We start from the raw sequence: 72,089 nt of genomic DNA on the forward strand, positions 1-72,089 counted from the left end.
ATCCTTTGACATTAGGGATCCCGTCTGCACCCAAGAAATCATCCTTTTTTTTTTATTTAGAAATTTTTTCAGACTTATGCTGTGAAGTAGATTTAGATTCATCACCAAGTTTCTTGCCTTTAGAATGTTTAAGTGCAGCAACCTTCTTTTATTTCATTCCTGCCACCCTTTCAGATCTGTGTTGGCAGCTTTTCTGTTGTTGCAAGATTCCCAAGATCCTAGTAGTTTTCTCACACGTATGTCTCATATGCTATAGGAATATACTCAGTGTGCAAGAGTCTCCTCCACTTCACGGGTCTTTTCTAGATAATGTCAGCTCTATTTTTTACTTCTGGTGGGATGGCAGAGTACATTCATGAGACAGATCCCCAATCTCTTCATAGAACCCTCCCTATGAGTGCATGCTGTGACTCCCCCACCCACAAAGGAATAGCAGAAGCTATCTAGTCACAAATTGGGCTTTTTCCCAGATCACTTTTTTTCTGACAGCAAATATCCTAGTTTTACTGCCTTTTGCATTTTAGATAACCTGAGAATTTTCCAATTTATCATATCCTTTTTTTTTTCTTTTGCTTAACACTTCTCAATTTGTCTCTTTACTCTCACATTTTATTATAAGCAGTATGATCAAATTCATACCTCCAGTACTTTGCTTGGAAATCTCAGATAAATATCTGACTTCATCACTTACAATTGTGCTTTTCACATAATTGTAGAATAATTCAATGTATTAAATTCTACTAAGCTTTTGCCACTGTATAACAAGTATGCTCTTTTCTCCAGTTTCCAATGGCATGATCCTCATTCCTTCTGAACCCACCCCAGCACCCTTTTTAAGATCTGTGTTTCTATGAAGTCTGTTGTGATGATTTATTCTTTAAGATCATATAGATATTCCCTACTATTGTCTACACTTTCTTTTGAATCCTTAGTCTGCATCTATATGAATAAAATAACATTCACATTTTTTTCTAACAACTCAAGGCAATTTAGACTTTTCTATCATGTTTTTCATAAATCTTCCATTCTCTGCATGCTGAATGCCTCCAAAGCCCACTTCCAAAATTCCTGGTGCTTTTCAGAATAGCCCTCAATTTGTGATACCTAACTATGCTTTAGTTTCCTAATTATTCTACAACAAATTACCACAAACTTGAGAGTTCAACAAAAGTAAAAATAATTTTATTTTTCTGAAGGTGGCTAGAATCAAGATTTCCGTCAGATTTGCATTCCTTCTGAGTGCTTTAGGAAAAATTTGATTTTCTTGCTTTTGCTATTTTTTACATACTGCTTGCATTTCTTAGCTGGTGACCCCTCCTTCATCTTAAAGCTAGCAGTTTAACAACTTTTATGTTTCCATTTGTTTCTGACCTCTGTTCTATCAATAAATCTTCCCGCCACTCTTATCCTCTTTTCTCCCTCTTAAAAGGATCATTGTGATAACATTGGGCATACCAAGGTAACTGAGTAAAATCAACCCATACTAAGACCTGTAATTTAGTCATCTTTGCAGAACCCCTTTTGTAAATAATACAACATTTACAGACTGGGGGGCTTAAGATGGGAGAATCAGGGGTTGTAAAGGCATTATTTGGTAATCACAATCAATAAAAAAATAAAGTGATCCAGATTTATATACATAATTACTTTCGAGGAATGAATTGAATATGAAATCTCTTTAAAAATGAAACTTTATCCAAACTATCACTGATCAGGTTTGTTCTTTTATGAATTGCTATGTACTTACTTTTTGAGCACTAGTTTGTGCAATGATATTATTTCTGTCTCAAATTTTTAAATTCAGATTAAAATATCATATTAATAAATAATAGATATAAGATACTTCAGTATGATTGATATAAAAAGATAGTGAGAAAGTTCAATGTTCTTTGGGTCAACAAATCTTTGCAACATTATTAAATTTTATTAAATATAATTAATTAACATCAAAAAATGAATATTTCAACTTTTGAATTCATTGACCAAAAATATAAATTTAATCAAGTGCAAGTCCTAAGTTTCACAAAATTTAGTTTTTGTACTCATGTCTCTAACTTTTTATCTTATATCTAGCATAATATTTAGAATGCAATATAATTTTGAATTTAATTTAAGATGGCAGGGATGATAATCCTGAATAAGCATACACTCAAAATCCAATTTTTATTGCTGTTGGCATTATTGTGAATTTGATTTGTCATAATAAGTTAGAAAAACATTACAATCTTGGTAAGAATTTATTTGTATTCATTCATTCTTTTAGAAGATATACATATTAAATAATAATAAGAGCAGTTGTGTTTATTTCATTAAGCAGTTCTGAAATCAAATTATTCCAAAGAACTTTGAAAATAAAACCTTTAATTCCCTTAAAAATGTATGTATATTTCTTAAAAATCTATTTTTTTTAAATAGAGGCATGTTCTTTTTCAAGGTGATGGTCTTGAAAAAATAAATCAAATTTTAAAATAAGTCATATCTTTAGATTCTGAAGTATATTTTAGCTGTTAATATTTAATGAGTCTTTTTTTCAACTATTCATAAGTCAGATAATTTTTCCCTTGGGCTGGACTTTCACTATTACATTCAGAGTCTCCTTAATGTAACAATAACAATTATATCAAAATTTGCAATGAAATTAATATGCTAATTATTATCTGCAAAATACTTTCTAGAATTTTATTTTACAAATTTGAAGAAAATTTTAAAAATCAGCATTATAAATATTCCTGCTATTTCATTTTTTACATTTTTATTCAGTTAAAATCATAAGTTGAAGTTTTGAACAAATCTTAATTAATGATTTATTTATTTATTTTTATTTTTGTGTGATAAAATGTTTTAAATTTGTTGAGATAAAAACTACCAAATGGGCCACTTTAGAGGCTGAGGTTGCAGGATTACAAGTTGGAGGGCAGCCTAAACAAGTTTAGTCAGATGGTGTCTCAAAATTAGAAAATAAAATAGTGCTGTGGACATAGTTCAGTGAAAGAGTGTCCTTTATTTTAATCTGCATTACCATAAAAAATTGAAATTAAAAAAAATTTAAAATTGGGCAAAATCTCTTTAAAACTTGGGTTGTGGTATGAATTGATGGATATAATCAATAAGTCACAGACATAAGTTAAAGATTATGGGAATAAGATAAGATAAAATAGGATAATAAAAACAAGTATTATCAGCTGCATAATGTTAAACTGCCCTAGTAATAAGAAGTAAGCATAGAGCATAAGTTCATCAGGAGTAAGCATAAGTAATAGCAAGATAATTATATAACTGTAAGACATAGTATTTAAGCTACAGGAAATATATAGAACAGTGTAAGGGGATAAGTATAAAGCAGTAAGCCAGTATAGTTATAGGTAAATATAGGCTGAGAGGTTAATATAGATATAGACAGGGTTAAATCAATATAGTTGTGAACAATTGTATTAGCTTGATCATATAGACATAAGGCTTCTAGAATTAGCTTGATCATGTAGACATAAGGGTTTTAGATATCAGCAGTAAAATGATGAGTAAATGAGATAGCTACAAACATAAAATAAGCTACCAGTAATGAAATAGTGGGAATAGAGTCACTGTGGCTATGTGAACAAAAAGTGTGGCTGTAAGACTCCATCTGAATTTTTCTGTTACTGCTCCTATGAAGAAGGAACTTCATGACCCATTTATGAGAAATAGAAACGAAAGCTGTCTTCTTAAATAAAGCAAAACAACAACAACAACAAAAAAAAAACTGTTTTACTGTACTTTGTACCCTTAAGAATGTACTCAACTCAGAATATAATGGTGGTAGTAGTGAGCTGCTGCATCCTGGGTTTGAGTACATTTATGGGTCTACATGACTTTAAAATAGATTAACCCCCCTGCTCAGCTGAAACTCAGGACATGGTGGTCTAACACTTGTTCAGACTGAAAATGAGATAAAACTAACTGCCTTTTTTAGCTTCTGTAATTTGCTTGCTTGCATAACTCTGAGAAAGGACCCTGATTTGTGGTTTTTACATCCTTAAATTCCCAAGACACAGGCCAGAAAATTGCTGTTCTCCCACAGAGCACCAGTCTCCACGGGTGGGAGACAGTCCCTGGCCAGGTAAATAAAGTTCTCTTTTGTTTGAATTTTGTTTGTTTTGTGAAGAGCCTCCCCAAAACACTAGAAATCTTTATTTAGCAAAAAGATTTTTTTCAAAATTAAGACATTTTTCAGATACACAGAAATTTTGAATATTGAGGAAAATTTGGATTTACAAAAGGGATAAAGAGAACTGAAAATAGGACACTACATTTTCTTCCAATAAAATAAAAATCTTTGAAAAGATTGCACACTTTTAAAGCAAAATAATTATATTGATATAGTAGTTTATGAAATAAGTTAAGTAAAAGTATATGAGTGATATAGCACAAAGGAAAGGAGAAATGGAAGTACAGTGCCCTAAAATTTTTATGCATGAAATTATTTATTATTTAAAAATTATTCAACCATAATATGTTAAGTGATGAATGAATTTACTAAAATTTTAGTATTCCAGTTAGTAAACACTTTCATTTGTTTAAAGACATTTAAATGTATCAAGCATATAGAGGTTTTGAAATAAATTTAAGTAAACAGATCAGAGGTGAATAGGCAACACTTAGGAAAGCTTAAAATACTATTCACTATTAGTATTCCATTATATATGACAAGATTTGACTCATATGTTAGAGAATGAGATACTGGGAATATTAATCTTGGCATTTTACTTGATTTATCAACTAATTCAACATAAATATCCAAAATCTTCTCATATACAACCTAACTTTCCATGTTCAATTTATGTTCTCAATTCCAGTAACTAAATGATTATCGGTTTATTGCTTTTATATAACTCATATTAAATTATTTATTTTCGATTGATTCTGATCTATTCCATTAAATATGAGAAATCATGTGTACAAATCTTCAGGTTTCTCTTTGATGAATAGATGAGGAAATATTTAATAATTCAAAATGATGAAATTCAATACATTACTTTTCTGGAAGGACTAGCAGTTGAAAGCAGGGTAAATTATTAAATTTCTAACTAAAAGTATGAGAAGCTGAGGAACAACTAATCATTCCAATTTTGCAATATAGCTTATGTAAAGATAAGAGTTAAAAGATATATAGTTGGTGACTTTCAAGTAAAAATTGAGCATCTTTCTCAATTCTACATAAGTTCACAAATGTAGTTACAATTAAATATTATATACTAACATTTTTATTACTATCTTTTCAAAAAAATAAAAAGAAAAGAAAATGTATTATACAAAAGCAACAATTTAACACCAGTTATTTTATTGATTTAATAATGAAATAACATTTCACAAAGGTCTTTAATCATTTTAAAAAGTTGCTTCTTAGATACAGGAAAGCATCTTAAAGAAGGGTTTTCTACTCAGTAGGCAAAATTTATGCTTCCTAAGATTCAGGAAGGTAATTTTAAAATTAAATGCAATAATTTTTACCAAAAAAACCTTTTGTCACATTTTTTTAACTTTCAATGTAAGACATTTCTGTGAGTTATCTAAAATATGGTTTAATATTGAGATTTTGATTATTTCAAGTAATTGGCAGCATTTACAAGGTATTTCAAAAACTAAGTTTTTCTGGATGAGTTTATCACTCATGAAAGATGTCTATCTGAGAGAGGTCACAAGTAGAGTTTCCTATGTAAGGAATTATTCATGACATTGTGGAGAAATCAAAAGGATGAGAAATATTATGTATTTAACATAACTTCTTTGTAGAATGAAAGCAGAGTTGAGTGGAAAAAAAACAGAAAAAAAGAGTCACTGATATTCATTCTGTGGCTGTATCAGTTTTCAGGTAGAGAATGGATTTCTGGGAGGAATTTCTCTTGAGGAGGAAGAATAAGGTATGATTTGGTACATAGAAAAAAAAATGTAAACTCTTGTCCTGAATGAGCTATCATAAAGGTTAAAGGATGGCACTTGAAAATAGTTTAAGAAATGAGACTGTATACAAAAACTTTAAGTTATAAGATATTTGCAGGTGCAAGGGTATTTGAACATGTTATACATTTGGGTATGATTTACATTTTTTTTAGTCATTTCGAGGTTAGAATAATATAAATCAATGTTAGTTTCGAACATTTATTGCTTAAATTAGCAAAATGTTGCACATGAGACTTTAGTATTTACTTATATTACTTCCACTTTGCCAGAAAAAAAAAAGAATCTCTATATTTTGGAAAGGAGGAGAAAATCTTAGAATGGTAAATGTAGACTGCCACGGGGATAAAATTCTACATCCTCCTGGCATTTCTAGTATTTAGTATCGATCAACTTTTATAAAGAATGTGCAAAACTGAAAATGGATGATGTAATCTAATCAAACACTTTATTGGATAAATTTAATTACTCATTCTGGATTAATTTAAAATATGAAAGACTCAGGCTCTTGAAATTATTGACAGCTTATGCTTAATGAAATTTATGTATATCATCCTGAGTATATTGAGCTTCAATATTAAAAACTCATGTTTAACCTAAGCATTAGATATGAATTAAAGCGAGTATGCATTCCCCAACTAATCTTAATTGATTTTACTAATATAGTTGGTCAAAGGGATTTCCACTCATAAAATTTTGATAAGAAAAATATTGATATGCTAAATTTCATTTTGTTATTAATCATAATAATTTCACAAAAAAATTACTTACTTTTTTTACTTGTTATTCTAATGTTTGCCTCTCCGATTCCATTCTTTCCCATGCTTCATGCTGTTTCAGCACTGGGAAACTTGATCTCCATCGATTAACCACGCTCTGGCTTCACTGATCAGTTTGTCAACATGTAGCCTTTTGTAATGACTTGCAGAATAAAGTCACATTTAACCCTTTTATTTCAGTCCTTTCATTCTGAGGTGGATTTGAAAGGGTCACCTCTTCTTCAAAGCATCCTACTTCACAGGACTTCCTCATCACAATCCAGATTCTGGGAACTTTTTCTCCCTTTTTGGCTGGAAGCCATTCATGACCCATATGAGAACTCAGCCATGAGTAGGCTGAGCAATGTTGGAGCCATTAGGCAGGGAAGCCTGGTTCTGGGAACTCCCAGGAGGAATCCAATGGTTTGAGAAATCTTAAATCATATGTTGGCCTCTTCTAGCTGACTGCTCAAGTTCAATGCCAGAGATGGGTGTAGCTTGTCAAATGCCAATCAACCAATTTACTACAAGACCCCTGACTCGCTGAGAAGCACTCCTCCCATTGAAACCTTATCCTTGCCTTTGATCTACTCCCCCTTAAATACAGAATCAAGGCCTTTCTTCTGTTGTTCAGTTCCAGTTCCCATCAGGACTGGAAGACTGATCAGCTGCTGGGCTTTATAAATCTAATGTTTGGCTTTGTCTTTATTTCTTCTTGATTATTGAAAACTTTTTGTTTTCCTGGGCAGCTCACATCTCCTGAACAGGGACCTGCTCTATTGGGGTGCTGACCATTCCAATACTTGTTTAATCAGATTTAAAAATGGTGATGGCTTAGTTACTACTAGTTTGAGGTTACTGGACTACTTGTGCTCCCCTTAACCCATCTTATAAATTGTCCATTTAAAGAAAACTGTTTTAATTGCATTATTTCAACATTATCATCTACTTCTTAATTGACATGAGTTTTTATTGAATTTGAGCAGAATTGTCATCAGTCATTTATTTTTCCTTTATATATGATATGCATAACAATGACATTTGACTAATTTTTCATGAATGTGAAATATCTTGTAGACTGTTTATATGTACAAGACCAGATGTCATTCATTATTCTAGCTAAAGTTAGTATTTTTGTATATATCATAATCTACATTAAAAGTTGCAGATATTTTATACTAATTTTTATGAAGAATAAAATTCACTTGAAACTAATACTAATAAGCCAAATTTTGTTGTTGGTTTCAAATCCTCTCTTAGTACTGTTATCATACTTTGCATTACTTCAGAGAATTTCTAAAAATACTCTGGCAAAAATTTCTCTAAATTAAAATTAATCATGTGAAAAGAGCAACTCTACCAATATTAAAGATGGCAGGAATGTTCTCCTAGGAGGTTATCTGAGATGCAAATGTCAGCTGTCAGCCAGGAACAATGAAATAAAAATGTATCATTCTTTCTAGGTCATATTGTTATATGGCTGGGGCCTTCTTTGAAACTGAGGCAGCATCAAGACCTTGTACTCACATTCTGATTCTTGCAATCAAGTCAGAATAATTTCAGACATGTTGCTCAGAATAACAGGCAACGAGTTTGTAGAAGGGGTAGGAAAAGGGAAAGGGGACACTCTCTCAAAGGAGAGAGTGGGTCCTCTCATAAGAGGGACAGCATGACTTTCCTGCACTCCAGTTTTACTGGGGATCCCAGTTCCAGAAAGTTCCACCCACGTCCACTTCTTGACTTTTGATTGACAGCACAATGACATAAGACTTTCAAGTTCCCACTGCCATGACACTCTGGGTCACTTTGGCCTACATAGGCTGGCTGTAATTGAATTTTTTTTTTTTTGATGCTGTTGGGGATTGAACACAGGGCCTTGTGCATGTGAGGCAGATACTCTACAAACTTAGCTATATCCCCAGCTCTGTAATTAAATTCTTAACCCTAAATTCTTACAGATTTTTTGGTTAGGAAGAATTATTTCTCTGAGTTTTAGGATCTGGCCTGTGAAAACAGTGACAAAAGTCTCCCCTTCAGGGTACCTTGTGTTCCTCTTGTTGATATTATTTATCGGCATTTATGCTGTGGATAAGAAGTAGTTTGCTGAGGAATGTGATATAGCCTGTACACTAAAGCCGGGCAGAGCTGCAGGTAAATTGCTTCATGGAAAATAAATCATTTGGGGGTCAGTAGAGTGGGCCTATTGTATAAAATTATTTCCTTAACCTCATGTTCTCACCACTCTCGTCTGTCTTCCCCCTACCAATATAGCAGTCATTTTGCAAAGTAAAGTTTAATAAAACAATGTGGCCTAAAACATGCACATTTTTACATTAGAAACAAACTACTTAAAAAGTGAACAAGCTTGCAGAATGAAAACAAAGACAGTACTGAATGGATTTGTTTAAAAATTGAAATTTGTTGGAATATATCATAGAACATTGGTAAGAATCATAAGAGAGGTATTTTGTGTCATGAGAAAGGCATTTTAGTTAGATTTACAATTTTGTTTAGGTTCTAAGCAGATTTACATATTTTAAAGAAAGTATGTTTTGTTTTCCTTTAATGATCAGTAATTTCAGTAGTAACCTTCAGATTTCATAAAGTCAATAAAAAGGCTATTGTTTGCAAACATGGTTTTTCTCTTAGCTATTAAAAATGTCATGAACACATCTCATAGGAAATTAAAATCTGCATCTACTTCAATGTATATGTTAATGTTCAATATTAATTTTAAGCATATATTCTTGTAAATTTGATTAATATACATTTATTTACTGTAAACATAGGTAAAACATTTTCAAAAGTGAAATAAAAATAAAGTTGAAACTGAAACATTGCTTCTATGTGACCTTGCAATTTAATCACACTAACTAGGTTTACATGAGAACATTAATCACAGAATAACTTCAATAATGAGATTTTATGGTGTACTTTTGGTACAAGGGTCAACAATATGAAATGTATGTCTTAATTAAATATTGAAGGTCATTGAGTGCTCTTAAAGATGATTTTTTTTAACACAAGAGTTTTCTTATGTTTCTCTTGGAAACTGACCATGGGGTAGAAAAAAAATACATTGATAGTTTGAAAATAATAATGAGATATTATCAAATGGTTGCTCTCAGTTAACTATTGGATACTGCCTGAGGACATTATTTTATTTCTAAACAATATACAATAATTTACCATGTACAATATCTGCCATTGAGGAAAACAATTAATAGAAAAGTGAGATATAATTTGAAGTCACTAGAGTAAATGTCATAAGAGAACCACTGGAGGAACCCAGAGTGGAAGGGCCAAGTGTTTACTATGATAGGAAGATCTTGGAACTGTAAATTGATCTTTCTCAAATTTTAAAGGGTGATGAGGCAGAAGACTAAAAACTTAAGCCAGAACCCCTCAGAAACAATGTAAAGTTTGCCCTAGAGAACTTGGTGTCTGCCAGTGAATTCGTTAGGCTTTCAATTGTGTTCCCACAATAATGTGAACTTGGAACAGATTCAGAAGAGATGAAGATTAAGCACTATTAAATGTGTCACCGAACTACAGCTCAGTCCACTTCATTAGTTTAAAATCATAATTCTTCTACTTATTAAATAAAAAGAAGGAAAGTTTAAGCCCTCTGCAAAGAAACACAATACTTGTTATAGTTTGGATATGAATTGTACCCCCAAAGCTCCTATTGTAGTATAAGAATATTCAGAGGTGAAATGATTAACGTACGAGAGCTGTAACCTAATCTGTCCATGGTAGTTTGAATGGTCTGACCTGGTAGTAACTGTAGGCAGTGGGTCATGGCTGGAGGAGGTGGGTCACTGTGGGTGTACCCTGGAAGTTGCCCTTTCCTACAGCCATCCCCCCTCCCCTGCTTCTTCCCTGCTGCCATATGTTGACCAGTTTTTCTCTGCCTTGCAGTTTGGCCAGGATGTGCTGGCCAAGAGCAATGGACTTGGCTGACCATTGACTGAAACTTTGAAACCAGAGCTCAAAATAAACTTTTCATCCTCAAGTTGTTATTTTCTGGTATTTTGATCACATCAACAAAAAGCTAACACAACAGTGTCTGAAATTTTTATATGTAATATCCTATTATTTATTAAACTGTCAAGTAATTAAAATAGGCATTACTATATGGCACAATCTAAAATAAAAGAAATCAACTGAAACAAAACCAAAGATGACCAGGATTGGTGTTATCAGACAAATGTTTTCAAAAACTGTTACCTTAATGAAGAAAAATAAATAAAATTGAGAATACAAGATAGTCATTCACTATAGAAATGAAAACTTAATATTTTAAAAGATTTATTAAAATATCAAAAATTCAATAAGTTATCAAAAATTAAAAATAATAGGACATATTTAACAATAGGGTTAATATTGGAAAACAATAGGGCAATCTATAAGGTAAACTATCCTCCTCAAATTATTCCATGAAATAGAAAAGGAGAGAACACTGACAAATTTATTCTATGAAGCTAGTAACACTGTGATACCAAAACCAGACAAAAGCACATTAAGAAAAGAAAACTTCAGGCCAATATCCTTAATGAACACAGACGCAAAAAATCTTAATAAAATATTGGCAAACTGCACGCAAAGTCACGTTAAAAAGATCGTACACCATGATCAATTGGGTTTCATCTCACAGCAGCAAGTTTGATTCAAAAGACAGAAACTAATAAATTTAATTCACCACATAAATATACATAAGGACAATAACCACATGATTATCTCAATAGATGCAGAAAAAGCATTTGGCAAAGTAGAGCACCCCCTTATATTTAAAACACTAGAGAAGCTGGGGGACCAGAGGAACATTCCTCAGCATTGTAAGGACTCTATATGACAAACGAAGGACAACTTCAGACTGAAAAGAGCAAAACTGAAAGCATTTTCTCAAATAAGAACAAAACAAGGATGTCCATTTTCATTATTCCTATTCAACGTAGTTCTCAAAACTTTAACCAGAGCAATCAGGCAACGAAAGGAAATTAAAGGAATACAAGTAGAAAAAGAAGAGGAGAAATTATTCCTGTTTGCTGATAACATGATTCTATATTTATAGAAGACCCCCCAAAAAAATCTCCTCCAGAAGACTTCCAGAGCTAATAAATAAATTTAGTAAAGTAGCGGGACACAGGATCAGCATATATAAAATGGTTTCTCTCCTACACTCCAATTATCAATCTGCTAGATAAAATTTAGAAAAACCAACCCTTTCACAAATAAAATAAAATAAAATAAAATAAAAAACACAAATATAAAAACCTGAGAATTAATCTATTAAAGAATATAAAGGATCTCTACAGAGAAAACTATAGAAAGTGAAGAGTGAAATTGAAGAGAACCTCAAAAGATGGAAAGACTTCCCATGTTCTTGCACAGACAGAATTAAAATTGTCAAAATGGCCATACTACCAAAAGCACTATATAGATTCAACACAATCTCCATCAAAATACTAATGACATTCTCCACAGAACTAGAAAAAGAAGTACTAAAATTTATTTGGAAAAATAAGAGACCCAGAATAGTCAAAGAAATCTTGAGTAAAAAGAGTGATGTTGGAGATATCATGATACCAGACCTCAAATTATACTACGGAGCTATAGCAGCAAAATGACATGGTATTGACATGGAGACATGAAGACTAATGGAACAGTATAGAAGACAGAGATAAATACACATAAATATAGTTAGACAAATGTGCAAGAAACTTACATTGGAGAAAATATAGTCTTTTTTAAAAAAAAACCTTTATTTTTCAGTTTTCGGCGGACACAACAACTTTGTTGGTATGTGGTGCTGAGGATCGAACCCGGGCCACACGCATGCCAGGCGAGCGTGCTACCACTTGAGCCACATCCCCAGTCCAAGATAGTCTTTTTAACAAATAATTCTGGGAAATCTGGCAATCTACATGTTACAGAATGAAGATGCAATCCTAGCTCTCGCCTTTCACAAAAGTCAACTCGAAGTAGATTAAAGACCTGGGAATTGGACCAGAAATTCTGCAACTACTAGAAGAAAATGTAATGTTGCAAAATGTTGCCCAACCAGAAAAATATTGGCACAGAAACCAATTTACTTAACAAGATCCTTAAAACGAAAGAAATAAAACTTAAAAAAATAGTGGAATGTTATCGAACTAAAGCTTTTGCACAGAAAAAGAAACAATTTAGAAATGGAGAGCCTACAAAATGAAATAAGATCTTTGCCACCTGCTCCTCAGAGAGGGAATTAATATCCCAAATATATAAAGAACTCAAAAACCTTAAGATCAAAAAAAAAACAAATAATACCACTAATAAATGGGCAAAATAAACTAAACACTGCTCAAAAGAAGAAATATAAATGGCCAACAAACACATAAAAAAAGTGTTCAACATCTCTAGCAATTAGAGAAATGCAAATCAGATTCCATCTCATTTCAGACAGATGACAGTCATCAATGATACAAAAAGTAATAATTGTTGATGAGCATCTGTGGGGAAAGGTACACATATGTTGTTGGTGGGATGGCAAATTAGTACAAACCTGTCTGGAAGGAAATATAAAGATTCCTCAAGAAACAAGAAATGGAGCCACCATGTGACCCAGCTCCACACTTCAGCATATATCCCAAAGATATAAAATCAACATGCTATAGGGACATAGTCACAACAATATTTATAGCAGAATAATTCACAATAACCAGATTATGGAACCAAACTATTTGTCCTTCAAGAGATGAATGGATAAAGCAATGTGGCATATGTACTCAATGGAGTATTACTTGGTCGTGAAAAAGAATGAAATTATGTCATTTGCTGGTAAATGGAGACTATAATGCTAAGTGAAATAAGCCAGATGCAGAAAGCCAAAGGTGAATGTTTTCTCTGATGTGTTGAAATTAGTCTAAAAATAAGGGAAAAGAGAGAGAGAGGAAAGTGTGAAATTCCATCAAAGTAAAAAAGAGTAGAAGGGGATTGAGGGTAAGGGGGGAGGGATGGGAAAAGTCAAAAACAGTAGAATGAATCTGACCTAACTTTCCTAAGTACCTATATGAATATACTACAGTGATCTCACCATTGTGTACATTTACAAGGCACTAATTTTACCAAAAAGTTAAATAAATAGAAAAATTAGCAAAGGGAATTGGGTATGGGAGTAGGGTTAAGGGAAGTACTTGGGACTTAACTGAAGCAAATTATATTCCATGCACTCATAATTATGTCAAAATGAAACCTAATGTCATGTATTTCTATTATGAACCACTAAATAAAATGGAAAAATATATAGGAAAAAATAATAATGATTTCAAACTAAAAAAAAAGAGGAAAAAAGAAAATAAGTAAAATAAATAAGATACATGTGCATTAAGATAAAAAGAAAAATAAAAGTATTTTCAACTAAAGTCCCAGAAGTTAAAAAAAAGAAAAAAGAAAACAGGGCATTAGCATTATAGAAGATATCATGGCTAAAATAGTTCCAAGAAGTATTCTTTTAAACTAAAGAAAGCTACATCTAGGCAAATCAGAGTTAAATTTTCAAAAAGGAAAATAAATAAAAATATTAAAGCAGTCAGAGGAAGAAAGTCTTCAAAGGAACAACAATAAAAATGGCATCTGACTTATCAACAGAAACCATGTAATGAAGAAAACAGAATATTTCGATTTTTAATTTTTGAAAAAATAATTAAAACTTTTATTTGTATCCTGATTTAAAATGACTCGACAAATAAAATATAATTAAAAATATATGAGAGCTCTTTTTATTTTCCATAATACCTTAAATATTTTAAAAGGAATCTGTAAGCCTAAGGGCAAACAGTAGATAAGAGAAAGAAATAAGAGCAGAGTGGATACTGGCAAAATTCTGTGAACCACACAGGTTGAATGTCTAAGATTCAAGACAATGACAAAAGACTCTTAAAAGTTAAATGATAATAGAAATAGATGGATGTAAATTGCATGAAAGGTAGCAAGTGGAAAGATGGAGTTAAAGTGTTAAAAGTTTTGACATTATCAAATGTGATACATAACTGGAAAAGCAGCTATAACCATACCTGTTCTGAATTCATATGTTTTGCACTGTGATTTTTATTGTCTCTCATCAAGATGTAAAATCTTCTTCCATATTATTTTAACCTGGTGTGGTCTTGTAACTTGGTGTAGCACCATAATGTGTCTCATGAACAGTAATTAATAGTTTGTGCATGTGTTTCCTGTGTCTCTGAATATTGCAACTGCCATATAAAAAAGCTTGAAGATGAGAAAACAAGTAACAAACTAAAGCTGTCCTAGAGTGGCCATTCTAGAGGAAGTAGTATATAGTTGATTCATCAGCTGATCTCAGGTACATGGGAAAGCTTAGCCAAGATCAGACTAGTCTGACACATAAACTAGCAGATGATGGTTGTTGTAAGGCAGTGTATTTTGAAGTGATTATTATAGGACTAAAGCAATAATCCATTACTAATTGAAATAAATAAAAATAAAAATAAAGGAAGGACATACTGTGCTCATGTTCAGAAATGCTGAATATTGTACAGCAATTAATCTGTACTTAAATTGTAATAAATTTCATGCATTTCAGTAAAAATCTCAACATTTTTATAATTGATAAATTATTTCTGAAAATTTATTGAAGTATAGAGTGCAAACAATAGATGAGACAATATTGAAGAGGAAAAGTTGGAGGACCATAATTAATGGTTATTGAAACCTTACTGAATGCTGTAATAATTGAGATTGTAATTGGTTAAGTACAGAATACAGGGTACAAACTATATATAAAAACGTAAAATATTTGGACAATATTTTATTAAATATTACATGTGAAAGAAAACAAGGACTAAAAGAGTTGATATTAGCCAACTTAAAATTACAATTATATCCATAATTAGATGCCCAAACATATGCATCAGAATTCACTTAGAAATTTGATCATTTCAAAGGACTGGAAAGGACGTAACCAATCAAACACTCTCATTCAATGCTGAAGAAGTTCAAAATATTAGAGACACAGTGGAAAACATTTTGTAAACATGCCCTACTATGCAAACCAGCAATTTTACTTCTAAGAATTCCAATCAAGGTAAATGAAACATATTTCCTCACAAATACTTCTAGTCAAAGAATAACTGTAATCTGGAACAATCTCATACTGATCAACTGAAAAATGATTAATAAAAAGAAGTATATTCTTTGAATTAGTCAGTTTTTTTCATTGTTGTGACCAAAGGACCTGACAAGAACAATTAGAGCAGAAAATGTTTATTTGGCTCATGGTTTCTAGGACCCAGTCCATACACAGACAACTTCAAAGCTCTGGGTGTGAGGTGAGGTACAACATTATAGCAGAGGGTTTGGCAGAGGAGAGCAGCTCAGGACATGGCAACAAGAAGGAGAGAGAGCTCCACTCACCAGGGACAAAATACAAACCCAGTCACGTCCCAAGTGACCTACCTTCTTCAATCATATCCTGCCTACAGTTATAACACAGTTAATTCATATCACTGGATTAATCTACTGATTAGGTTAAGGGTCTCCTTAGCAATTAGTTTACCTCTGAAAATTATCGTGATGTCTAAGACATGAGCTTTTGGGAGACACCTCATATCTAAACCATAACATTCACTTACTTGGAAATTTCTATCATAACAATGAATGAAGTACTGTCAAAAATATGAATGGATCTTCAGACTACTGAGCTAGGGAAAAGAAGTAACACATGAGAATACATATAACAAAATGCCGTCTATGTGAAATTCTGTTTCCAGAGATGAGTTGCTGCCTGGGCTGAAGTTGGAAAGTGATGCAAAGGGTATGAGAGAACATTTCAACATAATGTTCCTTAACTTGATCGCGATGATTTTTTTTTTCAAGATTCTATGTTTGTCAAGATTCATCAAACTGTATATTTAAGATGAGTGATTTTATGGTTTTTACATGTTACCTCACAAAAGTTTTAGGAATTTTATAATTTCTATGAAACATGTGTACTCTAAACATGATACAGAGACATTGTTCAAAATAAGCCTTAGTACGTGTGATTGTTACGTATTTTCACTGTTTCAGTATGCATAAAATTAAGATGTCGAAGGTGACAATGATGATGATGGCCAACAGAAAATATAACACTAGGATGGTCTCATTGAATCCACCTGAGAGTCTTATGAAAAATATAATTATAATGTTACATAGATGATGAAACTGATATTAGAAATGTTTAATGTCTTAGGCCTAAACTGTACAAGCATCAAGTTGGCAAGAGTACCCAAGGAGCCTGCATCTACAGTTCATGCGCTAGACTTACTACTAAACTTTTTTTGCATATTATCCAATAATGTTCTACCAAGCATACAGTAGCAGAGAGGTTCACTGGCATGATTTTTAGGTAAATGTAAGAATTACCAGTTAAGAAACCTTATTTAAGAATCAAATAAGAACGAGAAAGAGTAGCCATATTGTCATATCAGAAAAACCTTTTCCTAGCATTCTCTCCCACAATATATTCCTTTGAGTAATTGCTTTTCTATTCTTCCATTAAGGGTGAGTATAGTAAATTATCAGAAAAGAGATAGGCAGAAATCTAAGTACCTTTATTTTTTGATGAGCATTAAGATCTTACTGATAACAAAATGAATGATAGCATAAAATAATTTTATCATTTATATTTAATGAACTATAACTATTTTGAAAGCAATTTACACATTCTGCAAGGCTTGACTTTTTAATGCCTATGCATGCTACTTGAGAGTTTGTGCCCTGAGTATATTAATATAATGCTACCTTGAAAGAAATGTAAAGCAAATTAAAAATATACAGTTTAATATCTACTTCTATTCAAAAGATAACAACATGACCAAACACAAGAAAGAGTTTCAGCACATGGAATTATTATAGCATTTGGATATATCCACATAATATAAAGAATATCTACAGACCACAGTTTTAAAAATACCAATTGCATTTGGAAGTTACCTCCTATTCTTTAGAACTTAGACTAAAAAGCATTAGCAAGATTTTGATTAAATGTTTTACATGAAATGAGATAAAAGTTTATATTACTAAAAATTATATCAATATAGATTTCTGTTTTCCTTAATTGCACTTGCATAACATATGCCAAGATAAATAGATGTTGAAGAGAAATCAAGAAAATATATATTCATATAACTAATATTTCTATTTTTAGATTACAAATATTCAACAAAACCTTAATCTATTTCACAATCTTTTCTGCCTTTATTCACTCCTATGGAAACAAATATTATTGGAAAAATATAAATGTTTGATAAAAAGTACTAAACAATGGCTGGGGATGTGGCTCAAGTGGTAGTGCGCTCACCTGGCATGTGTGTGGCCCGGGTTCGATCCTCAGCACCACATACAAAGATGTTGTGTATGCCAAAAACTGAAAAATAAATATTGAAATTCTCTAAAAAAAAAGTACTAAACAAGCTTTTGTAAGAATATTTTTAGAAACAAATAAATAAAACTAAAATGGCTATTTGAATGGAATACTCGAGAGAATTAACATGATTTACACTACTCAAGCAAAATAACAATGACTTTTGAAAAGTAAATGACTACATTCAGAACATAAATTTCTTTTTAAGAATATTGTTTCAAAAAACATTATTTGACATTTTTATCAATTTATGGGCCTTCAGTTGAGAGATTTCAAAATAACATTGCATCCAAGGAAACATTAACTAGGAAGATACATCAGAAATGATGAACAGTCATAAATTTATTTCAGAAATTGGTAATTTTTTTTATCATACTTACCAGGCAGAAAGAATTCTTTTAAGTTTTATTTTGACACTATCCCTATTAAAGTCCAAGCTATAAATTCCAAATAATTGTCTTCAAAGTTCCAAGCTCACAACCACTTTTCAAGCCTCATATATCAATGTGCTTTGCAGGTTGATGTTGTATTGTGTGATATTTACATTATATTTTTCTTCCTTGTATGCTTCTTCCCAGAGAATGCATTTGCTTTTTGGATTTTAAAGATTGCCTTCTTTATTTTTTCCTATTTCTTAGTATATTAGCACATTTAATTCAGTGTTTTGGAAAATTTGTATCTTTTTAAAAATATTTAAAAAATTTTAGTAGAAAACATGTTCACCCAAATACACAAGTTTATATTTTGCTGAAAATGTGAAATTTATAGTATTATTTAGAGAAGATATTTTATAGTAGAATTCTTAAAACAGATATGATAGGGTTCATGGAACACAATGATGTGATTGGTTCAGGTCCCTGTGGTGTGGTGTACACTACAGGAATCTTCCCACATTCATGTGAATCTCAGCCTCTGGATGGTGTGCAGAGGCTTGGCCCTATGTTTATTACACAATTTTCTTCTATGTTCCTCCAATTTGCATAAAAGTAATAAACATTTTAATTTAATCTTAGTAATATCCAAAATCAAAAAGAAGAAAGCTAGTGCTTGAATTATAATCTCTCAGTATTTCAAGAGCATAAAAAGCAATTAATCTCTCATAGAAACATGAAAAAAAACACTTCACATTATACATTCAAAAGTTTAATAATTATTTGATTCAGCTGCAATAAAATTTTAGGTGTAATGAAAGAAAGAAAATAGTATATGTATGCTATAGTACCAAGTACATAGAAATATACTCAATGAATAATAAAATATTGCTATATGATCTTTGATTTTTAACTCTTCTCCTTATAGTGCTTATAGTATTCATTGCATTAGTGAACTTTTGATGATTAGAAGAAATATGTCCCTGAAGTTTTTTATATAATATCACATAAAAACTGTGTATTTTAAAAATGAAAAGAGAAAGACACATTGGGAAAAATATTTACAAAAAGTTTACATCAGATAAAGGACTGTTGTTTAAAATACACACTATCTCTTAGAACTCAACAAAAAGAAGATCATCAGTCAGAATAACAAGCAGGCCAAAGACCTTAAAAGATACCCCATTATAAAAGATACATGGATGCTAAGAGGTATATGAAAATTACTTCTTCTCAGGTAATCAGAAAAATGTAAACTAAACAAGATAATACTGCACATTCATTAGAATTGCCAAAATCTGAAAGACTAACAACAACAATAAAATATTCTGGAAAGTATTTTCAGGAACAGGAGTTTTAATTTATTGCTCTTGAGAATGAAAAATGGTACAGCCACTTTGGAACACAGTTTGGCAGTTTCACACAAAGATAAAATTAATATGATTCAGTGATTGTGCTCCTTGGTGTTTGCCCAAAAGAATTTAAAATTTATGTTCACACTAAACCCTGCACAGAGATATTTATTTGTAATTGCCAAAACTTGAAACAATCAAGATGACCTTCAGTAGCTAAATGGCTAAATACTGTGGTGCATCCATGCAATCAAATAGTTTTCAGCACTAAAAAGAAACGACCTATCAAATTATGGAAAAACATGCAGGAAACTTAAAAGTGAAAAAAGTCAATCTTAAAAGTGCACAAATGATATGATTCCAACTACACAAAATTTTGTAAAAGGCAAAAGTATGGACACAGTAAAAAGATCAGTAGTTGCAAATGTTGGGGATGGGAAGAGGGATTAGCACGGGGAACACACAGGAACACACATTTTAAAACAAAGGCAATACTCTATATGGGATACACTATAATAGATGTATCATTATACTTTTGGCTAAATCCATCCAATTTACAGCCCCCAAAGAGAACTCTAATGTAAACTAAGAATTTTCAGTGATTACAATGTATCAATATAGGCTCAGGAATTCTAACAAATGCAAAGCCCTAATGCAGGATTTGGAGAATGAGCAGACTATGTCTCTGTGGGATCTGATATCTCTATATAGGAAATATCTATACCTATTCAATTTTCTGTGAACCTAAGCTGCTCTAAAAAAATAAATTCTTAAAAAAGAATACATGCTGGGATAATTTTTTAAAAAGTGATTCCAAAGGATCAAGACTGAATACTCAATAATGTTAATATATTGCTGGATTTTTAATAGAGAGCTCAGTTATCAAATAAATGTGGCTGCAGTTGCTCAAATACCACACACAGAGAAATAAACACACATACTCAGATATATCTCTATTTATGTGAATTTTGTGAATAGGAGACCACATTGTGAAGTAACAAAATAAAATTTCTGCTTCTAAAGCGGAACTAAACCGTAGTCTATAATAACTACATTAAAATATATTAAATTTGAAACTTTTGATGTTCTTCCAAAATGTCGTTTCTAGTAATATAAAACATCAAAAAATTTATTTTTTTTAAATACCTGAATTAATCATTATTTTAGTAAATCTTATGGCCCCATTAAGTCCTTTACCTCCTCATATAAAGGAACTCTTACATTTTCAACAAAATTTTTTAGAAATAATAAATACTATATATTATTCATCTATTTGACAATTTATAACAGCACATTGAGGGCTCTTACCAAAAAAAAAAAAAAGTCTATTTTACCAATTCCAGTAAATCAAATGACAGTAAGAATATGTGTATGTATATGAATGTGTTCATTTGCTTGGTTCTTGAAAGAAAAATTACAGGTGAAATGACAAAACTTCAAAGAAATCTAGAAAATATTAATAAATAAAGTTATAGGTGGAAAGCTCTCATCAGTACAAACTCAATTATGGGAAGGTGAGGCGTTTAGGTTCAGCCCTGTTTGCTGCCTCCCAACTGGCATCTCATTTGCAAAGGAGCTGCAGTCCTTTAAACAACAAAAAGCTTGCTTGAGGAGAAAAAAGTTTAATTCAATTGCTAAGATTCACATTATTTGAAAATAAATGCTATAATTACTCTTGTAAACATTTAATTCATTTTTTGTTTGTTTTGTTTTATTCTGTATTTTTACAAAAAAAAACTGCATCAAATCTGGGGACAGTGCAAAATAAAACAATTATTCTTGAAAGTCTTAAAATTTCTCAGATTTCAGCCTTTTAACCTGTTAGAAGATAGTACATCTTCCATCACTGAATCATTCTGTGATTCTGGAACAAATAGAGTTCTAAGCCTAGGTTCCCCGGAACATTAAAGTCAACTTATTTTGGAAGCTTTTAAAAAAGTGTTAGACTGGTTCTTTTTATAAGGCTATAATGCTATGACTGTGAGTTTGAACTCCTTTAGTTCTTGGAAATTCACTCTTTTATTGATAAAGGTACCATTAAGAATTCTAATTTTTTTTTCTTATTTTTAATCGGGGTCCTCCTAAAATCCTAAAAGATCTCTTCCATTAGTAACAATTCTTTGTCTTAAATTGATAGGTTATAAGTAAATCTTGATAAAGAATCAAAGAATAAATATTTAAATTTTTACAGATAACCTTAAAATTCTTATTTCATTGAAACAGTGAAGTCCTTTGGTTTTATTATATGATTGCATTTTGAATCTTCATCAAAATTGGTCAAATTTAAATTTTACTTTATGACCCTATTGAAGTGTGATTATCACAATTCTTCATATCAGATAAAATTATATTGAACAAACAAATTAAAGCTGGCAGTTCCAAAATTTTTCACTAATTAAATTGGATATTTTTCAACATTCTAATTATATTTTGCTTATTTTAGCATCATAGACTTTCCAAAAGTCTATGCAAATTGGCCTGTGAGTCAGAACTCTTATTTACGAGTGTAAGCGTGAACTTTCATTGAATTACGCTTACTTTAATGTGAAGATTGTGTGCTACCAGTCTTTCTTTAAGAGAAGAAATGTATTACAAATGTGCACACAAATCTGTTTATCTTGAATGTTGTCTTCCATTAAATGTGACAGGCACATTACTTTACTGAATTTTTAATCATCACATGGAGAATTGCTCAGTACATTCTGCATCTGTTAGTTTCAGACATTCCAAATCACTAGCCCTGCTCATATGATTTGCCTTTATCGGTGTCTGCAGCAATAAAAGGGCAAGTGAAGTATGTGCCTTCGTTAGGGAGAAACAAATGGGCTTCATCTAACTCTTGTATTTCCTGTCATTATTTCATCCTAGTATTAATTGCCTACTTTATGCAATTAAAATATATATTTCACACATATATCTGAAGCCCGGGTTCTGTGACCTATTTCTTAAATGATAAAATATTGTTTTATTCCCAAGGTAATCTCATACCAATCTGAAAATCTGGGTTTCAAGATGTAATGAACTTGACATCTTATAAATTTATTCTTTAGTGAATTGATGGAGAAAACACATTACTTTTGTTCTTTATTTGCCATTAAGCAGAAATTATAACACAGTATTTTTTATGTAATAGCATCTTATCTCTCACCCAGCCCATACTAGTAGCCTCGTAACTGTTTCCCTGCTAGAAATATTGCTTCAAATTCTTCAATCTTTTTAAAACAAAATCTAGCAAATAATTTCCTTACTTTTAAAATTAGTAAATACTTATCTTTTAGAAGAAAAATGTTCTGGCAGTATAGCAGGCATCGAAAGTTCAATTTGAGTTTGTTCATGTCCACATTTCCAGTTAATTTAACAAGAAAAAGAACTTTGAATGAACCATTTCTTGATTCCACATGGTTAATCTGGAATAAGAATATCATTATCATCACTATAATGCATCCTTTTTTATCTGCCAGCCTTTAATCTTTAATTTCAAGATATTCATATATGTGTGTGTGTGTGTGTGTGTGTGTGTGAATGCTTGCAAGAAAATTTTGCAATAAACTTTGGACTTTCCTAGATCCACTCTGACCTCATTACAATCACTTCTCTGAGAAGGGAAAATTTATATTTTAAAAAATTGATTTATGGTGTCACTGGAATCCTTCAATAATTTCCCACATTCTTAGGATGATTCTCTGCCCACTTTTTACCTGATGTTCATAAGCTATTGTTTCTCTGTTGCTTGCTTCTCTTACTCTCTTTCAATAACTTTGTTGTGGACTTGTAGACACATTTTTCTCCTCCTCTTCCTCCTCCTCCCCCTCCCCCTCCCCCTCCCCCTTCTCCTCCTCCTCCTCCTCCTTCTTCTTCTTCTTCATTTTGGGGATTGAACACAGGGATGCTTAAACTCTGAGCCACATCCCAGCCCTTTATTTTTTATTTTTATTTTTTTGTTTTGAGACAGGCCCTCACTAAGTTACTAGCTAGCTTTGAACTTGCATTTCTTCTGCCTCAGCCTCCTAAGCCACTGGGATTATAGGCATGCACCAGTGTATATGGCTACATTTGCTTTTCTTTAAACATCAATTTACTTAGAATGACTCTCTGCTTAATTTGTCAACAAAGGCTTACTTTATACCTATTTTATCACATTGTATTATATAGCATTTCACCTGAGTATATTAGTTTTGAAATATGAATTTATAATAGTTGCTTAAAAAATAAACTAAATGAATTTGACAGGACTCCACTTTGTATCTTCCATCTTATAAAGGAGATGATCTACATACATACCTGTCAAAATTTTGTCTCTCTGGGAGATATTATCTATTATTCTGGATGAGAGACTTACCAATTCTCTGCCCTGAAGCAAGATACCACTTTTATTTTCCAAGGCTGTTTGCTATATAGATATTTAACTTTGGTCTATAAAGAAATATGGCATACTAAGTGAACAGATTTTAGATGATTATTTTCTAAAACAATTTTTAAAAAGGAAACTACATGAGATAGTAGATTTGTCAAATTAGTTGACTATACTAATCATTTAACTATGCATATGTACATCAAAGTAATATGTTGTATACCTTAAATATATAAAAAATGTATTTGAATATTTTTTTAAAAAGAATAAAAACAAGAACTTTTTAAAGAAAAATAACAGAATATATATATTTAAATGTAAGGTCATCAAATCTATTAATTAAAATTTTATATTATTTTTATGCCAAAGTTTATAGCATACATAATTAAATTTCAGAGTTATACTCTATTTAATAAGTTCAGCTCCAAAAACTTAAGGCGTATTTATCACTGTGCCAGACACAGTGCCAGATACTGTACTGTTTGGTTTGGTTTTGTGTTTACCTAATATCCTAATAAGATTCTCTTGATACACAACCAAAGATTCTAGGAAAAAGGGAAAACCACCTTCTTAATTTCAACACAATGGTAATACCATATCCTATATTTTCTAATATAAACACTTGTAGATATTAAGATATTTTCCATAGGCTTATATAAAAATGTATTTGCTGAATTTAAAAAATAATATGAATAACACTGATTCTCAGTGCAATATTTAAATAATTTTATCTTATCTTTATTAAATCTTTTTTTTGTAATAGTGAGAAAAATATATCACATGTAACTTTATTTCTATGAGTGGTTATCAGAGTCAATGAACCAAATGTGTCATGTTTAAGGTGGAATTCCCATGCAACGTGTGTATAAACAGCTTCTTGTCATGTAAACAGACATTTGGCTGCTCTTACCCAGATCAAGCAATTGGGCAGAAAAATATGCTACAGCCAGAGAAGAAATCTTGTTAATTCTATATAATTCTTTTCCCAAGAGAATGGCAAATATCTGTAAGCAGGACATCATTTCCCTTTGTCTTGCATTCTGTTCTCACACATTATGCCAACCTGTATTCTGAACAATCTCTCACTATGGAGCCAAGTTGTAAGACCATCTGGTGAGTTCAGCATTCCAGAAAAGTCTCAGATTCTGAGAAACAGTGGTCTCTAAGTGCCTCTACGTCTCTCACACAGACTGTAACATGATAACTATATATTAATACAAATTCAGGTCTTTACACTTAATTTTTTACCTCAATCTGTCTATACATATACATGTATATCTGTGAGTGTCTATGTGTGGATTAGACTTGAGACTGTCATAACCAAACTTTCTGTAACCGTTTAAGAATTAGAATCTTGAATGTCTAGTCCAGAAACATATACCTGTATAACAATATAACAGGTTTTAGGCCACGTGGACTACAATCAGTAAGACAATAGATGTGGGGTTTCCCAAGCCATTTAGGGTCATATCTTATCATCACATGTACCAGATGCTGAACATGGAAATACTACACCGCCTATCTGACTCTCTGGATGTTATTCATGCTTTGATCCTATCCCTAATTTCTATACCCCTATTTCTTCATTTTAGAATTTGAATATTTACTCTGTGACATTGTATATTGAATGCATGTACTTGTTTTACTTTTTATTTTTAGAAAGGCTCATAGCCAAGTGTTTTCTTGAGTCACTTGAGTGTTTTCTCTTGAGTCTAGAGGCTTTGGACTTGGACTTTTGAACAATGATAGAACTCTTAAGATTATGGGTACTCTTGGAGATGGATAGAATGTATTTTGCATTGTGAGGTGGGTGTGGATTTTTTTGGCCCAGAGATGAATATTTTGATTTGGATCTGGAATGCTCCTGAAAAACTCGCATGTTGAAATCATGGTCCACAATACAGTAAGGTCAAAGGTAAGGCTCTTAGTTATTGATTGAAACTTGGGGGCCAGAACTTCACCAGTGAGTTAATGAAATGGATTAATCTATTGAATACTAAGAGGAAATATTCAAAGGTGGAACTTTTTGGAGGAAATAGTCACTGGGGTTGTACCCTGGAAATGTATATCTTCTCCCTATTCCCTTTCTCTCTCTCACTCTACTTTTCAGTTACTATAAACTGAGATAATTTCCCCCACCATGCATTTCCATGATGAAATTTCTGCCTTGGAGCCACCCAACCATAGATGAATCCTCTGAAACTATAAAATATCTTGCACAATATTTTGTTTGCAACCTTATAAAAACAATTAACATAATCGCACTATGGATTAAATTGTTTCACCAAATTAATGAGTTGGTATTACCCCTTACTTCCTTAAAGTTTTTGTTCAAATAACATTTTGTCAGTCTAATTTCTCAATAAAGTCTCCATTGAACACTCCATAAAATAACACCTCACCCTCTCTCATTATATATATATATATAATATATATATATATATTATATATATATATATTATGAGAGATGTGTATATAGCTGCATTAGTACTCTTTTTACTTTTGATTAAATACAGGGTCACAAGTTCTCTACATGTATAGCTCAATACTTATCATTTTATTACATAGCATATAAAGATTTAAATAGATCATAGTATAAAGATTAAATAGATCATAAAGAAATAGAGCAAGGATTTAAGGTGATAAATTCTATTTTCACCTATAAATGAAATGTATTATTAAATTTAAAAAGGAAAATGGAGACACATTTTATGCTAGTAATTCCAAACTTCTCAAAATCTAAAATAAGAAATGTCTATCATCAAAAAGTCCAAGATCTTAAGAATAAGATGTTAATAAAGGTTTGGTGATATCTCTATGTCTCAGGGGAAATATGGAAGATATCAGAGGAGGGAAACTGAATAGGTCTTGGAGAATGTGTTAAATTCACAATGACTAAAGGATGGTTTGTCTAGTCTAAAAACTCATCTGGACTGAAGCAAAGAATTTTGCAAAATGATGGCAAGTGTTTAGTCAGCTGTTTGGATGCTGTGAATAAAAAACATAAAAATTACAATTAGAGGACAAAAAGTTTATTTGAGGGCTCACAGTTTCAGAAGTCCATAGACAGCCAACTTTTTTCCTCAGAGCTTGAGAGGTGAGGCAATACATCATGGAGAAAGAGTGTGTTGTAGGGAAGCATCTAACATGATAATCAGGAAGCAAAAAGAGAGAGTTCATTCACCAAATACAAAATATATACCCCAAAAGTATGCCCCCAGTGCCCACCTCCTCCAGCCATACCCTACCTGTCTTCAGTTATCACTCAGTTAATCCCCATCAAGAAATCAGTTCACTGATTGGGTTAAGGCTCTCATAACTCAATAATTTCACCTCTGACTGGTCCTGCAATTCCTTAGACATGAGCTTTTGGGGGACACCAGTATCTAAAACATAACAGCAAGCTAAATAACACACACACAAAAAAAAATGAGTCAGGCTTTACTTGGATATTTTTATCTCAGTCATGGAAAAATGCAAACAAAATTTATTTCTTTTGTCAAATTGATTATTTCAGAGTAGTACAAACATAAAAAACATCTGTTACCAAGCAAATTGTTTTTATTTGTCATCCTGAACATAGTGTATTATAGAATATTGTCACATATTCTCATCTACCTCTGAGTATTTGAGTTTTCATTTCCAAAGGAAGGCTTTACAATGAATATAAAATAATTATTTAAAAAACTGGATGAGCTTAAAATTCTAGTATTATTTAGAAGTTAAATTATTTATAGTTTGCTACTTGATTTCTTTTTTGCTAGTTCATATGAATTAGCAAGTCCAAGTGAACTTTCAGATATTCTCTTGCTAAAAGTTCATATTTTGGATTCTCTATCATACATTTGATTCTTTCTTTTACTCCCATTAATTATTATATTAAATGAACACATCTTGAGTATTCAATTCCAGTGCTAACATAAAATAACATTCTGCTTTATAAAAATAAGAAAATGGTTTATTCTGAGCCAAATAGGTGTTATATGGATCTAGGAGCATAAATTCAAGTTACCCTAATGACATATTCTACTCTAAAAGTGGTTCTATGAACTTTAATAGTCATAAAGCAAAAAAATAAAAAGAGATAAATCAATACATATCCCATTAACCTTGAGTAGATGATTTCCAACAAAGTGAGAAACTTTTTGGACAAGTTTTAGGTATTATCTTATGGTGTTCTTAGCCTCAGTGTTGGTGGGACTAGAGGTCTGCTAAACTTAGAGGTAACATTCTGAGAAGATTACCTAACAGGAGATTATTCAAATGCAAAAGTTAAGATTAATGGCAATTAAAGTGTAGGAACAAGATAATCTCAGATCTTGATGTATAAAATTCCATATTACCATTCTCATGTTCCAAGCAGCCAATCTCTAATAGTCCAGGGGTTATTTAATATAGACTCAGACTTTTCCAAGAACTTTAGTTTATACCAGTATATGCATACTTATCTCCTACAATGCTGAATAAAAAATTAAGAATGTAATGCATTTGTGCTGAAATTGAATAACTTAGTATGTAGTAATATATAATTGAAAGAAATGTTTAAGAAGACCAATCTTCCAAGTTCAATATATTCAAAAATTATTTAATCATAATGACTTTGTAGGAGAGTAAAATAGTTTGGATATGAAATGTCCCCTTAAAAGCTCATGTGTTGAAAGCATGGTCCCCAGTGCAGCAAGATTCAAAGGTAGAGCTTCTAGGAAATTTTTGTTTCATGAGGGTTCTGATTTCAGTTTATCAAATGAATTAATCAATGATTAGCTGGAGGAACTGCTGAGAGAGGGGACCTAATTGTAGGAAGTAGGTCACTGGGGACATGCCCTAGAAAGATTTGTCTTTTTCCTGGCCTCTACTTCTGTTTTTGTCTCTGTGTCTGTCTCTCCCTTCCCTTCCCTTCTGTTTCCCAGCTTCCACAAGCTGATAGGCTTTCTCTACTGTACCTTTCAGCCATATGTTCCCCCTACTTCAAGCCTAGAGCAATGGAGTTGGTCACCTATGGAGAGACCTCTGAAGCCATGAGCCAAAATAAATTTTTCCTCTATAAACTGTTATTTCCAGGTATTTTGGTCATAGTGAAAAAAAGTTGACTAACATACCAAGCCAAACATTTATTTTATATATTGTGAGCTGGTTATTTGGAGAAGGTATATATCTCTGCAGACAAAAGAAAAGGGTCTGAAAGCTGCTCTTTCATAAAAATAAACTTCCATCTTTCTACATTAGTGAAGTATTCAGCAGACAGGTAGAGAATGTTTATCCAATATTACCCTTTGTGTCTAGAAAATATCTTTCCACAGGAAGAAAAGATTGGAGGTCTGACATCTGGCCCAGACAGACATTGTCACATGTTACCTGAGAAACTTCACGTGTATAACAAGACAACTTTGCATATTGTTATTCTTCTTCCCATAACTATCCACAACCTATGTACCTCTCTTCCCTGGGGAAACTCAAGCCTCTATCCCTTCAAACTCCAACTAATGCTTAGCCATCTTATTCCTCTTGTAGTCTCATACTAAATGTGTGTGTCTTCCAAACTCAGGCACATAATGACATATATATGTTTCTTTTTCTGTTATCTCTCTATTGTTAGTCTATGTCATAGGCTAAAATTATTGAAGCTTCAGAAGGAAAAGAATAAATTTAAAACTTCCTTATAACTTCTTAAATATAAAACTGTTCAATATAAACTAAATTTTCTTCCTTTTTATATTTTAATCCAAAAATAAATAAAATGAGCTAACAGATCTGTTCACTGAAGCATGTCAACCAAGTGTAAACTAAACTTTCTTTCAGTTTAGGTTTAAAGGATTAACATTCTTTTACAATCTGTAATATTTACATTTCAATATACATTTCATTTGGCTTATAACTATTGTGAGTTTTATGAATTTGACTCTGACAAACCTTAGCCAGAATTTTCTTTGGCCTGGTCTCCTAATGTAATCATAGTAAGTTCACTAAAATATTCAATTTTTAGAAACTCAGGATTTAAACAACTGCATTGGTTAAAATGAAACACTATTCTATCTAATTGTGCTTACACTATCCATGTTTCACATCACATGAACAATTAAAAGAATTAAGCAATCTATCTTGTTTTCATATGACAGTTCTATTTTGTAATTGGTTTGGAATCCTGATTGTTTTGGAAATGGCTTCAGGGAATATAAGAAAGTCAGAGCACAAGACAGATGCCAATTAGAGTTGGATAGCTATCATGGCTTTGGGAAGTAAATGAAAACATCATCTAGTAATTTAAAAGTCAAAGGATATCCAACCTCTTTTGCAGAAAATTTAGGCAAACACTGCTGAGATAATATTTTTAAAAGTTCTTACTTTTACATTAATCCATTTAGGCTCTTTTGTGGTTTTTTTGGGTTCTCTTTTGCACTAAAGACAAAGCCTTATGAATACATTTGAAATGCAAATTTAGAAAACCTACTTTAAGTACATACAAAGTGCTTTAAAAACATCCAGAATTTAGTCACTCTTCCAGTGAAAAGACATTATTCAATATGGCCATTAAGCAACCTAAATATCAATTTTTTTAAGCTATGAAGTTTTTCTAAAAAGTTACAAATTTTCTGCCTGGGTTGTTAAATTCTGTTCCATGTTGGTGTGGGGAGGTAATATTTTTCAGCTATCTTGATTTTATTTTTTTCAGAGAACAAGCCTTTTTCCTCACTGAAAATGAAAGTCTCTCTCTTTTTTTTTTTTTTTGGTTCTTGGAAAAATAACATATATCATATTTGATGAGTAAAATTCAGAAGTGTCCTTCATTTCATGAGAAGGCCATAGGATAGAGAAGAAGAAAAAGTAGAGAAGCAATGCAGCCAACAGCTTCAGGTCAACAGACAGCATCAATAGCAACAAAATTTAGCCTGCTCCATGTCCTAAATGTGTGTGGAAACTCTTGACTCAAAACTACAGAGGACTACCATCAATGTGTAGTCACAATCTTTCTGCTTATAGCTGCAGCCAATCATGAAGATACAACTCCTTCTCCTTGAAGACCACCCTCCCATCCAAACCTTCCCTACCTAGCATTAACAATTTATGCTTTCTTCTTCCCAAATTTTCATCATAAAATACATTGGGTTTTCAGGAATGCATGACTTTTTTCTAACTGCTACACAGTCCTGCTGAAGATAGCCCAGGGAAATTTGTTCAAGGACCTGTCCTTTCTTTCTGGCTAAGATTTCTTATGGCTTAATAATTCCTGTTATTTCTCTTTTTCTCAAGAATTTTGGTTTAACACATACATGATTTCTATTCTATGGATTAGAACCCTATCCTGTCATTGTTCTCCTTGATTCTTATTCAAATTTCTGCTGTGCCAGAGAGAGCTCATTTTTTTTTTTTTTGAGATCTTATCTCTTAAAATGTGCTTCATCCTTGTGCTACTGTTGATCTCCTACTTGATCTTTGTCTGCATGGACTACTTTGTGGCAAGCACTGATTCTACAATCAGCCTTCCATCTTCCAAGTATGTGTTGAAACAATTTACCTGCTAATTTCATATTTTTCTTTCCATTTTTCATGGTTGGTTTCTGTCTTTAAAATTATTTTTATTACTTCTAAAGTATGAATTGTAAAATAAACAAATGTATTATTTGTAAGAGAAAGAATCTAACTGATATTTCTATATTATTGAGATTCATGAGTAAACAAATATATCTTAAATGTATTTTATTTGTAATCTGATTATACCAATTGTGCATACTTTTATTGAAATTTGTTCTTATAATGGCTTAAGCTTCTAAAGTATTGTTAAAAATTTTGAAGTACAGGGCATTATTTTTCCTCAAATTACACAGTCTTCTCATTTAATTTGATGTTTTCAGAAGTTTTATGGTGGCCTTTAATTCTTATCCATATTCATTTAGTATTCAGTGTTAAAAAATGTATTTTTATATGTTCCTATTGTTCTTTTAATTTGCTTCTTTTTAGAAATAAGAATTTGAAAAGCCTTTTATGCTTTAAATGAATCTTTTCTATAGATTAAACTATCATCTGTTGCTAAATAATAAAACTCAGGAAGACAGCTATTTTTTATCTATGTCTTGGTTACTATTTATTCAAGTTATGAATCATTAATATTTCTTTTAGTTACTGAGTGTTGTCAAATAATTTGCAATTTCTTTCATCTTCATCTTATTGTTTTCTTTTAGTACCACTGGGTCAGCCAATTGTGTTCTTTCTGTTTATACAGATACTTTAAAGATACAGTGAGTATCTTTAAATTTTTGATATTTTGAGTCAAATAAGAATGAGGGAAATAAAAGAAAAAAAACTAATATATTTTATTCCATTGGCTGAAGTTCATGTTTCTAGATGCCTGCCAGGGTTCCATTTTCTTAGAATATAACAAGGAGAAAAATCAGCCATATCTTAAATTCCAGAATAATTGACAACAACAATTTTAGGAGAAGAAAGCATAAAATGCTGATATTGAATGCACATTGGCTTTTAAAGCTGTCTTACTAAAGCAGATTAAAATGTATCTCAAGGAAAAAAAATAAAAAAACTTAAGTTATATGAATATTCAGATCTAAACCAAGTGATATTTCTCACTACACTAAAATTTCTTAGTCAAGTCTCTTTCATTTTGGTATTAATAAATACTGGTTATTTTGTGAATGAGAAAAATTATTCTTTCCTTGGATAACTCTTGTAAAATTTTCTCACTAAATCTTTAGGATACATCTCTTCTCCTCAAAGCCTCTGGTGACTCTTCAAGTGCTCTCATAGCTTATCTTGACTGAGAGCATAGATAACCCCAGATTTAAACCCTTATTTATTTGTGTGTGAGTGTGTTGTGTGTGTGTGTTTTGTATTATTATTATTATTAATTATTATTATTATTATTTACTAGAGATCGAAGCCAGTGGCACTTTACAACTGAGGTACATCTCCAGCATCTTTTTAATTTTTAATTTTGGGACAGTGTCTTTATAAGTTTCTGAAACTGGCCTTGATCTTGTGATCCTCCTGTCTCAACATCCTGAGCTGCTGCAATTACAGGTATGGTCCACCACTTTTTGCTTGGTTGTTTCTTTACACATGCCACTAAAATGTAGTTTTCACTTCCTAAGTTATTTATAGTAATATCCTTAGCCTCTATTATATAGTTTCTTGCATATAATAGTTTCTCAATATTTTTTGGTGAATGCAGAGTAGCACATTCAGTTATTTGAATAATGAGATCTAATGATTAAAGTTTTAATTTAAAAGAGTTTCTAATAAGAATTTTTCAAAACTTTCTTCATTTGTCTTTTTTTTCAAACTGAAGCTATTACAAAGTGCTATTATAGCATACAAAACAATATAGTAAAAGAAAAAAAAGTCTAGAAGGGAATTAATCATACCTTCCCCTTAACTACCTTCTCATCCTACTGTGTAACTCCTATGCAAATACTAAATATTTGCATCTTTATACCAGTTTTTACATAAACAAAAGTATACATTTTGATCTTTTTCCTGAAATATATTCATAGTAGAATGAGTTTACAGCTTGCTTTTATCATATCACCATATATAATGGTCTTTGTATAACCACTGATTATATGTTAAACCACTCAATGTTTTCCTTAAATCCCCTAATTTCTTTAGAATTATTCTTTTTAGCAGAGATGGTTGCTTGTTCTTCAATACTCATTTCTTCTGCCTTTTTGATATAGCAGTACTTTTGTCATTTAAGAGATTTCTTTCCTTGAATTCTTTGTCACCTCTTTGACAATCAGGTGTGTCTATGTAACTAAATTTTGGGCAATAGGATATGACTAGAAGGAATGTGTAACTGCCTAACATAAACTTTCTAACATTCAACATTCACATTTTTATAAGATAGAAGGCCTGTGATTTGGGCATATTAAAAAACGTGATTTATAGCTCAAGCCTAGAAAATGACCAAGTAGCAACATGGAAGGTACCAAGAAAAGAAGGTACCAAGAAAATCCACTGGAATTTTTTGGCTAGAAGTAGCTCTGTGCCATCAAATTCACAGTACTTCTGGATTATCAGGTGAAAAATAAGTAAGTTCCTATTTTATTTGGGCCATTTAAATTTGAGATCTCAGTATTAAAGAAGCTTTGGGTAGACCTTAAATATTAAATTATTTTACCTGAGTGTAGGGTCACAAAACAAGAAAAACTAAATATGCCATGATTTATCCTTGAAAGTATAGCTAGTAAAAAATATTACAGGCTGAAAATCAAATGTTCCTGGTTATTCTCCAGAAAAATCTTTCAGTAACAGTTAGTAAAAACTAAGAAAGCATACCTTGTATCTATCAAGTATATAATTATAAAGGAGATAATAGAAAGATATAATCTATTTGTGCTTATTTCTGTTGTGTTGCTTGATGCTTTTAGTGAGTGTGTTAGTCAGCTTTTCATAGCTATGACCAAAATATATGACAAGAACAATTTAGAGGAGAAAATGTCAGTTTTGAGCATGTATTAAATTCAGAGATTTCGTCCATGGTAAGCAGACTCCATTGTTCTGAGCTCAATATGAGGTAGAATATCAGGGCAGAAGGGCATGTCAGAGGAGCACTGCCCACCTAATTGTGGTGAGAAAGCAAACAGAGAAAGGGGAAGAGACTGCAAGAAAGATGAACCCTTCCAGAGCAAGCCCCAAAGTGACCTTCTTCTTCCAGGCACACTCTGTCTACAATTACTACTCACTTAGTCCCTTCAAGCTAGGGTGGACCGGTTACTTTGCAGCTCTCATAATTTAATCATTTCACCTCAGAACATCTCTGAATTTACATAGGAGTCTCAAGGGAACACCCCATATGTACAACATAATAGTAAGTTACTGTTGAAGTATATATTTTAATAAAGAATCAACCAGTGTATAAGCAGTAATGGAAAAATAAAGTGCTGCCAAGGGAAAACGTTTTGCTAAGTCTGTGATCTAAATTAATAGTGGGGAAACCAATTGAATCACTTTCCAAAACAAGAAAAGACCTTGACTAAGAATCTTCCTAAGCAGTTTTCCACTAGCAGCCTTGGTCAGACATCAAAGATCCAACCAATAAAAACATTTTCATGCAATTTCCCTTTACTCTTCCTTTCCCTCCCATCTCATGACTCTGTTTAATGTTAGTCTTTTCTTCCTGCTCTTCCTCCTTGCTCTGTTCATAGTTGTTCTCATTATATCAAAGAATGAAGGGAGACCCTCATTGCTATTCAAAATTACATATAAGAGGTTGTGAGGGGAATGGGAAAATAAACAAGGAGAGTAATGAATTACAGTAGATGGGGTAGAGAGAGAAGATGGGAGGGGAGGGGAGGGGGGATAGTAGGGGATAGGAAAGGTAGCAGAATACAACAATTACTAATTGGGCATTATGTAAAATTGTGGATGTGTAACCGACGTGATTCTGCAATCTGCATTTGGGGTAAAATTGGGAGTTCATAACCCACTTCAATCTAATGTATGAAATATGATATGTCAAGAGCTTTGTAATGTTGTGAACAACCAATAAAAAATAAAAAAAATTAAAAAAAGAGAAAGGAGGGAAGAAATAGGGAAAGAAATATTGAATGAATCTAACAAAACCATGCTATACACATATGTAAAAGTACCAAAGGGAATATCTCCTTTATATGTAGAAGGTATGTATCAAAAATAAATGAATAGGGCTGGAGATATATCTCAGTTGGCAGAGTGCTTACCTTGTATATACAGGGCCCTGAGTTCAATCCCCAGCACCACAAAAAAAAAAAATGAATAAGGGTGGAAAGAAGATCAGTACAGTAGAGGAGAGAGAAAAGGGAGGAGGGGAGCAGGGAAGGAAGAGGGAGAGGAAATGGTGATGTAAATAAAATTTCTTGTATGTATAATTATGTCAAAACGAATCCAGATACTATATATAAATATAATACTCTAATCAAAATTTTAAGAGATTAAAAAAAAACCAAAAAAAACATTTTCATTAGAGATTAGTGTTTTGAAAGCCAACCCTATATAATTTCAATAGTTTCACTTACCACAACTCAAACAGAGATAAATGGATGGGTTAGATACAGAATGTAGAAAATAAAGAAGATTCATAAGGCTTAAAATCTTTGTCAACAAAAAATCTAGGAGCTAGTTATTTGTACCTGGAAATGAAAGAAAGTAAATAAATTAGAAGCTTACTATTAATTTTGTTATCAAAACCATACAAACTTTATCTATAAAGAGTTGTTCAGTCTTTGCAGCGATACCTGCTCTTAGCCATGTACAGGAAAAAAAATTGATGAAATAGTTTGGCCAATAAGAAAGCATGCCTTCAAACAAAAACTTCAGATTTGGTTGTTTATCATTATGATCACTGAGATATCTTCCAGAAATCAAAATCAGGAGATCAAAATATAAGAGTTTGCAGCAAAGAATTAGAGGCATCCTAGTGAGATAAGTAAGACTATTCTTATATTTCATGACTTTATATTTACACTTAGTATTAAGTGTAATACTTAATACTAAGTGTAAGCTGAGTATTCATTTTAAGATAAATAAAAACTACTAACAAATTGTGAATGTTTATGAAAAGCAACCATTTAAGAATTAAGTACCACAATTAAGATATTATGATTTGATTTAGTTTTATTTTATTATACTGTGAATTATATTTTATTATACTGTGAATTATACTTTAATATGACATTAGTTTACTCTTGTGGAAATTCCCAGATGTAACCTGTGAGAATGTTCCTGTAAGGCCAATATTCATACACAAATTTTAATATTTTTCCACTGCATTTTGAACTGGTGTGAGATGGTCTTCAAACAGACCAGACTTTCTCCATCTTCATGCTATTTGTTTGGGATTGAATAACCTCTGGTTGCAGGAGTCTAACCTATGATTTTTAAAAGACCAAGAAGAATCCTTGACGTCTCTACATACAAAACACTAGATATTGTCTTCTCACTGTGATATCCAAACACTTTTCCAAAGATTTTTCCATGTGTCTCCCACTCGCAGTGTCAATTCCTGTTGAAAGCAACAACTTGCTGGCATTTGTGCGCTTTCCCACAGGTTTTATCTTACAGCCTTCCAAAACCAAAAACAGGACTCATATTTTTGCTTCCAGTCAAGATCTTTCTAACTATAATATGGGTACCCTTCATTTTATTTGCCAGACTGGTTGTAAAAAAATATATATTTTTTCTTTTATATTATTTATTTTTCTCACTTGGTCATCAATAATATAGATGCTTCTGAAACACAGAAAGTAATTTCTGAATATTTCTCCCTACATTTGTCTGTTCTTAATTCAGGTCTATTCCAATCAACAAGAAATGTTAATAAAAGGGCAGGGGAGAAAGGAAAAAAATCGAGAAAGGAAAATATAAAATAAATAGGGAGACAGAAAAGAGAAAAAATAAAGAGAAAAAGAAAAAAAATGTCCAATTTACGTAAGTTTAGTCATTTAAACTAATCTTATTAATATGACAGTGTCCTAAATGTATTTTCTGTACTGACTTTGTTTTACTTTGTCTGCATAAGTAATGTTAAAACAGAAAACTTCATTTGAAAACAAAAGTATCTGCAGAAAATGGGCTGCATTTACTACATTAGATTGTTGAAGAAGAACTTATGCATTTTACAACTTAGAAAACTGTATTTCTGTGAACTAAATAAATGGGTTTTTTACCTCCAAACTGTGATTTAAACTCTCTCTCCATATATATATATATATCCAATATAGTCTATAATATATATTATGTGTAATATATATATATATATATGTGTGTGTGTAAAATGATTATGCTAAGCTGTTACACTTTCAAAATATTTGCTAGAATAAACACAGTCTCCGAATGTGAGACTCAACACACAGTTCTTTTTGTGGATCCAAAAATGAATCTTAAAATCAGTTATTATGCTTACGTATTACACATTCCATAAGAAAAGGAGAAGGTAGCTTTTTGTTGTAGGTTTTCTACATGCATAGAAAACACAAAATATTATATGCATTATTTTTCTAGAAGTAGTGCCTAAGAAATTATGTAAGCTAAAATAAGTGTTAAATATTTATTTAAGGAAACATTAGAAAACCTGTTTTAGTGAATTCTATTTAACAATATATACAAGTAACCTTCTGAACTGTAGAAAACAGCTCTGACTTACTCTGAAATTTTGAACTGGTGTGAGATGGTCTTCAAACATCAATCAATGACACTTCTGACTTTTAACTCTCTTCTTAAATAGTGCCTTGCTCAATTTTTTATATCATCAGTAAAGTACAAATGGCTATAAAACAAGCAGTATCTCTTCCTCATTTGATTACTTTTATTCTCTCCAGTTCTTAACAGCAGTTAATCTTCCAGACTTTGACAATAAAACTGAATTCTATGTAAGGATTTATTATCCACACTTAGGTAGTCAGTGGAGAATGCTATTCTCCATGGTTTTAAAATATATCATTGTCATATGCTACCTACCAAACTACTTGGGTTATAGTCCAAAAAGTATATTTGTGGAATAAGTTTTAGAAGAACCAATAGTTTATCCTGCTCCACAAGTCCCATAAAAGTGTAAAAACGAGATGTCCCTTTCTTTATTAAACATATTTACTTAGCATCTAATATGTGACAAACAGTATTATACTATGTTACATTCTATGAAATGAACAAATAGAAGGACATGAAAGATTCTGACATTTGGTAAAAAGTGATTAATACTGAGTTAAGGAACTCATCACCAGGAGATGATATTTAGACTGAGCTTTCCTGTATAAGTAGATGTCTACGATAGAATTTTTGACAGAAAGGCATCCACACTGACCGAAAATATTGAGGGAAAAATCCAAAAGGGATTGATTGTGATTTGACCTTTAGAAATAAATGAAAGGCCAGATCTTTGACATAGAGAAGGGCAGGGAGAGAACTAATAAGACAAATATAATGTAAAAAGTGACAAAATATATGTCCAATGGTATAGAGAAGGTGTAATTATTAATCACTGATATAATCAGAATGTAAGGATAAAAAAAGTAAATCTAATTACTGCCAAATACAGTGTTTTTCAGGCAAGATAATTTGTATTTAATTCTTCGTAATAGCCAATGTGACATTTTATGAAACATGAGTTTATTCTAAAGATTATGAAGAAACATCAATAAGTGAATAGCTTAGGTATTAGAAAATTATGAACATACTATGGGCAATTCAAAAATTGAACTTCCTATTATGTAAATTTTGTTGGTTTCTTCAGTAGTTTGCTGGATGTACTTGCTTTAACTGTTGCCATTTCTGATCCCTTGGTTTCATTGTAAGTGAGGCATTGATCATGGATTTGAGAGTTTCATATGAGATTGAGGGAAAATATAAGAGAAAAAAATTTTCATGCACTAGAAAATATTGACTAGAAATAAATACAGAAAGACAAGTACTATTCTTCATATCATGAAGATAAAAAATGTCAACATGAAAGTAGAATAGCAATTACTAGAGATTGGAATGCTCTGTAATTGGGGAAGTTGAAAAAAAGGAGGCTGGATTTCATCCATGCACAATGTATGCATGTATGGAATCTCATTAATATATACAGTAAATATATGTCAATAAAAAAGAAAATATAGAGTTTAAAATATATTCAGGAAGGTCTGTTTGACCAAGAATAGTAGCTAGTAAGATAGAGATCGGAATAAGAAATGTCAGATTCAGGGGGACTAGAAGAAAGAAGACCTTAAAGAAAAGGAATTAATGATGATTTTTTTCTTTTTTATAAGACATTTATAAAATGTATACTGAAAACTATGATTTCTGTTATTTTGATGGAATACACAAGCTAAAATTCTGTAACAAAATTTAAAAACTTTTGGTTTAATATATATTTTGCCAATGAATAAATTTATAGATAGTCTTATAAGAATGGAAAAAAATTGTCAGAGAATAATGAAAAAGTAAAAGTGTATATTTAGAGAGAAATGTTTTTTCCTACTATATCCTAGACATTTAATTCAATTTACCACCTGGAACTGAAAAATAAGCTTGATATGCAATATGGTGAATGGTTGAAATGACTATATTCAACCTTAGATCAAGTATTGAGCATCATGCTAAGAGACACTAAACAAACCAGAAAAAAAAAAGAAAATTAAAGTATTACCCAATAGAGTCAAAACTAAGAATATTTATTTGGATTAAATCAGGGTGCATAAAATGGAGGAAAAATACTTCCCTGTAATTATGGGGTTATGGGCTGGTTTTCAGGAGGACCTGGAATTAGATTACACACTTCACATTGTCTACAAAGTCACATTCATACACTCAAAAAAAAATTATCTTGCTGCTTTAATTATAATAGGCACATGGCAAAAGCAAGGGCAAATATCTTGAGGAAGAAAATAGTATAAACTCAGAGCTTAAATAATTACATTTTTTAAAAAATTGGAAAGTTCTCAAAGTCATGAATTATAAAATCACACAAATTTTCTTGTATAAAAATAGATGAATAATTCATGCAGTGATGCCAGATTTGGAAATATTTCAGATACAAAAATCATATATCATAGATTCTTACATCATTACTATTGTTGTTTAAAAGAAATTAAAATTTAGTTATGACATGAGAGTGTCAAAAAGACCACATTTCTTTAAAATAACCAATAAAACTTTCTAAAACTCCAAAATTTAGATAATCTATCAATACAAATAATATATAAAATTAAATTTGATAAGCTTGAGTGGTAGATTTGACACATTTGAAGAGAAGAGTGAATAAAGTCGGAAGGGATCTAGAGAAATGAAGCAAAATGCAAACCAGAGAAATGTAAAAATGGAAATTATTGAAGAAGAAGTGAAGATGTTTGGCAGATACGGTGAGAAGGACCAATATAAGGGTAATAAAACTTTTAGTAAATAATGCTGGTATAATAAATATACATTTTAATAAAAGAGATATCTTAATGGATACATGTAGGGATTCTGATAATGGAAATGTACTGGAAAGCATCCCCCTGGTGAGAAAGCACTCAGGGTTTGGGGGTGGGGGTAACAGGCACCCTATTTTCCACCCTTATAATACCCTGTAATCTCTTTTAGGATCTAATAATATAACTAATATATGTGCTATGTCTAGCTGGTATGGCAATGCCCTGAGATGCCTCCGTGTTAGAGTCTCATCAAGCCTCAACCTTGATTGCAGGCACATAGCTCCTGGGATTAGAAGAAGAACTTGTTTGCTATATAACTACAATGTTTCACCAAGCTCCAATGCTCCTGGAGCTGCCCACCTAACAGTAAATTCAGAAAATGGACTTTCTTGAGAACTTCATGAAGCTCCTAACATTGTATATTGTAATTGTGAAATGTAATTGCAGAAATAAGCAACCTTACTGATACTCTAAGCAATAATGTGGTTATGGTACTAATGATCTAATAATGTAACCTATAAATAAATGTGGCCACTTGGACAAGAAGCCATTCTGCCACCTTCCCTGCTCTTCACCTTGTCCCTGTGTCTCATTATTATTATTTCTTTACAGATACACAAAGTATACAAAAATCCTAGGTCACCAGAAAAATATAAACCAATATGTATTTCATGTATGGTAGAACTGTACACTATCAAAGCTATAAAGATTATTTTCAAGGCAGCAAGTGAAAAACTGGTAAAAAAGACTTTTGCATGTAATAACACTATCAGCACCAGTGGACAGTAGTTACCAAGAAAGAAACAAATGTTTTAACTAGCATTCCATTTAAAAAGTATAAAATCCATTTCAAAAATATATAAAAATATTCTTTTTAATATTATTTTTTAACTAAAAAAACTTTAAGATAGAGAAAATTACTCCAAGAAAAAAATATTAGGGAAGAATAAAAAAATAAGGAATAGAGAAACACAGTATATGAGCACAAGTATATCTAAACAGATGGGCTGAACATGTTGAGCTCAAAAATTAGGTAATAATAACATATGAATTAAAATATAAATATATAATTGTTTAGTTATTTGAATTAAAGTATCTTAATTTCTTAATCTAAAAAACATAAAGATAATATACAGGAAGTTCAAAATATAAAGGTGTGAATGCTACATACAACTGAATGCTACATAACATTATTAAAATTTTCCTTACCTAATTGACTTTTTATTCTCTTGGAGTTAATCATTACTTACTTTCTTATAAATACAACTAGATTTCCCTATAATCATCACAAGTGTAACTTGTGATTTTAGTCTTTTTCGAATGGGGGAGGGTGTTATGAGAGATTGAACCCAAGATTTCACCCATGTTAGAGACGCACTCTCCAATTGAGCTACATTTTTGCCCTTTAAAAAAATTGTTTTGAGATAAAATCTTATTTCATTGTCCAGGCTGATCTTAAACTTGTGATTCTCCTGCCTCAACTTTCCAAGTAGCTGGGGTTACAGGCACCTTGGTCAGTTCCGTTCTCTTGTTATCCAATGCATTGGGAATTCTACTATTTTCACCATTTAAGGAAATGCAATTTGTCAGAAGGCTGAGGCAGAAGGATTACAATTTTGAGGAGGGCCTGAGAAACTCAGGGGGACCCTCTTAAAGTTTTAAAGTGCTAGGTTTGTAGCTCAGTGGCAGAACACCCTGGGTTCAATCCCCTCGTGGAAGGAAGGAAAACTTGGTCCAATGCAGGGTCGACAGTAGATTGGATGTGTTTCAGCAAAACTCATAAATCATTTCAGCAAAACTCAAAAATCCTAATACCCACTATGATTATGTTAGAAGGTGGATAATTTGGGAGATAAATTGATCATGAAACTGGATCACTGAAGGCAGGAATGAAATTCCACCATGTGGAGATAGGAGGAGACAGCAGTTTGAAGCATAGAAGAGGATCCTCCCAAGAACTTAATCATGCTGGCAGCTGGATTTCAGACTTCTAGTATCAAGAACCAAAAGAAGCATATTTCTATTGTTTATAAACCTTCCAGTCTATGATGTTTTGATATACATAGAAATATACCATAAATAAACACTAAAATAGAGACTTTAGATGTTTTGTTTTTCGGTGCATCTTCTATATCATTTGCCTATCTATTTTCCACGAATTTCCATGGATCCTCCTTTTCTGAAGATTTTTCCATCTCTTCCTTGTTCACAATCCCCTAATTCCTCTATCTCCTTGTACATTTTCTTATTTTTGTCACATACATTTTACAATATATTATGAAGAAAGTTATGTTTGATTTGAATTTCCTAGAAATAGTGTAAGAGGTATATTATTTGTTTGCCTGTGGAGTTACTTGAATGAGTACTTGCAATAGAAGGGAAATAAGCAAGCTAGAGAAGTACAAAAAAGTTAAGCTAGCATGACATTTTAGCGAGAGTTTGATACCTTGGAGTACCACAGTTGGCCTAACTTTAAGGCATAGTAACTAACGTTTTGTAATTCCATGTCAGACTGCCAAAGACTGAAGGTTACCTCTTTGACAGGGTGGCAACATATTTAAAACAAGAATAATTCTCAAAGAGGATGCACCAGAAGAAAGAGAATCATTAGAAGGCAACACTCATAGCACCTGCTGTGTAGATATAGCTGGCAGAAAAGACAACCATGATAAATTGCTGCCGGCACCCATTTAAATCTGCTCAGTTGAACTTAATTTTCACATTCATAATTCATCTACTTGTAGATTCTCCAAGATTCTGGTTGGGTAGATTTCTAGGAAAAAAATACAAGAGACAGGATGACAGGATTAATAGAATATTCCATTCCTGCAGTTGATTAAGCCAACTGACACCCAAAACTATAGACTGTTTTTTTTTTTACCTTGGATAGGAGCACTTTTGCTATAGTTAGTTGGCCAAGAGGAGAAAACCAAATCTACATTATTGAGAATTATGACCCCTGAATCAAAGTATCTTATCATGTTGTGACTGTTACCCTTGTAGGTTTTAGTTGTAACCAGACAAAAGAGTCACAAAAGTCCTTTCATTTGATTATAAGGGTCTCAATGCATTCCTTCTTTTCCCCTGTTATGTATGTAATAACCAGTTGACTTTCTTATGATATTTGGGATTATATTCTTTTCTGCCAGTATGATAACTGTCTCCTTTGTAGCCTAGTAGCAGTACTTCCTTCTACCTACATTTTCACAATGGAAAACAGAACCTGGACTCTCACACAATTTTTGAAGTTAAAGAAATATAATCCTTTGTTACAAAAACAACAGAGAAAATAATCCCAATGTCTTAGTTTAAGGAACTGAAAGTGTATTCTTGCCACTGTTATTAATATATGGATGGTGAAAGAAGCTTGATATTAACAGTGAGAGAGAATATAACTTGGTTTGTAATGGATTAAATCTGTAGATATTCAAGAGGAGATCTTAGGTTAGAAGTTGGATATGGAGACATGAGCATCGGGAAGACACAGGGATGAAGTTATGAACATGAAAATATTGTTTATATGGCATACAGCCATTGAACTGTTTTCAAACTTATTGGTTACCGATTAATAAACTTGAACTCAGTGTAATGGGTCATGATAGCCATATACAAATGAAATAGATATCTGAGGCCCATCTCTCATCTTGAAACGATAGTATTTTGCCTCTCTGAATTGAAACACATTTGGGGAAATCTCTAGTTTTCCTGACTGTTGTGCTGCAGCCCACAAGACAATTCAAAGGTTGAGAAAATGTTTGATCTCCTATCTCACAACAATCAGAAAATCTTGAATGTTCTACTTTCAAAATATGGTCAGAATCCTGCCATTGTTTGTAATTCTCCTCTACTGATTTAAGTAAATTTCATCCATAGATCACATTTTTAGCACGCATTATGAAACAGTTCTCGCTGTTTCCATGTGGTCTTCACAAGGGCATTTCTACATGCAGAATAAAACACACATATTCATGAGTTCTGATTCTTGGTGTTGATATAAAATCCTTACAGAAACAATCATATCAATGTAAACCATCATCATTCTTTTAAATTAAGTAACAAGGTTAAAAATGCAGTTGAATCTTTCTCTAACACTGTCTTCAATTAGGTTTATTACTACTTTATGGAAAACCTTACTATTAATTTAAAGCTTGTTGTAAATATAATATTATTTATTTTCTTAGTTTGTCATTTATTTTCAGTTTTTATAAGGCAATAGGTTTCCTTAAAATAAAGTTTAAAAAATAGTAGAAATATGGACAGAGAAAAGACTAGTCATGCATCATGTTTTACCTTATAAAAGAGTGTTGCCAGTTATTTAAAAAAAATAGGCAGTGACACAAAGAAGATTTTACAATGCAATATTCCATGAAATGTTTTTAAAATTCACCAGATATTTTTTTTATTATCAAATAGTGTTGTGATCTACGGTGGCAATTAAAAGTAGTGACTCATGTTTATTTTTGGTAATTTATAAAATCCATGGCTTTATATGTTAGAAGATGGTTGTCCAAGAGTAAGAAGGTAACTTTTGATATATTTATGAATTATAATAAATCCATTTTTATGTAGGACTATGTTCCATGTAGAACTAAGAGATGATGGTCCTATTCTATGAAAAACCAGCAAAAATAAGCACTTTGTTTGAAAATGGAGTCCACAGCAAAGGATTCATGAATATCTACATATAATTTCCATAAATTATAATAGCTAGCTGGCTCCTGATAGTTAAACCAATATACATGGATGAGTTTCTCCATTCATTTCTATTTGTTTTTATGATTTCTGACCCACCCTCTTAACATGAAAAAAATCTCAACAAATTTAAAGCACTCCCCATTATAACCTTCCACAGTAGTCAGTCTGGAAATGGACATCAAACTCAAGCAAATAATTTGGAATTTATCTTTATGAATTTGTACCTTGTAGTGGGTAATTACTGCAATTCATGGATAATTGAATGAGAATCACAGACCTATTGACTTACTGAATATTTCATGAACAAATTAAAAAGAGTTTGCTATTTTGCTATAAAATTACCAAAATCTTTATAATATATTAAAAAGAGTCTCTAAAGTTTTTAAAAAAGCAGCAAGAAGATTATTTGGAGTCAACACAAGTAAAACAACTGTGATCATTGGCTATCATATTGTATTACAGTTTCAATTAAAAAAAAACAAATACAAAGCAATTTTTGGCTAGCCTTATGGTTATTTAATTACCAGTGTCACTCATGTTTTATGACTTATTTATTTTCATTAAATAGGTTTCTAATATTCTTCCTCATAGCAGGATTCTGCAGAATTTTGTCCCAAATTAGATAATTTTCTTTTTCTAATATCCTACAATTAAGAAATATGAAAAAGAATTAAAGTTTTCTATGATTGTATGTCCAATTTGATCAAGCACTGAGTTTGGTGGCTGTATTATTTTGGTTTGAGGCTTTTTAGTCTTATTTGGCAGATAGGCATATCAATTGAATAGACCCATCTGTTGTCCCACCAATTAGTTGGCTTGCATCTAGATGAACCAGGCACATTTCCAAAGTGAGAAGAGTCTTCTGTGGGAGGCCTTGATTATGAAAATAAGATTTGGCTTCCAAGTGAAATGCCAACTGAATCTAAGCCATAAGCCTGTGCATTCATTCATGGCATTTGGGGGCTTTTCTGAAACATACACCGTTTATTCAAAGTAAAAAGTTTATTTGTCAGAATAAAATTGCCTTCACCTTTGCTTTGAGTTATTTGTGGTGTTTTAAAACACCTAAATCACGGTCAATAAAGTGAGTATTATTATTAGATTTACTTAAGAGCTCTGCTAAAATTCAACGTTATTATTTAACTATTTATACAAGCATTTCAGCAGAATATTTTCATTAGGGTTAAAAAAATTGGTGAATCTTAAGATCAGAATTGAAAACCAGAATTGAAAACCTAAGATCAGAATTGAAAACTGGTTTTCAATTTCTCCTCTTGTAGATAGATAGGTGGTCACCATCTATCTACAACAGGAGAAATATCTATTTCTTTACACACACAAAAGTCTCTGTTAATTCATTAGGATACTGAAAGATTTTCCTTTTCCTTTTTAATGCTAAAGGTATAAATATCAATATGACTGTTCATTATTAGACAGTATTTTAAACTTGTATACATTTTATATATTTCAGAAAGTTAATTCATTCATTTATAGAAGAAGTACTTACTAATAACTAACTTTTCACTAACATAAAGACTATTATCTATATACCTTATCATTTTTGCTCAGCTGAGAATACCTGATTAGCCATTTTATGTATTTCTTCACAAACCACCTTAATATCAATATTCTCATTCTCTCTCCCACTCCACTGCCCCCATCTTATTTTTCTTACCTAAAAAGTTTTAGTAATGTTTTAACTCAAATATAAATTTTCTCATTCCTACATCTATTCAAGTGCAGATTTTTTTGGAAAAAAAAATTACATATCCTCATGGATTGAATTTATTTTAAACTATCAAATAGACTCAATACTACTACTCAACTTGTAGGGATTTCATCGAATGTTTACATTTACTTCATTTAAAAATAATGTTTTCTACATATTCTTATGTTTCTTGATTTTTTCCTCTCTGAAATGACTGACTAGATATGTACTTATCTCTCTAGAAAAAGTTCTCCCTAAAAGACTCATTTATTCCTATGATTAAAAATACCAATTAAATGCTAGACATTTCCAACTATTTTTTCTTTAATCTAGACCTCTCCCTTACTAATTAATTAGTATAATCAATTGCCTACTTAACTTCACTTAGTTATTTCATATGAAGGTCAAAATGAACTCAAAACACCATTTAGTGTTTTCAACACAACCTGAAATCTTTTTTTTTTCTTCACGGAAGCATTATGTGTTCACATTGTCAAGCCATCTAAAAGTCATCACTGACTTTTCTGTTTTCTTTTACCTATAACTTTCTATTTTTTTTCTCTCCCAAGTGTGTATTTGGCATATATATAAGGCAAGTTTTTGTTGGAAACACAAACGTGAGGTGTGTGTGTGTATGTGTGTGTGTGTGTGTGTGTGTGTTTGAGTGATGAAATGTAAGTTTAAAACACAGTAATATGGAGAAAATTTCCTTTTTTTAGAATATTCAATTTTGTGCTCTGAATTTGTAAGACATTAATATTTTAGAATGCAATGCTTTATTTTTTATCATATGGATTGTATTTATTTCTCTTAAAATAAAGTATACAACGTTATTTGGCCACTTCAGAGTGATGTGTTTATGGATTCACTTGATTGAATACATCTAAGCCACAAAATACATAACAGTGGCTTTATATATTCATAACATCTTTATGAGAAATTCTAAAAAAATAAGATATCAAAATATAACAAGATTCTTACTCTAACCAATGAACATAGTGTGCCAGAACTGAAGAATTCAATAAACTAATCTTGTTTACATAAAAGTATTTTTAAAAAGGAGAAAATAATATATTTGGAGTAAAATTGGAACCAGACTATATTCAAATCAAAAGTTCTTAAGAAAGACAAATCTACCTGTTAATATCTAATGAAATAATGTGCATAGTTTTCCCTTTTAACACAATTATAATAGTCTTCTTTGCCTTTATAAAATAAGTATTTCAAGTCACAACAAGGTTCACTAAAATTATGAAGTCATGAAAGACATTAGTATCAAAGCACATGTTCTGCAAATGCCACCAACAGAGAAATCACTAGATGACTGAAAAAAGGAGACGTGCACACACAGAGCTCTTCTAATAACCTATGTGAATTTTCTCCAAGAAATTAGACTAGAAGATACGTCTATGTACACAAACTCCTGAAATGTGCATGTATAGTAAAGGCATTGAATTACAAGATTCAAATAAAAATAAAAACTATTTTATTGGATATAAACATATTCGGTGATTAAAATTAATTTAGAGAAACTATTACTAAATACAATACCTGTTATTATATTCCTTTATAATAATATATCCTGTGTCTGATATAATCAAAATGAAATATGCTAACAAATGAACACCTGTCATAATAGTTTATTCTTGACATAAATTTAATTCTTTATATGCCAACCTTAAATTAAGTGATTTTTTTTGCCTCTAATCATCCATTTCTTGGTGCTTCTGGCAAAGATAAAACTTTGACATAAGAATCATTTAATGAGCATTTTATAAAAATATTTCCTATTAATAATTCAAACTATTTCCCCCCATAGTATACCTAATATTATCAGATTTAAAATCCTAGACTCCAAATCCTCCAAATTTCATTTCTCTATACTGTTGCTTTTTTCCTTTCTATGATAATCATTCATTAGTTCCATAAATATATCTAGGCTTTTTAAACAGACACCAACATATACACACTCATACACTCTTTAAAAGAAATGACTCAAAATATTTACAATGTCTCTGTTGTTTAAAATGAGGAGTTATGAATGATTTTGTTTATATTTTCATTATGTGTATAACTTTGATATCAGATCATGGATGGTTTCATCATAAGAAAAATGTTAATAGTTGATATTTCATTTTCAACTCCTTCAGGAAAAAGCACTTGGTTATTAGTATGTAACAAACATTTTATCAATTAAAACAGTAATTTGCAAATATTTTGCATGGTGGAACACCTCCAGAATGATGTTTTGAGAAAACACCAGGTAAACATGGCTGCTTAAGACCAAGAGCATTCACACAGTGAGCTGGTGTCTCAAACCTTGGCGCATTGGTAACCTGAACATCAGTTTGTTGTACTTTGGTAGGAAAGTTGGGCATGGTTTAAGACATATTATACATTATACATATTATATAATTATATTATACAATTATAATTATTCTTAGGACCATTACAACTATATTTTTGAGGATACTGATTTTCTTTTTTGCTTGTTTGATTAGGTTTTCAACATTAACTTAAAAAGGAAGAAATAACAGTTGAGAATTTATCTTTACAAATGTTGAATATAATACCATATCCCTTAGTGGTGTCTTTTAACTTTTCCTTTTTTATGTGAATATATTTTTTCATCAAAAATATCATTTCTCATTTAATGCTAAAGATTATTATACAAATATATTCTTACCTCTTGGCTTGTTCTAAAGTTAAAATCTTATTCTATGCCAAATAATTACCTTTCAAATACATTAATTCATTTTATATTGTGCTTGTTTGCAAAGAAGTGTTTGCATACAATTCAAGAATACCCCATAAATATAGGATTCTAAGTCATCATTATGCATTATGTGTGTTTAAACATAAATATTTGAAAATTTTAACCATTCAACATTAGCATTGGTACATAATTCAAATAATAAATGAACCTATTCCTTAAAATAAGTTAATCACATTAAACTAAACTAGAACTGAATTAGAGAATCAATTTTCTACATTGTAATAACTCTACTCTGTAAGGTTATGTTTTTGAATGGCCTTTCTTTATCTCTACCTCCTATTCAAGTTACCATTTATTTAACTTTTTTTTTAAAGAAAGAGTGAGAGAGAGAGAGAGAGAGGGAGAGAGAGAGAGAGGGAGAGAGAGAGAATTTTTTAATATTTATTTTTTAGTTTTCGGCAGACACAACATCTTTGTATGTGGTGCTGAGGATCGAACCCGGGCTGCATGCATGCCAGGTGAGCGCGCTATCGCTTGAGCCACATCCCCAGCCCTATTTAAATTTCTTTATGCTAAAAAAATAAAGAAAAAACACTTTTTAAACTTCATGGCCATGAATTTATTCTTCAATGCTGTAATAATGATTTCTCTTTGCAACTCTGAAGGAGGTTAGGGATAATGCTAAGTTAATGATTGATTCAGTCTGTTTTCTTAGCTTCCACCAAAAAACTAATTTACTATTTTTTTTCACTTAATGCTGTGTTTTCTACAGGCTTCTTTTTCAGTATATCTCTGGAGTCTTTGGACTTCTTATGTGAAAGACTCTCAAACCTATAGCTCTCAGTAAGGTCTCTATGTGTGTACTTCCTTTTTCTGCCACCAAACTCTAAACCAGTATATGGCTATTCTTGAATCTACAGTATATTTCAACTATGGTAGGCACAAAACTAAGTTAATTACCTTTTATCAGCATTTCAATTTGTTTGTTGAGAAATTTATGCTATCTTTGCTCCACTTCTATTATCTCTCACACCCAGTGAGTCACGAACTCTCCAAAATTCTACTTTCAAAATAGTGTCTAAATCCATTCTTTATCTTTCATCCTTCCCAATCCCACCACCATTATTATGTTGGTTAAGACACTTATCATCTGTTTTCAAGAATTTTATAGGTCTCCTGAATTCTCTATGAATAGATATTTAGAGTTACAGTATTATCATCTGCATTTTTGCCAAAGTTTTTTACTGAGATACAGTTCTAATAAGAATATTTTGCTTAAGACACAGTTATGAATTCTTATTGCCTACAAATGAAAGTTTAATCTGTGTGTGATGGCATACAAGTTTGAAATCAATACTTAATCAATTTATCATTTAAGGCTAGTTCTTCTTTCTCCTAGTAATGGCCATTTTGTAGTTTTCTTTCTACACAGAGCACCAAATGGGTCTCAGAAATTCCTTTCTTTCATCCACAGATGTCTGTGATCCACAATTTTCCAATAAAGTGATACAGTCAGGCTCTAAAAATTAAAATAGTTATGCACAATCACAGAAGAGTTGAAAATAGTGCAATGATAATGCAGGAGCCCAGTTACATTGGCTGTATGGAGTTATAAAGACACCCCAGGGAGCATCCTCAGTGGCTTGTTTTCCTGGTGCCCATAATCCCTTGTTTCTGCCTGGCTTTATAAAACTAATTTTTCAACCATTTAATTGATTCTGTGAAATATTAGGTAACAAGCCAGAGAAATTATTTTTCTTTCTTTTTGCTATTGGAATTAAGGATTGAACCTGTGGGCATTTGACTACTGAGCTATATCTCCGGGTCTTTTTGTTTTACTTTTTATTTTAAGACAGAATGTTGCTAAATTGCTTAGGGTCTCACTAAGTTGCTGAAAGTGGCTTTGAACTTGTGATTCTCATACCTTCACCTCTCAAATTGCTGGGATTACAGGCATGTGCCACTGCTCCTGGCTGGAATTTATCTTCATTTAAGTTAACAAAATCTGAGAAGACCTTCTGCTTTCCAGCATTGTGGAGCAGAAAGAACATTTGAAGGACTCCCCTGCTACTGACAAATCACTCAAATCCCCACTAGAACTTGTATGTGAAGCATTCCCAGTACCCTCCAGCCAACTCAGCATCAGCTACTTCTGTGACTGGGTCCAGATTAAGTTCCTCCCAAGACATATTTCATTGGATCCACTCTCAAGAGAACTCTGCCAGGTTTTCCTGCCCCTTCTACAGCACTGTACAGTGCCAAGGCCTTAAGATTTCCATATAACTGCCAGAGAGAGTGCCAGCAAAGCAGAATAAGCCACAAACTCTGTGTGGTGCCTCTACCAGCTGATAATGCACAAGAAAAAAATAACTATTTGATACTAGAGCCCCCCCCCCTTTTTTGTGTGAAGGTAGGAGTTGAAGAAGCTGTTCTAAGATCTGTTCTGCTGGTAAGTGACTGATAACATCTGGATCAGTCCCTGAGTTCAGAGACTCAGCTGCAACTGAGTGAAAAACAGACAATGACATCTAGAAGAATTGCAGTGAGGTGCAAGCCACATTGAACTCTCTGAAGTGAATGCTAGTTGAACTAAGAAACTGCTAAACCAAACCTGTAATGGGATGGGCTATTTGGGCATCTCTGTCATTTTGCCTCTTGCTGTTACTTTAATTCTGTGTTGTCTTTCAAAGTCCAGATACTTTACTTTTTTTTAAATTAATTTTTCTTTTTTGTATTTTTTTAAATATATGACAGCAATGGGAAGAATTACAATTCTTATTACACATGTAGGGAACAATTTTCATATCTCTGTATATAAAGTATGCTCATGCCAATTTATACCTTTATACATGTACTTTATTGTTTTATTTTTGCATTACAATTCTTAATACACATATATGCCACAATTTTTCATATCTCTATTTGTGTATAAAGTATGTTGACACCCAATTAAAGTCTTCATACATGTACTTTGTCTAATGATGTCCATCACATTCCACCATTCTTGCTAATCCCCTGCCCCCTCCCTTACCGTCCCACCCTTCTTCCCTATCTATAATTCATCTATTCCTCCCATGCTCTCCCTCCCTACCCTACTATGAGTCAACCTTCTTATATCAGAGAAAACATTTGGCATTTGTTTTTTTGGGATTGGCTGCCTTCACTTAGCATTATCTTCTCCAACGTCATCCATTTACCTGTAAATGCCATGATTTTGTTCTTTTTTAATGCCGAGTAGAATTCCATTGTATATATGCCACATTTTTTTATCCATTCATCCACTTATGGACATCTAGGTTGGCTCCACAGTTTAGCTATTGTAAATTGTGCTGCTATAAACATTGATGTGGCTGTGTCCCTATAGGATCTAGGAATTAAACCAGAGACTGCGTCTAATAGAAGAAAAAATAGGCCCTAATCTTCATCATGTGGGATTAGGCTCCAACTTCCTTAATAAGACTCCTATAGTGCAAGAATTAAAACCAAGAACCAATAAATGGTGTGGACTCAAACTAAAAAGTTTCTTCTCCGCAAAAGAAACAAACTTTGATGTGAACAGAGAACCTACATCTTGGGAACAAATTTTTACCCCTCCCATATCAGATAGAGCACTAATCTGTAGGGAATATAAGACTCAAAAAGCTAAACACTGAAAAAACAAATAACTCAGTCAACAAATGGGCTAAGGACCTGAACAACACTTCTCAGAAGAGGATATACAATCAATCAACAAATATATGAATAAATGCTCATCATCTCTAGAAGTCAGAGAAATGAAAATCAAAACTACTCTAAGATATCATCTCAATCCAGTCAGAATGGCAGCTATTATGAAGACAAACAACAATAATTGTTGGTAAGGATGTGGGGAAAAAAGCACACTCATACATTGCTGGTGAGACTGCTAATTGGTGCAGCCAATTTGGAAAGCAGTATGGAGATTCCTTGGAAATCTGGGAATGGAACCACCATTTGACCCAGCTATTCCTCTCTTGTACTATACCCAAAGGATTTAAAAACAACTTACTACAGGCACACAGCCAGCTACTTTTAAATAATTCACATTGCCCTGATTTGGGGCAACAGTGGTTCCCTAGTTTAGAAATAGGCCTTTGGTTGTACCAAATTGAACTTGTTGAAAATGATTGCTACCAAATATTCTTAGATCACATTAACAGAGCTATTATTGCCCAGAATGCTATCCTCTTAATCCTGCTAATAGAAGCCTTGTTCTTTCTTGGTTCTTCCCACTTGAGTGGGCTCCCCAATATCTCACCAGGTGGACCTTTAAAAAAATGTACCAGCCATTTCTTCTGGGTCCTCCACTGATTAGAAAAAGGACACATGGCTCCAGAGTAGCTGGTTAACCCCGCATTACAGTTAATCTTGACTAGAACAGAATAAACATTAAGCAAAAAACTTGACTGAAATAAATAACTTCTATAATAGAAGAATCATGCAGACTCTAGAGGGTTTTGTTCTAGTAGCCCAAGGAACATGGAAATGCAATTCATTTCTTTTTGTGTGTGATGCTAGGGAACACACCTGGGGTTTCACCCATGCTAGGCAAGCACTACACCACTGAGCTACATCCCCAGCCTCCTTTCTAAATCTGACTCAGATTGTCACTACTTTGGGGAACTGCTTAGATTATTGGGTCTGCTTCTGGGGGTAAGCATATTTTGTTTAGCATGTCATTAGTATTCCAACTGTCTGGTTCATCTAGGACCAGAGTAATCCATATAAACAATGTTCTGAAACTAGCTTGCCCCTCCTAAAAAGTTATATATTGTAATTATTGGCATACAATAAGGTATTCCTGGAGGAGAGGCCCCATACTATGTGCTCCATAATTGTATCTTTAACAATAACTGTGGGAAAGCATTCTCTTTATAGCTGGATTCTAGATTTTCCCAATAAATTTTAATAAGAAACTATATTGTTCTCAATTGCCCCTCTTCTATATTTACCAGTGATACATTCCAGATATGTATGAGTATGTGCATAAATGTGTGTGTGTGTGTATATACATATATATATATATATATATTATATAATTTATTCATATGTAAGTACTTATTCCTCTTGCTCTGTTTGTCCCATCCTCAGTGTGGCTTCATAATGTAAATAAGTGCTCACTGTCAAAGAAATTACATGCTTTACATGTCTATATAATATCTATGTATGCATAATTATCTGTGGCTTTCATTTTTCCTGTTTTTGTTTTTTGAACTATACAATTTTATGGAAAAAAACTATATGTCATATGTGTGTGTGTATGTGTGTGTGTGTGTGTGTGTGTGTGTGTGAGAGAGAGAGAGAGAGAGAGAGAGAGGGAGGGAGGGAGAGAGAGAGAGAGAGAGAGAGAGAGAGAGAGAGAGAGAGAGAAACCATATGCTCTGGTAGCTATTTGAATGAAGGCATTGTCATGGTAGCTATTTGAATTACATAATAAAATATTTTATACATGTTCAATAAATACATTAGATAACAAAATATATTAAGAAATTTCTCAAATACAATCTTTTGAAAAATCTATATAAGTAGGAAATCATTAAATGTGGCCTGTCAGGATGTACAATAAAAACAGTGAAAAAAGGCAACATATTTAGTCAGTGTTACACATTCTACTTCCCTAAAAATTTACAGTGAAAATACTGGGATGTTTACACATTTAAGAAAACTGTTTTATGAAATCTGAATTAATGTTTTATTTACAAAGGAAGGAAGCATCAACAGCCATTTATCCCCTACTTCTTCCTTCCATTCAATATCTATTTGGTAGATATTGAACATAAAATAATGTAGAACTAACCACAATTATCATATCAGAATCCCTTAACTTCCCTTGTACAACTGGTCTTTTGACCACATTATGATATTTTGCTTTTATTATTGTTAAATCTTTTCTTTCACAAAATATATTGCAAATTTTTGTTTACTTAACTATTTTCTAAATCAAACTCAATGCAAATATTGATATGTATATATAGAAATGTGTATTTGAAATTAATGTATATAACTGATATAAAGCAGATGACTGACATATTTTATCTTTCAAAAAGTAAATGAATATTCATCTGTTATAGCACAATTTATCTTTGCCAATTTTCCTGGATCCAAATTATCATTCTTTAGAGTCTTCTTAATTATATGCTTTACACATTTTTTGTGAAATGAAAAATAAAAACAAATACCTTGGAGTGGAAACTGGTTAAACAGTGAATAAGTATACAATCTATAGGTTAACAGATCTAAGACTTACTTGTTTTTAAGCAACCCATTATATTCATTATTTCATTATTCAATATCTTTATTTATACATTCATTATTCAACATATGCTAGTGGAGGAAAAAGTAATATCAACTTGAAATCATTTAGACAAACTGAAAAAGGCATTGCCAATTCTCTACCTTGTTAATGTTATTTTTCTAATACTAATAATCACATATAGATATCAACAAAGAGAATACAAAGAACTTTGATTGAATGTGCTTATCCATAAAATATTCATAATCTACTAATGTATAAACTGCTGTAGAATCTTGATTTTAAAATAATTTTTTATTTCCAGTTATATGCTAAACCCTCTTTTTGAATATATAGCTATTTAAAAACTTGGGAAATATAATGTAGCAACTAACTAATTTTGGAAAAATTCATAACAGCAAATTTTAAATATATAAACACACTCATGAAAAATACTATTGGAGAACAAAGCAATGTGCCACCATATCTGCTAATTTATGAAGATGATGTGATAATGAGCGAAGATTTAGTTTTAAATTTCTCATCTATTTCATTCCACTTTTTGTGTGGTAATAACTTTTCATCATTCAAAAACTTTTGATTGCTTTGTTTTATTTTTATTATTTACAAATTCAAGCTAAAATATAAAAAGGTGAGCAATAAGATATTTGTCTTTTCTAAACCTATTCCTTCTTATTGTGCCATGATGTCTGAGATAATACTAGTAGATACTACAGTGTCAAATGCCCTCAGTCAACTCCTGGGCTAGAACCTCTTTCTGTGAAGCAAGTTGCTTAGCCTTGGTTGGTAGGAGCTTTTGATTGATAGCTGCTTTTGACTCCCACTACATAGTTCACACTGCACGTTTTGTCACAAGGAAACACTAAATATTTTCATAGGGAAAGGTCCCTTTAGAAAGATTCTTTATTTCTAGGTGCAAGTGTATCCCTAGTGTCAACATTATAAATTTATCCCTTTACCTGAAATAGGAGGAAGGGCTATTCTGAAGAAAGCAAATGGGGTTAGGCACTGCCTTTCAATGAGAGCAGGAGCCACTCTCTGAAACTTTTCTGAGACTCAACCCAATCAAATATGGACTGTTGGAGTGACACTTTTTTTTTCTGTTTAATCTAAAACTAACCAATACCATCATATTCAAAATTATGTGTGATCTCTCCAATAATATATTTTCTACAGGATCAGATCAAGGTCCCCCTAAGTTCAAAACCTCTTAAATGTAAATTATTTTATTCCTCTCAGAATAAAAGCAAAGCCCTTCCCTGTTCTATAAGACCCTCCAAGACATCGCATGTGGTAACAACTCTTGACTATATCGCTATAATTCTCACTTGAACACTCTGCCTCAGCCACATTTTCTGATTTCTTCCTATTTCTTTAAAACACTAGGGCCCACTCCAAGTCATGGATTTTTCTCAGCTGCCATCTCTCATGTAGAATGAGTTCTCTCCCAGGTATTCACAGGCCCGTCTTTCCCAGTTTATCCCACTCATGGAAGTCTTATTTTTTCAACAAAGCACATTCCAATCATCTTATTTACAAAAATAATGTGCCACTTGGCAAGGCATATGCCTGTACCTGTGCTTTGTAACCTCTGTATCTTTTTTCATTTTCCCCATAGCAATCATAACCTTTTTAACTACCATAAAATGTACTTTTTGCTTGTATAATTTGTCCTTCTTTGTCAATCTAATACTAAAATTTAATTTCCAGAAGATCAGAAAAAATGTTTATCTTATCCACTAATATATCAAATCATTAATCACAGTTTGTGAAACACAGGAGACAATGAGTAAAAATTTGTTGTTGAGCAAATCAAATCTTTTGTCTTATTTTGTATTTTTCAAAACGTGATCATCTCAGTTTACTATTTTTACTATAAATTAAACATTACCTGTTTCTTTCATGCCATAGTCAAGGGCAGTGTCTATGTTTTTCCTCTAAGAATACACAGATAAATTCAGTTTAATACAGGGCTTATTGTGATTAAAGCACATTCACCTTCCAATTTTTCCTCTTTAGATAATCTCTAATTTCTGTGGGGAAACTTCTCTTTCTTCTCTCTCAGTCCCATAAGTGGTGGGGTCAGGATTCATTCCCAGTTAATCAGGAGTGTGTGCATATGCTCAGGGCCTGAGTTAATCGAAGTCACGGTGCATGGTTCAGGAAAAAGCAAGTGACCCAATTCATGCCAAAGTAACTGAGGCTGAAAAAGAACTAATGAAAAATATGAAATCTAATATACTCGAGTTTCATCAACTCTGGAATTTAAATTCAAACTTCATTGTCTGATTTTATGGTCATTTATCCTCAAATATCTGCTATCTTTTGTATGAATTTTTAAATTTACAATAAAAAGGAATCATTCATTTCTCTCTCTCTCTCTCTCTCTCTCTCTCTCTCTCTCTCTCTCTCTCTCTCTTAGAGCCCATGCTTTTGCCAATACTGTCAACACTGCACCATTGCTGCCTTATTATGACACAAAGCATGAACATACCATAACATCTAGATTCTGTATCAATTAAATTCGGTCCTTTCACTGAAAATATGCAACTATTTGTTCATTCCACTTCTGGACTGGTGTTTCTGAAAATACTTTATTTCTCTTCTGAAATGGACCTTATTTTTTACTTCTGGTCTTTCATTTTCTTTATCAACTACTTTTCTCTTTTAAATGCAGACATTTCTAGTAAGTTCCCCTCTATTTAAATTGATACTCTAGTCATACCAACAGACTTCTTAGTCTACTGCTTCATGAAGAAAATATGAACTTCTTAATTTCTGAAATACAGTAAATAACTTTAAAAAGTCTGCATCCAAATTTTTCTTTCCGTGTCCTATCCTAATGGTACCTCTGTCCTTGCTCAAGGCTAAAATCCCAACTTCAGTATGAACATACCATGAATCCCATTCCTAACTTCTTCATTACAAAGTTCTTCATTACAAATCCCAATGATCAGTAGTTTTCTATCCTTTTAAAATATTTTATCAAAAGTGAATGTTCACCAAAGTTATTGAATTTCTTCTTCTAAGGACTAGAAAAATGAGACTAAACAAAGTTGTGGCTCTGAAACATGTAACTTGATTTTATGAGTAATATACTATTTGATATAGTAATATACTATACCACTTAAAATGGGACATTTCTATGCTTCTTTTATATGAAAGAAACTTAGTTTATCAGATAATTTAATTAACAGTTTAATAAAATAGTAATTAAGAGAGGGTTCCCTGCACAAATGGTTCTTTCTCTGATAACAGGCTAATAGGCATTTTTGAAATGATATTTGGCAAATTGCATTTATAAGCAAAAAGAAAGTTTGAAGACCATGACACAATGTACAAAGAAATTTAATTTAATTAAAAAAACATAAAGTAAAATAAAACAAATTCAGAATGACTAGAATTTTCAAAAAGGGAGAGATTTTTGGTGTTGAAGTTGGGGATGTAGATACAAAACAATTAAGTGCCGGGTTATATGTATCTTAAATATATGTGTTTCATTGGAATCAGTCTAGTTATTTCAGTTACAAAAAGAATTAACATATTAAATTAGGAGCTTACAAAATTCTGGATCAATGCAGAAGCATTAGTTACAGATACTGTCACCTGTCTATACAGCTCCCTTTCAAGAACGACAATTTTTGAAGACCAGAAGATCATAGCTTCCTGAGACATAAGTGCCACTGCTTCAAATATAATAGACATTTAGATAAGAAATTCTAACTCTGGTTCCACAAATACCATCTCTCAAACATGTTTGACAATATTATAGCATTATGTTGTGTTAGGGTATTTTACTTCAAGTTTTTCTCCCACATTAATAGAAACACCTCTTAAAAGGAGGATGTAATTCATATCTTAAGAAGCTCATGTATGCAGAAAACGTACTGTTCAAATCCATTCATTTCAATTCAGAAAGTGTATGGAGGTAGATAAGACTAGTTTCTGAGTACAGTAATAAACTCTATACTATATAAAATATGTTGGTTTTTAATTCTAAAGTCATGTAATCTATCTGATAGCTTTAATATATGATCAGATTTACATTCCTTAAAGAGAGACAGAATGAATGCTGGAAATAATCCTTTGGGAAGCTACCACAGTGTTAATCAAGCAGAGAAATGATAGAAAGCTATACTTATAATACAAAAGAAAGTACAGAAATTTTAAGCATTGAGTCAATAAAATTTTTAAGACTTGTGAACTTCTTAGTCTTTTTTTCTGAAGTATGCTCTTAAGATCTAAATGCAAGTACTTTTCAGATGTTACTCAAGGAAGGACTGGCTGATATGGTAAGAAGTGTAATGAGAATATAAAAAACTTAAAGTTCAGATGTGATATTAGAATGTTTTCCTCTGTGGATCCCTGAATCTCATTTCTACTGAGGGTTTTTGGGAGATTGCATACAAAATTTCTCATTAAAATGCAGAGGAATTAATCTATAAAACCTCACCAATCAAACTTTTTTTATACCTATATTTTATTTATTTTTATACTGTGCTAAGGGTTAAACCCAGTACCTCACGCATGCTGGGTGAGCATTCTACTGCTGAGGCACAACTCCAGCCTCTAAAAAGATACTTTTAAATTATTCAGTTCCAAGGCTGGGGCTGAGGCTTAAAACAATTTTTCCATTCCTAAACTTCTAATGTGCCATGTTGTCAGCTGAGTTAGCTAGGGAAAGTCCTTTAAGTGAACAGGTTCCAGAAATGTCAATAAGTACATCAGGTCATAAACTAAAATTATAAGAACTGTGGGGATATAGACAGGTAAGTAGAATAGCATCTGCTATAGTAATGGATTGGACAAAGCTGTTATGTCAGAATGAGGTAGCAAAATAGCTTTAAAATTTGAACAACTGGATAGATGTAGTTTTGTTGTTGTTGTTGTTTCTGTGTTTTATTTACAAGAACAGCAATAGAAGAACATTTGTCAAGAGAAAATGAGAGCACAATATTCCAAATAATGGGTTTGAGGTATTAATTGATGTATCTATAAAGAGATGTCAAGTACCTCAGAAAATAATTTTTTGGCTTGGAAAATAGGTAAGATAGTGTCATAAATCTTTTGTAGATATCTAACTATAAATGCCCTGGGCTCATTATGGTTCATGACATCATCTTACTCAGATGCCTTTAACTAGAACTATGTACCTCTTTATCAATTATTTTTTTTAAGAGAGAGGAGAGAGAGAGAGAGAGAGAGAGAGAGAGAGAGAGAGAGAGAGAGAATTTTTTTAATATGTATTTTTTTTTGGCAGACACAACATCTTTGTTGGTATGTGGTGCTGAGGATCGAACCCAGGCCGCACACATGCCAGGCGAGCGCGCTACCGCTTGAGCCACATCCCCAGCCCCTATCAATTAATTTTTAAGAGTTGGCAGCTAAGAGCTCACAGTTCTTCTCGCTGGCTGAACTGGCATCCATTAGAATCACGACAAACCATGGGATTTATACAGCACCACAAAGATAGGCTGCACAATTTCTATGCCAATATAATCCTATTTGTCTAGTCCAGACCATATTTCACTTAAAACAGATGACATCCAAACAGTCTTTTCTTAATCATTAACTTTCTTCCTCCTTCCACAAATAATTATGTCAAACTTCATGATTAAACCCCCCCTTTCTCTTTGTATATTTAGATATAAGACACACATACCTAGATGGTGAGTTTTATTGTTATATAAATATAATCATACCAAACTATCTTCTGTCTGGCATATTTTTCTCAATACTTTATTGAAATTCTTCCTTTCCATGACTACATAGTGCTCCATTTTAACAATTGCCAGAATATCAGAATTTATCCAATATATAGATAGATAATTATTTTTATTTTATTTTTCTCATTATTATGATTAAGTCTACTTTATACATTTTTCTTGTCATGTGTGGGACCATATTGTTCATGGAGGAATAGTGAAAGCAGAATTGTTTGGTTATGAGGTGTTCACTTAGTAAACTGTTGCAGATAATAACAAATATTTGCTAAATATAAACGATATAGTTTAAACTATGTAATTTATAGTTCTACTAGGATTGTGTGATGATACTAATTTTTTTATAGAGCTTTCAAGATATATAATTCTTAAGTGTACTTTTTGCTTCCTTCTTATTGTTCATTTTTTGGGCTCCTTTTCAAATACTTTACAAATATTAATCACATATTTACAAGTATGGAATGTCTATTCTATGTTTTGTCCATTTTATATAGAACTTTTTTTTCTTTATTCATTTACTTGTGGTTTCTCTATTCTAGATACAATTCATTTTCCAATTATCATGGTTAAATACAACAATTTCCATTTTGTGCCTTGCATGCTCACTTTCATAATGGTGATTTGTGATAAACAGAAGTTTTTAATTTTGTGTTCTAAAGTATATCCTGTTAAATGTTATTTTTGTGTTTTATTTAGTATTTTTATTCCACTTAAAAATCATAAAGAAATTCTATAATATATTGTGTGCATTTTTTGTTGCTCTAAAAATGACCTGAGACTGAGTGATTTATGAAGGAAATAGAATAACAAAGATCATGGTTTTAAGTAGTGAAAGGTCCTAGCTTGGGCTATTATATCTAGCAAGGACTTCATGCTGTGTCATATCATGGCAGATGGCGTCAACAGGCATGAGTGCCTGTGAGACATGAAAGTAGCACGTGTATAAGAGACCAAACATATAGGTTGACGTAGCTTTATTAAAATATACTTTGGTGGTAACTAATCCAAAACCTTGAGATCTAACTCACATCTCTATAACAAGCATTGTACTCTCATTGTACCTTCATTGTAACCGACTAGGACCCATCACTTAAGGATTGCAACACTTCTCAATATAATTACATTGGGCACCAACTTTTGAACTTTGAATCACAAACTGCATCTAAACTGTGAGAAATGGTTATTATGAAACTTAAGAGTTTTGTCTTTTGAAATCAGTTCTCCAATTCAGATGAAATAAGATTATGAATTATGATATGACATGAAGGTCAAATGATCGTATTTAATATGCCTATCAAGATATTTCATCATAATTTGTTTGGAATACTATCTTTTCCACATTATTCTCTATTGTAATTCATATTAATTTACAATAGCTACATGTTTATATAAATATAAATATACCTATATAAAATTATGTGCATAAATATATGCTCACAAAAATGAGTGTGTGTATATATATATATTCATATACCAACACAAAAATACATACTTGTACATGTATGTAAGAATTAACATTTTACCTGCAAGGTAACTGTGAAGAAAGTATTCTATACATTATTACAGCAAATTTAACTTATAAACTCAATTGCACTTTTAAAAATATATGTTAAAATTCCTCTCCTTTCCTAAAATGTATGAAATTTAAACTTTCTAATTGAAGCACATTCCTACTTGAGCAAGGACTTTGGTGAATCATTTTTGTCAATACTATAGCCTGCAGTGACTATTCTTAGGGGTTTTATAAGATAGGCACTTATCTTCCATTTTCCTATTTGTTGCTGGATTTATTTGTTCACTCTGAGAGGCCCTAAAAAAATACTAATCATATCTTTATAATTCTTGAAGGTTCACAATAATTTATTTGCTTCATATATACAATCAGAATTATAAATTTTCTTTTCTAAATACTTCCCAACTTAATTTTAATGACTCATAAATACTAAAAAGGTAGAATCTAAATTATTATTCTCTTGTTCTAATCTTGATTTTCATTCATGTAAAAATTACATTAAATAAATATTGATAGTAGATAAATAATGATAATTCACCACTTGTTTTCAAATAGAACAGCACAGAATCATTGAATTTTCTGGTTTTGACTTGCATTATCTAATTGCTCAGAGTATATTGATTCTTAAAATGCAAAGTTACAATTTTATAAACTTTGACTAGACTTTATGTATAAGTTGAAAAAAATCTGAATATCAAGAAATAAATGAAATTTAGCACAATAATGCTCTATAAAACAAGGTATGTAATAACCACTTCCTAGAATAAAGGTATCTCCTGTTAATTTCCTGAACACACAGAGTGTGCACTCACATACATTCAAAAATCCACACCCCACTCAAAATGTGTGTGTGTGTGTGTGTGTGTGTGTGTGTGTGTGTGTGTGTGTTCAGGAGAATGTAAAATTAAAAATCTAAAACTTCAAGGCAACATAATAACTGTGGGGAAATTTACTGTAGATAAAAAGGTAATATTCTTAAACTTAAAAGCTTTAGTTGACTCCTGATCTACTTTAAGGAATGCATTAAGTTATAAATAGATTTAGACTAGTCTTTAAAATATCACCTTTCTAATAAGATTAACTGGGTGTGGGGATGAAGCTCAATGATGCAACACTTGCCTGCTCAGTGCCCTTATTGGATTTCCCAGGATTGTCAAAAAACAAACAAACAAAAAAGCCTTTGACCCTTGACAGTCCAATAATTTTAACTGATAAATTAAGCCTATTTAATTTCCTGTAGAATAATGTTATAAAATGCAAACATAAGAAATGTAAATCACTTGGCCTGTTTAAATTTTGTTATATCTTTGTTTATTCAGTGTTATTTTATTGAATTAGACTTTTAATTTTGACTTGATTTGAAATTCTATTATGTACTATATTAGTTCATTTGTCTTTCTGTATGTTTTTGTTGGTGCGTTCTGCTTTATAATGCAAAGACATAGAGCAGAGATTTAATTTACTGAATGAGATGCACAGTGTGTGTTTAAGCATTGAATTTGAGAATACCAGCAGTTGTTTAAATGAGTTTTTAAATTATTTCTTAACAGAAAAATGGAATGCTCACTTAATTTGCCAGGAAGCAAAAGAGAATAGAGATTTTACCTTTCATATCTACTTTTTATACTTTGTTTATTTAGTAAATATTGCACCTAAACAATATTAATTATCTATAAATGTATTCATACTTGCTATAATTTAAGATAAATTTTGTAATTGAGTACAAATTCCTATGAGAAAAAATACCATGGATATAAGATCTGAAATAAGATTTAATTTCCTACAGAATAATGTTATAAAATGCACACATAAGAACACTCCATGTTCAAGACAACATAGACCTGTCCAGAATTATACCAAAAAATAGAAATAACATAAATCTGGTTTAATAAATATTTATTAGTAATATAACTATGTTCAAAATATCACCATATAAATTCATGAATAATGTATGTGTGTGTGCCTACATGCAGACACACAAAAAGACACACAAACATATATATGCATATTTCTCCACTTCTTCAAATAAATACAATCTTCATGGAATTGGGCTTTGTATTAGGAAGCAAAGAGTAGATTTTAAAAATTCCCATAAGAGATATAAACATTCAGAGCTATTGTTAATAATAACTGGATTGTAATTTGAGAGATCATTTCTGGTCAGAGTTGTAGAAAAAAGATAAGGTGATATAAAGAAATATTAGCATGTCTTTTGAAAAACTGGGAATTTGAACCAGTAGAGATGTGACAAAGATAATATTTATTTAGCAAAAGAATCAATGAGTTTACTTATGGTAGCATGTACATGAAAAAAAGATCTTATGATGCAAAACTGAAGTCACTGAATGTCCAATTAAATCATTTATAAGTTGACATTAGGCATGTTTTTAATCCCAGTTATGTAATCAGCAGTTCTGGTGTAGGTTTCCTTACTTAACTGAAGTGTATAACATAATGAATAATATACAACTGTAATAATAAAAAAAACTATGAAGGAAGTATGATTTTTACACTCTAAAACACGGGCATATAAAGATTATATAACAAATTGGTTTACAAAGATGAATCCCCATTTTACCTGTCTTAGTGAAAACATAATTGATTGTAAGCAAAAGCCTGCAGGAAGATGTTTGCCCATGTGATTATTTCTAATTTAGCAAGTTCAAGCTTTACCTAAGTTTGGGACTCTTGGCTCCTATATCAATGTACTGAAGATGATGCCTGTGCTGGGTTTTGGCGGACTTCTGATTTTATGGCTCCATCTGTACCTGTGCCTATAATGTTAGTAGTATTTCCATTAAATGCTTTCTATTCATTCCTTTAAGATTGCTTCAATACTCATGATGTGCTCTAAATGTCTCAGGTGATAACAGGGCCCTGAAGAGGTAGTTCTTGAAGTACTGTGTAAATAGAGGCCTAAAGACCTTTGTTCTCTATTCTTATCTCTTATTTATATCTTCCTTGTCACTGAAAAGCCTGCCCAGAATAAGCCTAGAAATGGGCATCAGGAGCCCACACTATAACATTAAAAAATCCAAACAAAAATATTAACAATGATATTACAAATAATAGAAAAGTTCGTTTCTGTTGTTTCTTCTTTGCTTTTAAATTTGGAGATTTGAGATATGGTATTTCTTTTAGGGAAATTTTTTTAAAGTAAAATATTTCAAAATAAAAGTGATCAAACAAAAGAGGTTTTAGATATAAATTTCTATTGTTTCTTCCTCCAGGCCTTGGAAACATAAAAAAAAAATACCTAAAATATGTGTAGTATAACTGCACCTCACAGAGTGAAAGAGGAGTCTAAGGATATATAATATCTTTTATATTAAGTATTCTTCAGCTAAATGACTTTGGCTCACTATAATTATTAGGGGTATTAACCATGTTGTTAAGATTATCCACCCATGTTGGGGTGGATAGTGAGTCTGAAAAGAAGGTGGTCAGTGAAAAGATTAGGTCATTATCATCTGCTTGATTTAGCATTAATAATACAATTAAGCTAATTATTAAACTATGCATTGAATGGTTAATTCAGATTATTGAATTTTGGGAGAATCATGTGAGAGGGGCAAGTAAAATTGTAGGTAGAATAATTTTTAGCACTGGAGGATATTGAGATTTTGACCATAGTCTAGTCCATATGTATTTGGAACTATTACTAATAAAGCTAGCCCCACTGCTGTTTCATATGCTGCAAATACTAATAGTACAAAGGGGATTATAAATGATAGTGAGAAGTGAATACTAAAAATTACAAGGGTACATAAGATATATAGGGATAATATTATTGCTTCTAGGCATAGTAGTGATGCTATTAGATGGGATCAGTAGATGAATATACCTAGTAAACATGTTATATAAGCTATGAAGATGTTAAGTTAAAGATGTTAAGGTAAAGATAGAAATTTTGATAATTATGATAACTCATTCTAGTGACTTGAAATCACTTATTTTGTCTTAAACTTATTACCATATTCAACTCATTCTATGCCCTTTTCGAATCATTTGTAAACTAGGTCTAGAGTTAAAATAAGAACCAAATGAAAGGCCAGGGTTATTATAAATTTAAGATTATTAGTCTGGGATGCTCAAGGTAGGTGTAGGAGAACAGTAATTTCTAAATCAAATAGGAGAAATGTAATGGAGACAAGAAAGCATTGTATTGAGAATGGTAAATGGGCAGATCCTATTGGGTCAAATCCACATTCACCCATATGTAAATGTTTAGTTGGGGTAGTCAAAATCCTACTAAAATTAAGAGTAGTGCAATAATAATATAAATGATAAGAGTAGTTAAAAGGTTAATTATTCTCTTTTAGATTTTACTAGGACTATTTGATTGACAGCCAATTGTACTGGCTTGATACTAAGAAAGTAAGAGACTTTTCAATAAAAGAATATGTCCAGGAATAGTCATACTACATCTAGGAAGTGTCAGTATCATGTGACAGCTTCAAATCCAAAGTGATGATTGGATGTAAAGTGAACGTTTATTTGACGAATTAGTCATATTAAAAGGAAAGTGGATCCAATGATGACGTGAAGTCTATGAAAGCCTGTAGCTATCAAGAATGTTTCCTTCCTTCTGGGAAAACTTTGAGATCTTTCTCAGTTCAAGTATTAGGTTAAAAGGGTAAAGTGAAAGATCTATGTTCATCTGCAGTTTATAACAACTGAAAAATATGGGGATTATATTTTTGTTTGAGAGCAAAATATTTGGGGATCACCTCCTCTAAAAATACATTATAGAAATTGGTTGAGACCTTTCTGGTCTGATTATAAGTATCTTCTTTTTAAATTAAATTTAAAATTAATTTAATTTAAAATTAAAGTTTGCTATTAGAAAGATCCCAGATTATATATATATAATCTCTCTCTCTCTCTCTCTCTATATATATATATATATAGAGAGAGAGAGAGAGAGAAAGAGAGAGAGAGAAAGAGAGAGAGAGAGAAAGAGAGAGAGAGAGAGAGAGAGAGTGAGAGAGAGAGAGAATGCTAGCTTTTATTGCCTGAAGTGCCTACTCTTCTAAAAGGGGGAGAGAGAGAGAGAGAGAGAGAGAGAGAGAGAGAGAGAGAGAGAGAGAGAGAGAGAGAGAGAGAGAGAATGCTAGCTTTTATTGCCTGAAGTGTCTACTCTTCTAAAAGGGAACACAAATTTTATAATTATTATTTTAAGTATTTTTATTTTTTAAAATCCAATCATATTGCCATATTGAGCTAAGATTTAAAAAGAATGGAATTCAATCATCTTAATTTTATTGCATTTGAATTTTCTGATAAAAATTAAGTTTTATAACAACTGTGTATTTGAGATATAGAATATTTTCATTACCTAGAAAAGATCTCTTATGTCAATTATACACTGAAAAATGATACCAAGGGAATCATTAATCTGCCTTTTGACACTATAGTCCAACTATTTCTTTATATTGATAATATTGTGCTATATGTTTTATGTCTGGTTTCCTTTGCAAAGAATGGTGTTTTTGATGTTGATCCATATTGTTAAACTTACCAGCAGATGATTTTATTTAATGAAGAATATTTGATTATACCAAAATGTGTTAACCTGTTAATCTCTTGATGGCTATACACACACTGCTTCCAGATTTGACATAAGTAGAACTGTTATATATATTCATATGTAAATTTGCCTGTCCTTACATTCATATTTCTCTTACATAAATTCTAAGAAGCATAATTTCTGGAATACATGGTAGATATATGCTTAATCTCTTAAAAAAAAACTCCCAAAATCTTCTCCAAAAAAAAATGTTGATATAATACATTCCTTTTGCATTTATCTTATTCAGGTTTTTATTTTTTTTTATAAACTATTTTACCACATCAATTGTGATAATTATATTATTTCTTATTGACACTATTATCATGTTGAACTTTTTCAAATGTTTTCTCCATCTATTAAATGATCATCAGCTAATTTTTTGACTATTATAGAAATTTCCAGGACACCCATGGCAAATTTGAACAAAGAGCTATTAAATCTAATATGTACGTCCCATCCAATTGTCATTTTCCAATTTTTTTTTTACTTTGGATTACAAAATAATGTAACATAGAAGTTTATTCCTTTCTGACTTAACATTATTTATTGGATTTTAGGGTTCAGCTCTCTTTTCATTTCTTTCTGACTGACTGTACAATCTCTTCTGCCAAAGATTTCTTTTCCCCAGGTGTTATGGTTTGGATGTGAGATGTCCCCCAAAAGCTCATGTGTGAGACAATGCAAGAATGTTCAATCCTGAGGAATGGAGCCTGACCTCTAGGAACTACGACCTCTGAAACTGTGAGCTCTCATATAAATCTTTTCTCTTTTATAGTTGTCCTGTCGGGGGTCCTTAAGTCACAGCAGTGAAAAAACTGACTAAAATACCAGATGTGTTAGAATCTTAGGTGACCCAGAATTTTATGGTTGGATTCATTTTCCTGGCCTGTATTCTGTTTCATAATCATAAAAATACATTTAGCTCTTAATTTCAAGATTCAAATTCCTGGCTCGGATTTCCTTCAAGTCTTTATTATTATATATTTAACAGCCTAATCAAGAATGCTACCTGATATTTTAATAGGCAAATCAAACGTAACATATTAATAAATTAAATTCTTATGTTTCCTTTAAAACCATCTCTAGCTGTTGCCTTTTAAATTTTAGTTAATTAGAAGTTCATCCTTTTGTTTCTTTGGAATCACCAAAGCAAATGTAAAATGACAGCATCAAGAATAGCAACAAAAGTTTGGAGTCAACTTCAACCTACTTAGTTTTGAATTTCTAAAGCCATTCCAATCTTCTTAAGTTTACCTTCAAAATATGTTCAGACTCTGAACATGTCTCATAAACAGCACCATCTGTCATGTAGAATATTGGAATTGCTTTAAAAATTCTGTATCTAGCTTTGTATCTTGTCCTTACTTTGTATCTTGTCCTTACTGAAGTTCACTTTCAACAAGACATATGTTAATATAAAGATTCAATTATTCAGGAAAAATAAAAAATAAATAAATTCTGGAGAACACACACACACACACCACACACACACAAAGCATGGTGACCACAGTTAATGATACTGGATTGTATACTTAAAATTTTGTTAAAAGGGTAGACGTTAAATGTTGATAACAAAAATAAATAACTATGTAAGTCATGGGCATGTAAATCAGCTTACTTGTGTGTGTGTGCATAAATACTATGTGTTACAACTTAAATGTATACAATTTCTTTGTCAATTAAACCTCAGTACACTGTGAAGAAAATTAAAAAATTAATATGTCATATTCATGTATTCTCTGTGTAAGTGCACATTGTTCTATTATTTTATTCAGAACAAAAGTCAAAGATTTTATAACCACCAACAAACCCTGCACGATCTATGCCTATTTTCATTCGACACAGATCTTGATCGTTTCTCCTGTTCACTCATTCCACTCCGCTGCATTGGCCTTTTGCTCATTCTATGATATTGCCTATGTCAAGGCCTTGAACTTGCAATTTTATTCTAATTTAAATGGTTCTTCACATGTTGTCTCAAATATAATTTTTTTCTGAACACCATCTTAGTTAAAATAAAATAGAGTCTTTTCCTCAAATCACAATATTATACTCCCCTTACCTATATTATCTTCCTAAATAGTAATCTCAAAGTATCAATAATTAGATAAGGCTAGAGGGCAGGCTATTGACAAAAATTTAAATACATGTAATGATAGTGAACAGTAACATTCACATAAAAATCTGTCAAAAAGTTAAGGGAATTCTATTGGTATATGAACTACCTGCCTAAATTAATTTCTCTGTGACCCTTTGAGAAGTAAAATGATGTATAGATATCCAGGATTTTAGTGCAAAACTTATGATCATTAACATACATATACTTTATGTTAGAGATATTTCTAAAGTCTATTTCAAGTGAGACCAAACAGAAAATGACAGCAACTCAGATCAGAACCTCAAGTGATATCACGCAATATACAAGCAGGCACCTCCATGTGCACATTCAGTGCCAAAGAATATTCCCACTAAAGCATAGAGGGCCTAAATAATTGGTAAGAATTTTCAATTAGATTGATCAATTTTTATATATTTTCTATTCCTTCTTTCTTTTTCCTTCCTTCCTTTCTCTTTTTTTTCAGTGCTAAGGATTGAATCTAGGGCTTCATACATAGCATGTGTGCTACGTAGGTGCTCTACCACTGAGTTATATCCCCAAATCCCTTACCTTTGTTGATGATGTTGTTATTGCAATTTTCTTGTCTTAGCTTATTTGTGGATATTGGCTGTTCATTACTGATAACTCATATTTTAATTCCATAGAACTTTGAATCAAGAAAACCACTATTAGGATGGATAAAGTTGTGCAATATCACTAGTTCAAGATAAATACAGAGAAGA

General features: G+C 31.7%; 1 pseudogene; it reads left to right on the plus strand.

The window, feature by feature from the left end:
- The first annotated feature begins 40,920 nt into the window (after positions 1-40,920).
- Positions 40,921-54,597, plus strand: LOC101973835 (torsin-1A-interacting protein 2 pseudogene; annotated as a pseudogene).
- Positions 54,598-72,089: the final 17,492 nt, after the last annotated feature.

The sequence above is a fragment of the Ictidomys tridecemlineatus genome, chromosome 9, assembly GCF_052094955.1.
Source record: "Ictidomys tridecemlineatus isolate mIctTri1 chromosome 9, mIctTri1.hap1, whole genome shotgun sequence".
Taxonomy (NCBI): Eukaryota; Metazoa; Chordata; class Mammalia; order Rodentia; family Sciuridae; genus Ictidomys; species Ictidomys tridecemlineatus.